Here is a 66,871-nt window from a genome sequence, read left to right as displayed (position 1 = left end):
TTGGCCTCCAGGGGGGGCACTTTACTGAATTATACCTGCAATATATGAAAGTATTTACCTATAGTGAAGGATTCCTCAGTGAATTTCCTATTCCCATATTGGGATGTTGAGCCAAAAGCACTCATTTTATATGCCCGAAATGTCTAGGTGCTTCAAATGATGTTTATGAATTGGTAATAACACTTTAAAGATTTTTTATTAGTAAAGTGAAATAACATGTCATAGATTAGTTTCAGTTGACAATAAACCCTATTGTCTTTTTTTTCTTTCTAGGAGAACATCTGTTGCCATCACTCTTAGCTTTAGTCCACACAACAGTAACACGGCTCCGGCTGCTCAACTGCAGCGAGTGAAATTCTAAACTCGATGCGCTGCGTGGCCATGTGCTCCTAGGACTGCGTGTACCCTTCACATGGCAGGAAGGAACGTTGGCCATCACTTTCAGACATCCTATCTGTACACAAACCGAGCATCTTTATATCCAATCAAGTCTAGACTTGCTCCCGGAGCCCATTGCCAGCCAGGGAGATGAGAAACACGATGCAAGTTTCACTCTTTTTCTTTTATCCAGAAGAACCTTCAGTGTAGCAAAGAGATAAAACATCTGCAGGAGGAAAAAAAAGATAAAATGTGGATCTATAGTGTGCAAAAGACACTGCATTATTCTCAAATGCATAGCGTATGTTGACTCAATTTTATTAAATGCGTATCTGGGGATTTATATGGTTGTATGTTCTATGAATATTTTGTACTTTTGCGGATAAATAAATGAATGATGATTTAATGATAAGAAATACAAGGAATTTTGCCTATTGTAACAATGTCTTATCTTTCTTCACATTAATCTTCGTTTTGTATTCCCCCTCATTGTAATAATGCTATGGAATCTATAGGCGCTTCATCATGCCTTGCTACAAGTACAACATAGATGTTATAAAGGCCCAGGACATGTAGAATATTTTTTCCCACATCGGAAGTATAAAGTGGTATATTACCCTCTATGACACTTATTACACAATGTCTACTTAACATGAGTAATAATATTTATCATGCTTTGGTGTTATTACATACGTGTTGGATATGTGCGGTCGCACATTATGTTATCCAGCTGGCATTGAATAAAATTTAAATATTTAAATTAAAAAAATTGATATATTCACAGTTTTTCAGGAATATAAATTACACACAGCTAGTGCAAATGGGAAAAAAATACCAAAAATATATTTGTTAACGTGCCCTGATATGGGAACTACGCTATATGCCTTTTATGATTTTCTAAGTTTTATTTAAAGTTTTCTTTTTTTCTTGTTTAACCTCTGTGACGGGACGACCTGTACCCCGACTGGGTACACCCACCAAACTGTGCTTACTACTGCCGAGACACCAGCGGTTAACCCCTTCAGTGCCAGACAGAACCAGCATTGTAGGGACAAAGAGGGATGCCGCTGCCCCGGAGATGTGTATTCAGCGCATGTACTGGCTTGAAAAGGGCACTGAGTTATTACAGAAGCCCACCCCAAACATCAGACAGAACCAATGCTGAGGTGATAACAGAACTGACTTTATTAGACACACATTTATACGCCGCATTTGTAAGGGGGACACCATGAAAATGGAAAGAGGCAATGCAACTTAAAGTGCATATGACTGCTGGACTTTCTCATTGAGGGTTCTATCTTAAATAACAAGAGTCTCGTGATTTCTATGGGGTTGAGATGAGAGGAAACATTTAATCTCTGCAATTGTGCAATTATGAGAGAACACTTGAATAGATAGTTGCAGAATTTTAATGTAGCAATGTCTTCTAAAAATTGTTACTTGTTTGTTGGACGTATTTGAACAAACTGAGCCTGAAATATTACTACCGGGGATTCATCATTTTGCAACTAACTAGTACTATATTCCTCTGGAAACAGGACGCTCTTTGTTCCCGTATTCCCACCATATAGCCAAAGAATTCTTTCTATGTTAACACAAAAATTGGCACATTCTTAGCGAATCATTTCCTTTATACCATCTTTTCAGGAACTGCTTGTTTCATCAAACTGCAGGCTCCAGCTTTTTAAGATCATCACGTTACAACACATTTTGCAGTTCTATGTCAGTTCTTCTCCCTGGATTGAAGAGTCAGCTCTAAAATTGGACTTCCTGACGAAAAATCGAAGGTCTTCGTGGTTAAGCATACCAGCGATTTGAAAGGAAAATTCTTATCACACCTTAATGTGCATGCTTTGTTGGTGGGGCTATATGGGACACTTTAAGGAACCACTATCCATAACATATATAGCAATAGTATCTTGGAAAAGGGCAACAAACTACTACTGAATGCTTTACCGGCATGACTAATATTGCTATTATCACTATGGGCATGTGAGCTACTACTGCTTTGTGGGCTTTTCTTGTACATGGCTCTAAATAGAGTACTTATTGTAGTAGTGTGCAGATGCTCCGACTACAGGAAGATTTCTCAGCAGGGGTTGTAGAGAAGGCAGCAGATAAAGAGGCTTTTCTGCTGTCTGAGCTCTGTAGGGAGCCTTCTTTCTACCTTTAATTTATGATAATTAACAGTTATAATATTCCTGCAAGTAGTACGGTAGCTCATGACACAACACTAAATTGACACAATATGGCATATATATATATAGAATATATAAAATGACATATTCTGGCCTAGGCCGTCTGAGCCTAGGGTGATAGGTCTAGGGGGTGGCAGGCCCCTTGCTGCCAAATGGAGGGGCAGGTCAGACCAGGCCCCCTAGAACCCAGCTGCTCAATGGGCCGGTTACCTATTTACACTATTTACACAATGGAGTCTGTGCTGAATCAGCACAGTCCCCATGGTCTGGATTAGAAAGCACTGCATAGCTTTAAGACATGGAGCATAGGGATATGATGTCATATCCAGGTGCTGTGTGCCTTAAAGGCATGGCGCACCTTTTAAGGCTTGGGTCCTGCTTAATTTGCAGGTTTATCAAACCTTTTGTTGACTTGGTGCCACAATCCACAAAAGCCCCAGTTCATCTGAATTTTCCTGTAGCCTCAGCCAGAAATTAATATATTTGCCAGAATTCAGGTGCTGACCACTACCCAAAGTAAAAAAATAAGAGATAGTTTATTTATATACATACATTTTACATGATTTCATAAACAGCAGGTTGAGGCACGTAGAGCCATTGTCTGACCCAAGCTCAGAAGAAGATGATGCCACAAGAACTATCATTTTCGATGAATGTTTTGCTTTCCCATAAGTGATTTTCTGATAACATCAGTGTGACGGACTGACCAGGGACCTCAGGTTGTCCCTCTCCGCCAAGAGACGACTTCTCCCGCTAGGACGACAAACCACCGCAATCCGTCGGCAATATCCCCAAGCAAAGTAAAGGGATATCGCTATCCAGTACCCAAATAACCAGGCAAGACTAGTCTTTAGGTACAACAAGAGGAGAACTGATTTATTTTAGACACAGAAGGCTGGATATATCCAGCAAAACACACATTAACATAAAACAAGATACTGGGATACAAACCGTCCCCTTAATCTGCATCCCAGAGACAACAGGGGCAGTAAAGGCATTAACAATACAAAAGGATCCCAACCTCCACTATGTGTTACTGGCCAAAACCAGTTACAATGTTTGGCCGGGATAAGTGTCTGTAGTGATGGGACTGGGGGGAGGGGGGACGACGACAACATAGTTGTGCACCATGAGAGGGGGGCTGATATTAAAGTAAAACAATGGTGGTCACTCCCTGGTTGCAGATCCTGGCTGTCTGCCAGAGATAATCCCCTCACCAGGTGATGAGATGATATCCTGCTGGGGGTAGCCACACAAGTCTCTACAAAGCCAGGGCCCATAGATGGAGGGTTCTGTCATAATCAGTTCTCTCCCCTAAATATAAAAATGGGCCCAGGTCAATAAAGGAGCATTAAACTAGGGCTGCAACTAACGATTATTTTAATAATCGATTAATCGGCCGATTATTTTTTCGATTAATCGATTAATCGGATAAAAAAAAACAATATGCAAATTTTTCGTTTATTTAAAAGAATTTAATGAACTGGATGTTAAAAAACAACTTAAAATTTACATTAACATTCTTATTTTGTTATGATGTAATAAAAAACAATATTTTCAAAGTACAAGAACCCAAACACAATATTTATGAAACAAAATAACCCCAAACATTCTGAAAAGAGGTGGACTATTACTGTTCAAGAAACTTTGCCCCAGCACTTTGCACTTTGCACCCAGCACTTTGCACCCAGCACTTTGCACCCAGCACTTTGCACCCAGCACTTTGCACCCAGCACTTTGCCCCAGCCCTGGCACTTTGCATCCAGCACTTTGCACCCAGCATTCAGCACTTTGCACCAGCACTTTGCACTTTGCACCCAGCCCTGGCACTTTGCACCCAGCACTTTGCACCCAGCCCTGGCACTTTGCACCCAGCACTGGCACTTTGCACCCAGCACTTTGCACTGTGCCCCTGCACCCAGTCTCTAACTCTGCCCTGCACCCAGCCCTGCCCCCACATTCTGCCCTGCCCCCACACTCACACTCTGCCCTGCACCCACTCTGCCCTGCACCCACACTCACACCCTGCCCTGCATCCCCACCCCCACTCTGCCCTGCACCCAGTCTCCCACTCTGCTCTGCACCCACACTCACACCCTGCATCCCCACCCCCACTCTGCCCTGCACCCAGTCTCCTGCCCTGCACCCCCCACCCCCACTCTGCCCTGCACCCCCACCCCCACTCTGCCCTGCACCCCCACCCCCACTCTGCCCTGCACCCACACTCACGAACCGCTCTGTGCGAATGGAGCCACTCGCACAGAGCGAACCGCTCTGTGCGAATGGAGCCACTCGCACAGAGCGAACCGCTCTGTGCGAATGGAGCCACTCGCACAGAGCGAACCGCTCTGTGCGAATGGAGCCACTCGCACAGAGCGAACCGCTCTGTGCGAATGGAGCCACTCGCACAGAGCGAACCGCTCTGTGCGAATGGAGCCACTCGCACAGAGCGAACCGCTCTGTGCGAATGGAGCCACTCGCACAGAGCGAACCGCTCTGTGCGAATGGAGCCACTCGCACAGAGCGAACCGCTCTGTGCGAGTGGAGCCACTCGCACAGAGCGAACCGCTCTGTGCGAGTGGAGCCACTCGCACAGAGCGAACCGCTCTGTGCGAGTGGCTCCATTCGCACAGAGCGATTCGCTCTGTGCGAGTGGCTCTGTGCGATCCGTGCACATAGACATGAAGAATACTTACCTCCGGAACGCGTCACATCCGTCACGTAGCTAGAAGGCGGAGACTGCAGAGCGTGTAGCAGAAGCGGGGAACGCTCGCGGAGGTAAGTAAAAGGAGCCGAGTGCTCCAACAACGAATTGATCACTCGATTAATCGATAACGGAAATCGTTATCGATGATTTCCGTTATCGATTATTATCGATTTTATCGATTCGTTGTTTCAGCTCTACATTAAACACACCACTAGTCTGCCAACTCTAGTAACCTTGGTTAACAATTCCATGAGGAAAAATACATGAAAATACCCACAAATAGCCAGTGAGTGTGCATAAAAATTAATATCATCTGGGCCTCAACTGATCTCACCTTGAGGTGGAAGAGGACGACGACAATGGGCAGAGGATGACAGTCCCTGACATGAAGGGGACTCGAGTTCTCTTATGCAACAAGAATAGGTTTCAAGAAAGTGTTCTTCACCTGAGAGAAAAGCAATATTACAGGCGCACAGCAGAGTGGTCCCTGGACATCCAACACATATCATCACTACTGCTATTCTTGCTTTCATGTCCAAACTTATGGGATTGTGGCCCATACCACCTCATGGCTTCATCCTTCCTCATGGGCCAGGTGGGGCCACCAACGCCCATAGGATTCCCTCCAGTCTGGTGAACAATATTACTGCATATCAACTGGACATGTGTTTATTTTTCTCCATCAACTCTTTCCACCTACTCATCTGTCCTCAGTCACAACCAGCACCACTTTCATGGGATTCAGAAAATCCAGCAACGCATGTATGCTGGACATGGGCAAACTGCATATGGACCATGTTGCTGCAATAAACTTCCTAATCATAGTGCAACAAATCCCTAACATGAACAATACGATGTCTGGGCCTTCTCACAGACCAAAACAGTAAGTGAGGGCTCTATGCCCACAATGATTGTAACACCTGCCCAGTTTGCCATTAACCTCTACTTGACGTGAGAAAACAGAAAATGGTTACCATGCAAATGTACATTTTTTTCCAATAAAATGTCTAATGCCATTTATTTTTTCAATATTTTTTTTCATCTAAGTTGGTCTCTTTGTACTTTGTTGTTACTTTGCTATCTACATTTATGGGAATGCTTGGCATATTGTTAGGTTTGCATATTGTGTTTTAGGTCTTCAATCCTAAGTAAACAGAAAGTGTGATTAGCAGATTACTGATAAGTAAACAGTAATAATAAAATTGTAATAATGTTAAATCAGTTTTGGGCACCATCTTGGATCTTGGATGATGTCCCTTGTCGAAGCTGCCCATTTGTGTATATCCTGTACCACATCCCCTGACGAAGGACTTCATGTAATGTTGAGATCCAAGGATAATGGATCCTATTAAATAATGGTCAATGTATTTGTGTTGTATATGCTTCCTGGTGGTAAACTATTGCATACTAAAATGGCTTTGTGGAACATTGACTTATTCAACAGTACAGATTTAGGTGAAAAGCTCAGAAAGGTAATGGAAAACAGAATACATATTTCACGATATGACAAAGCAAATATAATTTGCTGTGAATATTTAAACTATATTGTGTCTAATTTATTTTTCCATTATGCTTTATTAATAAAGCCACATCGACCAACAGTGCCAATTGGACAGGACAGTTTCATAGTTGTCCCGCTGTCACATCTTTGTAGATAATGTAGACATGGTAACATGCAGAAACAGTTGGAGACAAAACGTATTATAGGAGTTTTCTGTGAGTACCCCAGGCTTAACATTTGGTAAGATATCTAAAATGGCCAAAACAGGTCCAGACTGGCCATCCTGCACACAGGATTCATGACTTTCACCTTGGTCTCTCTTGCTCATTCTGTATCCTCTCTTCTTTCCTAACCACATTTTCCCTCGACCTCCTTTCCCCAGCTCATATTTTTATTTACTACCTCTCATAAGGTATAAAGTTATCATGGGCTTCCTAAAATAGCTTTAACCCTATTAGTAGCAGAAGGCTCTGTACAGCGTTACACATTCTTCCCATACTCAAAGTGTTATAGGTGGGCCTGCTGTAAAAGAAAATGCTTTCCTGTCCCTGGCACACGAAAGGTTAAAAAAAGGTCTCAACAGGTTATTGCTTAATGTAAAAACAGGAGCTTTGGGGTCATCTGGTCAGCCTGATCATATTACCCTAAGAGTAATGCATCAATGGGCACTTTTTTTTTTTAGCTGTAAATCCTGCGTCCTCTTGACGGAGGTCCTTGAAGAAAACTGCACAGGAATATTGGATTGCTTTTGTATACCAGAGAATGAATTTATACGGTGATGGACCCAGCTTAACCCCTTAATGACAAAGCCTGTACATGTACGGGCTCAAAAGGCATTGTTTTCAATGGGTTTAGGGACAGCCCATTGTCCTTAAAGGGTTAAACCTCTCACCTAGAGGTATTGAAAGTTGCACTGATGCACATGGCCAGGGCCAGACTAGGGATGACTAGGCGGCCCTGGCACTTTAAGGCTAGCAGCCACAAAGTGATTTTAGTGCAGCCGCCGGCTGGATACACGCGGCCGCATGTTACATTTAAACACACATAATGGATCTCCATGTGTCTTTCTCACAGAAGTGATGGCATTTTTACACTCTGTATATTTTTATTTTTAAATCATTTCCCCATACTATTTTCTTCCATCTATATATACACAAATTGCAGGGATAGTGAACAATAGTAGTCATGGTATCAAAATATATCTGTTACTGTCATTAGCAACCTAGAGCTATAATTATTACCCATCAGTTTAGGTAATTATTATACTTCTGTGTAAGATGGAGAAAAATGAATGGGTGTTTGAGAAATTATTTGAAAGCCAATTGTGAGAATTTAATTTAAATTCTACTAAATCCATTTATTACACGTGAGCTTTTTGTTCGTTATATAGTGTTATTGTTTTCCCCAATGAGAAATCGAAATCTCCGTTTAAAAGTGGCACATCTAGCATTATCTAATAATTTTCAAGTCCTGAAATAATTTTTCATCTTTTCACCCCACCTTTACAAAGGCTTCATGAACCAATCAACAACAGAGAAGAGATAAGTTACTGGGGAGGAATAATCATGCTGATATGATATAGATGTGAGGTGCATATACATTGCTTGTCTTAAATTGCAAACACAATTAATAAGGCCAGTTTAATGTACTGAACTACAAAATGTAAAGATCCACTTTAATCGCAGGAATTTTTCACTCCACGTGAAAAATGTCAATATTTGTATAGAAAGACATCGCTGATGTTTGCCTATGTCTGGTCTAACGAGTTGGCCTGCATATACTGTAGCGTCATCCTCCCTGTCTGTGGGCAATAACATTAACCTTTTGATTGCCAGGAGAGTGTTATTCATCAGTCACCTTACAGAGATAAGCAAAATCTTTTCTCAATATTAAAATAAAAATAATGTGTATATAATATAAAAGAGTAAAAATGGACACTGCATTGCTGTAGTGGTCCTTAGATTAATGAAAAAACTTTAAAATATATAGTCAAACAAAATTCAGACTAAATAAACCCACTTTGTATTATTAATAATATTTACTTATTTTCTTTATGTTTTTCCTTCCTAAATAAAAAAAAATCATAAAAATTGCAAAGATTAATAATAATAATAATAATAAATAAAATAAGGCACATAAAACCCCCCAAATCTTGAGATCAATATTAATCATTCAGTCAATTAACCCTCAAATTGCCACCTGGGAAAAGTAGTACTTTGTACACTTTTTGTGGTATTTAAAAGGGTTAAAGGTAACATAAATGTCCGGCTAAATAAGTAATTTGCCAAAGTTACCAAGGGGGGTAAAAGTGCTAAGTGGTTACTGACAGAGCAGCCGAGTGCTGGTTACTAAGACATAGTGCGCGCGATCCAGACTGCAGCCGTCTGCTTATCCTCCGCCACCTTGCTTAACGAGCTCTGCAGATACATGTATCAACGGCAAAATAAAACGTGGAAAAGATGGGAATGCAGCTCGACAACAGGAAGCAGCACATGCTAACGCGCTTGTGAATCATTGTTTAGCAGCAAATGACAAGAAACAAACGCGTTACTTAAACAAGCATGTGGGTTTACTCAGTGATAATGGCCGTGACGCATGCTTTGTTACCTTACATAAGAAAAGACTTTCCGTATGCCAAGAAGGTAACTACGAAACAAAAAGGGATTTAATAGGCCGTCACATGGCAGATACCTAGACTGTCATAAAATAAATACCATGCGTAGGGTATATTTACATCTAGACTCTGTAGCAATGACCGTGGACACCGGGATGAGCACATCAGCCTTGTTTTCCAGGATACTTATAATTTTCACATTTTGCTGACCAGCACATAAAATAACAATTCCTCTCAGCAGTATGTAGGGTGTATAACTGCGTAACTCATTCCCATACATGAGTTTATACGTTCCACATACTACAGGGCAGCACTTTACAGTCAGCAACGGGGCCAGACTGGGATTAAAAGCGGCCCTGACACTTTAAGGCCAGCAGCTGGATACAAACGGCCACATGGCGCACTTTTATGATGTCAGGAGTAATGTTTTTCAGGCCTCTGCCTCATATAGCTTTACTCTCTTTCATTTAATGTTCATAAATACCTATAGTATATTCTGCCACAACAATATATCACTTAATCTGTTATCAATGTTATTTAAGCGTTCAATACACCGGGACCGAGAAAGAGTCAGTACACAGGCACATGGTATGTTTCTAACATAGAATTTGAAGGCAGATAAAAAAAATATTTGGCCCCGTCCAGTTTGCCTATTTTTCCCTGATGTAGCGATTCAGACTTTAAATAGTCCTCGATCTTGTCTTAGATTCAAGATAGCTTTATGCCTATGCCATGCCCCCCCAACTGTCCCGATTTATGCCTATCCCTTCCTTCCCCGCTGGTCTGATTCTATGTCTTCAGTGCTGAGTTCACGTGTGATTTTTCAATTGATCTATACATGCAAAGCTGGGTTTGTGTGTTAATGTGTTGATCTATCCCTGCTATGCTAGGTTTCCATACATTATTTATGTATGTAGTTATGTAGGTTTGTATCTCTTATTCAGTCGATCTATACATGCAAGTGCTGTTTTATGTGTTGTTTATTTGATCTATACGTATTTTTGGTGCGTGGAGCGGGTTACCACAGCAATGCTCTAAACATTAGAGCTGAAACGTGCAAAATAAGAACCCAGCCAAGAGCACATTGGACCTCCATTGCCTAAGGATCCCCCTCCCTGCTGCCCAAGGTAAGCCACAGGGAGGGGGAATAACTTTTTTTTTAATACATTTTGATCTGAATTTTATAATCAACTAATTTTCCCTCAGCCCCTTTTACCCACTATATGCTTTATCCCCCCCATACAGCACATAGCCCCTCCACTACACTACCTATCCCCCCCACTACAGCACCTGTCCCCCCACAGTTGGGGGGCAGTGGCCGTAGTGGGGGGAATAGAGGCTAGTGGGCCCACCACTACAAGCCCCTGTCTGCCCCCCACTACAAGCCCCTGTACACCCCAGTTTTTGCATTTGATTGGCGGGAAGGCAGAAGGACGGGAGGGGGGCCCACTATTATATTTTTTATGTTTGCCCAGGGCCCACCATTATATTTTTTATGTTTGCCCAGGGCCCACCAGAGCCTTGAATCGGCTCTGGCTGTTACATGCAAATGGGACGTAGAAGCTGGGAGGGAAGCAGCTGCTCAGTTTATACATCATACATACTGCAGGGCATCACTTTACCTGGCCTCGTCAGCAATATGTGAAAATGATGTGTGTCCTGGAAAACATGGCTGATGTGTTCACCCTACGATGACATTTAATAAATCAATGGCTTGTTAGTAAAATGTGGGTAGATTCGTGCTGAGATATCCGCATGATTGTGTGAATCATATGTATTCTTGGGAAGTCTCAGGGTTTTTGCCCCAATCTCAGGATGAAGGGGCAGATTCTCAGCATCACACACTATGGAGCAGACTCCTTCTTATTCTACAAACAAAAAACGCCCAACTGGTACTTTTGCTTATAGCGTGTTATGGTTGTATGTTTAACTAATGACAAGTCAAGGTTTCCATGAGGACCGGTATTAGAGCCATACGGCCATACACATAAGGGGAGTCACTACATCTTCGTGATGGACTAACAAAGGGTTAATAAGAGTCTCGGCGTCGGCTTGTTGAAAAAGTTCAGTTATGATCATATGTAGAGGAATATCCTTATAAGCACGTTGTGATACATTGTTGTGTTTGTGTGTATACTATATGTCTTTGCGAAAGAGAATTAATTTTTTACTTTGTCGTCCAAGGCCCAAAACTGCACTAGCAACATATATCTTCTTTATCTTTGGTAAATATAATTTGGGTCATCAAATGAGGGCTAGCTGGTGGGCCACACGTCCACCACCAAAGCCTTATTCGTGAAACCATTAACACCTGATCTGTGGGAAGGCAAACAAAAGGTTAACAAATCTCTATTTATCAGAATTGCAAAGTGCAGTAAAAACATGAGCATCGATAAGAAACTACATTTCCCAGAATGCCAGTCATCTCATAAATATGCAAATATGTGGAGAAAAAAGAAAAATGTCACGGCCAATAGGGAGGTGAGGGATCACATGGTTATTGCTGGCCAGTCAAAAAAAAGATAGCCTCATGAATATGCATGTCTGGGTTGGGGGTTGTCAGCCAATGGGGAACCGGCTGGTCACATGGTGTGCTGGTGAGGTTAGGAAGAGAAGTTATCTATCAGTGAACACGGTAAAGAGACTCAGAGCTCAAGTGAGCGGTGCACGGGGTGGCCCGTCCAGGGGCCAAGAACCCACATTTCACCTCTCTCCTCTATACAGAGGGTGGCGACCCCCTTCCAACTACTGCTACACCACCAGATGTAAAAGCCACCCCCAGGGGCAATAAAACTGCAGCATTAGAGAGCAGGGGCAGCACAGGCTGGTGGTTCCTAGTATGCGCTAAAAATGCCTATTTTACTTTTCCTGATAGACACGTCCGCCTCTATGAACCAGCGGACTTATTTGGGTACGACGTATTTGGATATTGCCAAAGGCGCGGTTGAGATATTTATGAAGGTAACAGGAATGGTTTTTTTATTTATCACAAATCTGCACCCCCGACACCTTATAGACAACAACGGAGTAGCTATAATACGGGATTGGGCGAGCAGGTTTCCTGGTTGGGGGGCGCTTTAATTCGGTTTGTTGGGAATGTTATTGAATGTCTCTTCCCTCCTTGTGTTTGTGTCCCCGCAGCTGCGTGCCCGGGATCCGGCTAGTAGGGGCGACAGGTACATGCTGGTTACATATGACGAGCCACCATACTGCATCAAGGTAAACGCATTTCGGTCGTGCTCCCCTCCACCACCCCCGACTCCATGGCGGTTTGCCTTCAAGAGGAAGGATCTTTTCAGGCCGCGTTGCACCACATTTTTGCACCACTAGCACCCCTTCCGGGGCTTCCCCAACAGCAAGGAGGGCAACGGTGGGGCGGGGCCCCCGGGAGCCAGATGGGCGGGGTATGTGGGGAGATTTTGGCGGGAGTAGCCGGGTCGTGGCTTGTGAAGATGGCGGACATCTTGCTTTTGTATGGGGCTGAGGCGGAGGGTAGAGCGCTGGTGGGAGGGGTTGGCGACTGCACGTGTGATCTCATCTGATTGGCTGCTTGAGGGCTTCGGGCTGCCTCTTCCTGTTCGGGAGGGTGTTTGGGTTGGCAGCATAATAAATAAGGGGACTTTGGCTAGTGCTGGAATTACTGGCCTTCCATGCTCTGTGTCTACTGCTTCCCCTGGCCGAGGGAGGGGCGTTTGAGAGGCAAAATTAACGTTCTCCGGCCTGGCCAATTTTAGGCTTGTTTCCCCAAAGATGTCATAATCTAACACTGCAGGGTCAGGGCAGGGATGTAATGTAAGGAAAAATAAGGCTTTCATTTGGAAACAGAAACAGAAAGTATCCTATAGGGTAGGGTTTAAGTGGTTCGGGGGGAGTGTCGGAGTGCTTTGTAAATGTATTGTTAGGGCAATAGGATGTAAGGGCTTTTTGTTTTCTTTCTGCACTGTTATCGGTGCAATATAGATTGAGAGCCATTTAACCCCTTCGAGACCGCGACGTACCTGGTACTTCCTGGTCACATGTCACCCTCAGACTGGGACTGTACGTCATCTCAAATAAATGCCCCCACGTTGCCACAATCGTGGTGATCACAGGGGTGGTGTTGCTGCTGTCTGCCCGGGTATCTGAGCAGACGGCACAGCCACCCAGAGCCCGCCCCCGAGCCTTCAATCACTCCCACGGAGTGATTTTGTCGTCTCAAAATCCGTTTTTCATAAAATGCTGCGATCGCGGCATTGAAGGGGTTAACACTGCACTGACGCTCTCATGGAGCGAACAGGCAGCTTCAGGCAAGTGTGGGGACCTGACACAACATTCCCCTGCTGCCTGATCGCTCCATGAGAGCGTCAGTGCAGCGTTAACCCCTTCAATGCCGCGATTGTGGCATTTTTAGGGGTTAATACCAGTTTTGTACGGGGCTCTGCTGCTGTGGTCTGACCAGCAACAGCAAAAACGAGCCCCCACAAGCCCTTTGCAAAGAGACTCCTCCCTGCAATCTCCGGTCTACGGCAGATTGTGTCCCAGCTGCCAGAGGCAGCTTCAGGGACAGGGAGACAGGATTCTTCAGTCTCCACATGAGTGTGGAGACCAGCCCCCACCCCCTCCCTTGCTCAATTAACCCCTTCAATGCCGCGTGTATGACTAAATATCAGTCAATGCTGTGCGTCAATGGAGCATCAGCATGGAAAGAGAAAAAAAAAAAATAATAATAAAAAAAAAAAAAACAGCACTGACCTGAAAGTCCAGGGTGCTTCCAGGTCAAATTCTGTGAGTTTAATAACTGCTGCAGAACCAATCAAAGTGGGCTGATGATGATCAGATCACTCCTGGCCAATGGGAGTGATCTGATTATGGCAACCCCTGGATGACCCTGCCCTACAAAGAGAGAGGGGTCATCTAGGGTAATTATGAAAAAACACAAATTATTAATTAAAAAAAAAATACATAATTAACTGATCACTTGTCAGTGACATTTTAAGTCACTGATTATTGATCGGTCTCCCTAATCGATGTCAGCGGCCTAAACTCGTCACTTACAAGTAATCTGCTAAAAAAAAAAAAGTTTAAAAATTGAAATGGGCAAGTTCCAGTTTTGACTCCACAATGTCTGAGAAACATGACTTATCTATGAATGTGGAGTATCGCTGTACTCGGGGGGGGGGGTGTTACTGAACCCAAATCAAGACCTATTTTGTTATTTCCCCATGTCTATAAACATGGTGAAACCGTAAAGTGGATGTGAAAAATGTTTTCTTTTTTTGTTAGACTAAATTTGGAAGGTGCCGGTGTGGAATCAGTTGCTATATGCCCCTAACTAAGACTCCCTGAGCCGTCTAGTTTTAGGAAATATATAGTTTTAGGGGGTTAAAATAAAATATGGGACGTCTACATGTCTCAGATGAGACCTGGACCCAACAAACTGATCTGTCAAAGTTCCATGTTTGAAAACTGAAATGCGCATGTTCCAACTTTGAACCCGCAGTGTCAAAAAGACATGCCCTATGGGGTATTTCTGTACTCGGGGGGGGGGGGGGGGATTCTAAATACAAAACAATTGAATGGGTTTGTTAAAAATGAAAAAAATAAAAATTGTACTGCAATGTTTAGAACAGACTGGCACTAAAATGGTTAAAAAGTGTTAAAATGCCCCAAGTAAAACACTTTGGGATGTCATTTTCCAAAAAAGACATACTTTTGTTGAGCGTTTTTTCTTTTTCTGGCCGCTATTGGGGTGCAACTCCCAGGAAACCACATTTAAAAAAAAAAAATCTTGTTTAGAAACAGTGATGCGCATCATTGATATTTAACCCTGTAAGTGCCAAAATAAATGAAAACACCAGGCGTATGAGGTGTTTCCAAAACCAGGACAAATACCCAAATACACTTTTGGAGGTTTCCCCCCCCCCCGCTTGCACTAGCAGGTGAAACTGTAAAAATATCCCCCCCCCCAATTTCCCCCACATTTTTAGATATTTTTCATACTAAATGATGGCTTATATATATAATTATTTCAATAGAAAGCCCTACTTGATATATATGATTTGTGTGGGTGCACTAAGTGAGAAGAGAGAAGCTACAGTTGAAGAAAGACATAGCAAAACCACAAAAACGGCTCCGGTCTTTTAGCGCAACCCGGTCCTGAAAGGTGTTAAGAGATGCTTAACACCTTTCAGGACCGGGTTGCGCTAAAAGACCGGAGCCGTTTTTGTGGTTTTGCTATGTCTTTCTTCAACTGTAGCGTCTCTCTTCTCACTTAGTGCACCCACACAAATCATATATATCAAGAGATGCTTGTGCACCTTATGATGTGTCAGCGATGTCACAATGACATCACTAAGATCACTTTGTTTATTTTCCATTTATATTTCCTTATATTTTAATATTTTCATCTTTTTTTTTTAACTTTTCCCTTTGTGAACGTAGGTTAAAACGTTGTTTCTGAATCTCTTCCCTCCAATCTCCCCTGCGCTGATGGCGCTATGATCAGCGAGCAGTGCTTCATAGACTTACATTGCTGATTGCAGCCAGCAGGGGAGGGGGGGGGGCATTCAAAGATCCCTGCCGGGGGTAGACAGACCCTGCTGAGTCTTGCCTGTCCTCCAGTGACCCTTCGGTGGGTGTCAGCAATGACTCCTATCGGAAGGGAATGCCAGATCGGGCCATCCTTTATACAACGGCATCCTGGCACATGTGCTAAGCGCCGTTACACACAATCGGTCGGCATGAAGCCCGCAAAGGGGTTAAACTTGCATGGGATAGGCGTAAAACCATCCTGAATCTAAGGCAAGACCAAGGGCTGGTTAACATCAGTCTTTACATCAGGAAAAATGGGCAAACTAGACGGCCCTAATGGTTCTTTTCTGCTGTCAAATTCTATGCTTCTATGTTTTGTTAAATCGAAAAGGAACTGGATTAAAATATAGTAGTAGTAATATGAAAACTCCTTTTCATCGTCTGTTTACACGGTAATAATTACATTATATGTTTGCGTGTACTGGTTTAGTTTCCTCCTTTTGTCTACATGCCTTTTCAAGCACCATGTAGATGATAAGGCTATATGAAGGTCAGTTAGGATGTTAAGTGCATCCTAAAGGAAGAGAAACACTACAAGAGGTCAGAGGCTTAGGTGTAAGAAAGTATTTAGGGCAAAGTGTGTGAGTGGCCTAAAAATACAGTAAACTTAAGCACAAAGAAACGGGCATAAGGCAATCGGAAATAAAAGCCAAGTGACGTGGTTTTACAGGAAAAACGGAAAAGGTACACTGACATGCGTTAGATTGTGGTAGTAAACATCGCTTGTAGAAATTCTTTATAAACTCTTCCTTTTAAAAGAATACATATATTCTTTGTTGATGCAAGTATGATTTGGCAATCTTAGTTCTGTTTATTCCTTCCCGGTACGCTGACGCCATAGTTCGGTGTGCTGGAGGGTTGTGTGTCTTGCTTGGTGACCTGCAGTACTGGTGTCTAACAGTAGATGGCAGAAGTCACCGGTAGTCAATATTCCCAAAAAACACCATGCAGTCCATTATATGCCAGATATCTTAGATATTAGTCCATCTACCTCTAGCCTATGGAGACGGGGGAACCGATATGCTTTTACTGTCGTCTGTAGCGTCTGAAGCAGTCCTTTACTTCTAAAACCAGTATCTCCAAAACAATTACACGGATTCTTAGAGGATAACGAACGGTGGACCATTTCAGGAAATACAGTGATACTAAAAGCTTATAAACCGCCAGTCTTCCCTTTTTTCAATTCTGCAAACAAAGCATAGCCCCATAGCTTCGCGTGATCCATCCCCGATATGCCAATAGATGATAGAAAGCAAATGGGGGTCCAGCAGCTTAATACACTGTAGCATCATACCTATAAGATAATATATTATTTTTTAGGACACTAAAACAGTGTCTTAATTTTGCCGCAGCTTTATTTTAATTAGTTTTTTATTTTTTTATATATTTTTTTTTTATTATAAAGATAATCTGTATTAATGCTCAGTTTACAGCACACCAGGGCTTTCATATCATTTATTTTTCTTTTAAAAATTCTGCTAATTTGCTGCCTTTATCCTAGGGGTTTTTATTTATTTTTTTTTTTTTGTCCTTAAACATTGCCATTAGCTCCGAGATCTGCCAAGGTTACATTAAATGAAAAGATAACAGTGGATTTCCAGGCTACGTGAATAGCTTTACTGGCAGGTTAGCGTGCAGTTTATTTTTATGGGTCTTGAATAAAGGTTTTGTTAAATGTTAACCCGAGGGGTGATGGTGACCACCTGTACGCACGATGAAGGACGCCGCGTGTGTGATCTGATGTAGGTGACTACACGCTGGCTCAGACCTAACTAACCGATTACAGATAGCAAACTAGCTATGTTTAAATCCCAGGGACAATCAAGTGTTAAATCTAAGCACAAGAAGAATGACGAGCAGCGTCTTATTGAAATGTCACTGTATATGCCGGCTAACGTGGCATTCTCGTTCGCCGGTAATTAGATTTCATGTTAATTTTACATTAGGAAGCTCCGTGCCATTTTCCGAAGCTCCCTAAACTTCTCTACCTCTCGTGGCATTTATCAGAAGGAATGTTAATGACTGTTCTTGCTCAGACAATTAATATCCAGTCGGCGAAACCAAATGTTTGCTAGCCTGTTCATGGGCTTGAAATATCAGCCTTGCTCCCTTCGCTGCTAAAGACACATTGGTTTCACGGCAGTAATGACCTTCTCGTCCCGTCCCGTCGCATGTCTGCAATATTAATGCAGTCATTTGACTTCTGTAATATAACAAACTCGCTGACTGCTTTATTGTGTTTGGAAATCGTACACCTTTTCTTTTGTGACCTTGATTATGTTTGACATTTCTCTTAACGCGTGAACAAGAGTCCTATAATTTACACCGCGGTGATCCGCTGGCCGTGCCTCCGGCCGTACTGTGCTTCCAGCGGTTTTGCCCGTTTTTGAAGGATGACATTTTTGAAAGCAGCTTGCTTGGGAATTTTTCCTTCCCAACGTGCTCTACAACCATAAATGGGGATTCTTCCTTAACAGACAGACTACAATCTGAAAGTACGACGACTGCTCAGTAGATATTGTGAATCAGAATGTATTTATGTCACAATGGTCTAAATGGAAAATACCTTATATTAATTTGCTTTGATGAAGCGCCTTCAGGATCTCAACCGCATGCACACTGATGGCACGGAGACGTGTTATAGCTAGAGGACACGTGCTAAACGGGTGACCAGGCATGCGTTTTCTTTTAGGTTTGATAGGGCCCTTAAATAATCTTTTTACAAAGGTGATCCTAAGCTGGAATAAAGAATGGGAGTATTCCTTAAATGCACAGCGCTGGTGATGCTGCAGGTTCTGTGTGCAGACGAGCATGTAAAGTCACGTGTTCCGGTGTGTGTGTATGTGTAAAGTCACGTGTTCCGGTGTGTGTGTGTGTAAAGTCACATGTTCCGGTGTGTGTGTGTTAAGTCACGTGTTCATACATGTCCTGGGAGAAAGAAGATGTGAATGTTGGGAAGTGTGATATATCCGACTGAGGGGTGATTTAAATTCCCCAGCCATATTAATGAATCCATTTAGTTTGTTGATGGCCATTGGCCTAGGAACTAGGAGAACGTAACTAACACCAGGACAGGGAATCGATAAGATGGGCTCGTTTTAGCAGATATTTCACACAATATCTAAAACCATTACACTGACAGAGAAGAACGAACTACCGGCTATTGGTGGTTTTAATAACTGGAGTTGTGCCGAACGCTGTGCTGGTGGCTCGTCTCCTTTAAGCATCTTCATCCCTCTAGACCGGTGATGGTGAGCGCTTCTGGGGATGAGTGCCCAATTTTCGGCATGAAACCAACTTGCAGACCATAATAGTGTTGGGAGTTAGATGCAACAATTTAAAGAATAACCTGCATCAGTTTAACCCTTCTTTTCCCATATCTTAAGGAAGGAAAGGGCAGTGGAAGCCAAACACCCCTCCTGTTTCACAAACTCGTCTTAAGCCCTGTGGTGGGAGTGCAAGGTCTGTTTTAGTGCTCCATCGCAGTGCGCATGCGCCTTCGGTGCTGAGTGCCGGGGTATGACATCATAACCCGGAGCAGTGAAACCAACGTCTGTATGAGCATTTAAAGAGAATTTACCGGCTATTTGGCAACCTGGCTGTGTGGCACAGCAGTGGCCCTGGCGTGCCCATTGTGGCGTGCCGTGCCATAGGCTTGCCATTGCTGCTGTGGGTTATAAGTTTGCGGGCGGCGCGCTCTGATACATCGGTTGGTCTTAGTCTGACAGTCCTGGTTTTGTCACAACCTTTAAGAGTATTGTAAAATCTCTACGCCACGTGTTACATAAATAAATGATAATAACCCTGTACCCAGGTGAGACGATAATAAATCCTCCTGCGTTGATTTTCCTGTCTGTAATGAGAAATAATGAGGTCATCTGTAGGGTGTGTGTGTATATATGTATGTATGTGTGTGTATATGTACGTGTATTCACATTAACATAGATAAAATAAATAATCTGCGGCTGGTCCTGTGGCACTAGGCAAGGTCTGTTACTGAAAATTCTGTTTCTCTTCCCCGGTGTTTTATGGTTTCCCTCAGAATCTGCGGCACTGTGCAAAAGTTTTAGGCAGGTGTGGAAAAATAACGTTAATAGTTTATTTTTCTTATTTATCAAAATACCAAGTGAGTGAACAGCAGAAAAATCTACATCAAATCGATATTTGGTGTGATCGCCCTTTGCTTTAAAACAGATTCAATTCTAGGTCCACCGATACAAAGTAATATGTAGGTTGAAACGTAATTAACAGAAACAGGTGTGTAGGAGGAATAAAACTGGGCCAGGAGCAGCCAAACCCACCAACAAGGTGAGGTGAGGTTACTGAAGATGTTTAATCTCAAGACTGAGCAGTAAGACACGGGGTAGTTATACTGCGTCGGCAAGGTCTCTCCCAGGCTGACTGGCGTTTAAACTTGTTCTGTCCGAGCTCTTTTGAAGATGCGCAGAGACGCAGCGGTTGGCTAAACCCCGTGCAGCAGATAAGACGCGTAATGCTTACTTCCCTTCGCAATCGGAAGGTGTCCAGCAGTGCCATCGGCTCAGCGTTGGCTGAAAGCTGTGGGATCCTGGTACACCGTCCAGAGAAGTCCGGTCAGAAGAGGCCAAAAAGCCAGACCTGATGTGGAAACGATGCCAAACAACTCAACTATTCACAAAAACATGAAGTGGGTGCAGAAAAATGGCAGCAGGTGCTCAGAACTGAGTCAAAATTAGAAATATCTGGCTTTAGCAGAAAGCAGTTTGTTCGCCGAAGGGCTGGAGAGCGGTAGGAGTAAGTGTTTGCAGGCAACAGTGAAGCATGGCGGGGGTTCCTTGCCAGATTGGGGCTGCATTTCTGCAAAATGTACTTGGAGATTTGGTCAGAATGGATGGTCTCACCAATGCAGATAATTATCCATCTTTCAAAACAATCAGGGAGGCATCCGACTGGCCCTTTAAATCCCTCTTCTGAGGATTCATCTTCCGATTACACAAAATTCTATCGGCTCTGCCTTGGTGAATCCTAACTACCCTGCAAGACTCCAGAAGCTAAATTCATTGCGCCAGCAAGCAAAGATTGGTACTGATGATCAGTATTTGGGTTTGAAGCTTAATGCTTCCACCAGCGGAAATGAAAATGATGTATAGCCACACTAAGTTTATCACGTCGAATTAACGCGAGATAAAATCCGTATACCTTGTTCTTAACAGTCAAATATTTGGTCTAAACATAAATAGCCTGGTTGATATTCAACATCGCTTCACATATTTATTAAAACTGTAACTTGCAGGTTTGGTAAACATGATGCCCTTCTTGGCATTAGATTATACAGTTTATGCCTGAAGGGGAACCTAGGTAGTCTCAAAAGCTGGCAATCTAATGCAATTCCATTACCCAGTAAAGGCATCGTCTCTCCTCAATTCACTTTTTTCTTTCTTTCTGTGGCTAACATGGTACACGTCTGTACATCTAATACACACGAAGCCCCCGGTCTCCCACACGCAACACCCAAGCAAACCCCTGACTACAATAATGTGATGGGGCCCCATGTTTGTGCAATGGCTTCACTTTGCCCGGTCCAGGGTCTGCAATGAATGAAGAAGGCTTTTGCTAAATATAAGAGAAAGCCCGTACTTTAGCCAAAAATGGACGTATTGAGATGTCTTTTTGGAATCGCGGAGGAAAGTCTGTTAAAATGATTTAGGGGCAGTAAAGGGAACATCTGATCAAAAAGTGTGATTTAGAGGTGATGTTGGGAATGCGGCGATGACCTAGAAAGCCCAAATGTAAATCCAAAGACATTCATTTACATTTCGCTTTCTGTTGCATGGTTTCACAGCCTAGAAGTTTGCGGTGTTTGCATTTAGTGTATTTAGGCAGCCAAAAGCTTCATGCTGTGTTGGTTACTCTTGACATATTGGTTTGGGTTGAATGCCTGGTGGAGCCAGCTCTGCCGGTTCTTCTCGGCGTCAAACCTCCCACCCATTTCCAGTCAGGATGTGAGTAACCTGGGGGGGTTACAGATTAAAAGTAGTAGTGTCTGCCTCAAAATTCACTTGTTGGCAGCAGGTAACGCTTCTGTGTGTCCCAAGATAGGACGCCATCCGTCCGGACTCTACTTATAGAAAGGCTGCTCTTGCACGGAACTGGTATTTGGATTCTGTGTCTCCATGCGTGTTGCAGCCGTGTTACTTGTAGTGCTACGTCTTATATTCAGTTTATTTGGTGGATGATAGATTTGATGTTGTCTGTTTGCCCAAGCCGTGAGAAACACTAAGAATCCAGCTGCTGCCCGTTCCAAACGCCTCGTTGGCAAATGTGTTTATTCTCCATTGAAAAAGTTGAAGGGAGATTAAGATAATGTTTAAATCCCTTCGTTGAGTTGTTGATATTCACTTTCAGCATTGATAGAGCAGCGTAAAGGTTGAATTTTTCTAACTAGAATGTTATAATAAGTAACGTGCGCAGTAGTTGCGGTTGTGAACAATCGTCCAGAATACCTGGTTTGAAGGCCTCAGACGTATAGACCGTTGGGGTGACTGTATGGATCTATGGTCCCGTTTCTTGTCCTTGGAATACCGTGAGGGATCCATGAATCACAGAAAGCCGGTTTGCTCAGTCGCTGCCCGCCGGGGGGGGGGGGGGGTTGTGGAATTATTACTAGGCTGTGCCGTATTTGTAGGAGTAGAAATCAGACAAGTTTAGCAGGTTGATGAAATCCCTAACCTGATTATTTTATCAGATATTAGTTATGACTCGTCACACGTGCAGGTTTACATCGGTAAAGGTCATTAGTCCTCGCCAACAGGGTTATAATTTGGCTCCATTCACTGATCCGTTGGCCCGTGTGAGTGGACTCGCTCGTTTAACTCGCTGGCCTTAATAAGACTCGTTAGTGAGGTGCGTCAGAGATGCATGTAGAGCATCCCAAGTTCCAGGTCAGTTCTTGAGCGCTATACATGGCTGCTGTGGGAAGGGAGGCCTGTCCTTGCTCTGTTGTAGTTCCTAAACCACGGCCCATATCGGTTATTTATTTAGTTGTGGTCACAGATGTGGCCTAATGGTACAGTTGAAGAGACAACACAACTGGAGCGAGGTGTACGTAGACATTTACTGATACTATGTGCCAGATTCCCAGTCTTGGCTTCCCATTTGCCTCCGACGTCAGCGTGACACGGAAGGTGGAGCGGGACACCGGGCCGGCGGGGATATCTGAACCTTTACCAGTCAGAAGATATGCCTTATTGACAAAAGTCTAGAAGATGAAGACCTGGATGACTTTACGTGTATATTTATAACAGTTTTAGAGTAATAGTTATGGTTGGGATCGATGCCTTGTCTTCAGAAAAAACAGATGACATATTTTAAGGCGTTTTTAGTGGATCTTTTAGGAAGCTCGTTTTATTTTTCAAAGTGTGCAGGTCGCTTCCAGCACTAAAAATCTTATCACTCGCACTTAACCTGCTATCTGCTCAGACAGCACATAAATCCACTGCTGATCGAGAAACTATAGCACTCTCGGCAAAGTAAGAACATGCTGTTTTTTTTTTTTTGTTTTTTTTTTAATAGGTACCAATTAAAAATCGCAACAAATACAAATAAGAAAACTCGATTGCATGCTGGATTTCAGGGCATTTAGCCCAGTGCTGGAAGTTCTAAGTGGCGGTGGGAATGCAGATTAGAGACTCGTGTTCAGTAGCAGTATTTCTGGTTAATATATCGCCTGTAATTATTTGCCGCCTCTCTCCCCGCGCGCTGGTGATACAGGCGGCTGCAGCTCTCCAGCAAGGGACGCCGGCTGCTAGGGGTCTCTAGGAAGGGACGCCGGCGGCTAGGGGTCTCTAGCAAGGGACGCCGGCGGCTAGGGGTCTCTAGTAAATGATGCCGGCAGCTGCGGGTCTCGGGACTGCCCCGCTCTGGGTTTGCTTCATTTAGATAACACTTAGTGCTTCCAGACATGTATGCATCTGGTACCCAACAGCCTTAATTACTCTCAGTACTTAAAAGCCGAGAAGGTGGGGAATAGAAAACTATTACAATTCTGCATCGCTTGTCTGAACATCTGCTCTTAATGTTTTGTGTCGGGAAGCATATAAGGACACTACGCCTTATCTCGAGAGAAGTTTTTCTGCAGAGTTATGATATGCACAACTGTAAGAATGAATTTTTTCTCCTTTAAAGTTCTTAAATCCTGTTAGACTGCACTTATATTAAACTGAATACATAGTAAAAAACGTTCTTTGTTTCCAAAAGGCCGGCTGGAAAGAAAACCATGCAACCTTTATGAATGAACTGAAGAATCTGCAGGCAACCGGACTTACGACACTCGGTCAGGCGCTGAGGTCGTCATTCGATTTACTCAATTTGAATAGATTGGTGTCTGGAATCGACAATTACGGACAGGTATGTAGCGCAGACCGCGGATCAGAGCCTCTCCATATGTCTGTTGTGTAGACATCTGTTACAAGGTAGTGAAGACCATAAAGCGTGTATGTATGATATGGGGTCTCACAGCCGATCACCAGAGCTCCGGGGCAGTTCTTGGGGGGGGTAATGAGGTTTGGTTCTGCCTTGTCTTATTCTAAGTCGCTGCACTGTAGGTTGTACCGCCAAAAACGGCATTTAAGGATGCGATAAAGATTATATTTAGATATTACTTGTAAGGTGCGGATATATGGTCTAGGTCTCATCCTCCCTTATGATTAAAATATTTGATTGCTGCAATGTAATTATGGCAAAAATATTGTTTTGACATGTTTAAGGATATATTAAAATCTTTAATTGGTTTTGCGTTTTTTAATGTTTTTTCCATGTTTGGGTCGGTTGCATCGGAAATCAATTTTTTTTTTGTTAAGTGATTAATGTTTTAAGATTAAATGTTTACATTTATTTTCTATTTCACAGGGAAGAAATCCTTTCTTTTTGGAGCCTTCCGTTTTAATCACCATCACAGACGGGAACAAGCTCACGGTTTCCTCGGGAGTCCAGGAAGAGGTTAGTTGTTTGGGTTGTGTATGTTGGAGATGTGTAGTGTAAATGTGAGTGTTGCGTGACTTTTAGTGAATAAGCCAATCTCAGTCTTTCAATCTCCAATGCGTTTCCTTTCCAGCTTCATCTTCCTTTGAATTCTCCCTTGCCTGGAAGTGAACTCACCAAAGAGCCGTTCCGGTGGGATCAGCGGCTGTTTGCCCTCGTGCTTCGTCTCCCAGGAGCTTCATCCGTGGAACCTGAGCAACTGGGGAGCGTCCCCTCCGATGAGTCCGCCGTCACGCAGATGTGTGAGGTTACGGGAGGTATGGCGAAAACCACTTTAATCATAATTCAGTGCAATGTTTAAGTGAAGGTAATCATGTAAAAACATGACAGTCCTAATTCAGCTGAGACATATCCACACGGATCTGACCCACAGCCGCCGGCATCAGATATTCTCTTCCCAGAATGGTCTGTCTGTTTGTTTGTTTTTTGTTTTTTATTGTTTTCCCCTGGTTCTGTTGCTTTCCTGTAGGCCGTTCGTACTGCGTAAGGACTCAGCGGATGTTGAACCAGTGTTTAGAGTCTCTGGTGCAGAAGGTTCAAAGTGGGGTCGTGATAAATTTTGAGAAAACAGGCCCTGACCCTGCACCCAGTGGAGAAGGTAAATAAGTTCCATATTCTGCCTGTCGTTGTATTTTTCTTTTAGTTGCTTTAGAGAATTTCTGGGCAGAGATGGCTGTGCCTCGGTATGGCTGAATGCTGTCTCTCCTGTTTGTTTTGTTTGAATTATTGAACTGTGGCCATATTGTCTTCTCGGCTTTCCCTTGTGAAGCTCTGATGACTGGGATATTAAATATTGTGTATTGAAGGATCCATAGGAGGATTATAGTGGGCATGACGGCTCTCAGGATCCATTCTTACTGAGCCCGCTGGCTTTATAGAATCATAGCACTTGATTTAGCTGTGATTAGTAAAAGGTTATGTTCTCAAACAAAAAATCCCTCAACGAACAAAGGTTCTAATAAATACACTAACTATATATTTTTTTTTAACCCTTACAGATGGAGTCACAGATTCAGTCAGAACCATTAATTCGTTTGCTCCACAAGCATGGCACAGCTGCCATAAACTTATATATGTGCGGCCCAATCCCAAAACCGGCGTTCCTGTGGGACACTGGCCAATTCCCGAATCCTTTTGGCCTGATCAGAACTCTCCTACGCTGGTAAGCACCCGTTCACACCAGGTTATTGTCTGAGCTCTTAACTTTCAGAGTGGGCTCAGCCTGACGGGGGTTCTATGTCATATAATGGGGGCATCTATCCTTCTGCCAGGGCGTTGATTTGCACAGAAATAACGTGGTTTTGGTTTTTTTTTTTTTTTTGCTTCTCTCTCGCAGCCGCCTCGCACAGCACACCCTGTGCTGAGGTTCTCTTGTGTGGACTGCGAACCTATGGTCATCGACAAACTCCCGTTCGACAAATATGAGCTTGAGCCGTCTCCATTAACGCAGTACATTCTAGAGAGGAAGTCTCCCCACACCTGCTGGCAGGTACGTGATGCAATGCCCGTGTTATTTAAATATATGGTGTTGGCCTCCAAGACTCACATTATTTTTCTGTGCATTCAATATTTAGAATACGTAAAAATTGGTAATTTTTTTCTGTTTTCCAGGTGTTTGTGAGCAACAGCGGAAAGTACAGTGAAATCGGACAGCCGTTTGGGTATTTGAAAGCAAGCACCACTCTCACCTGCGTAAACCTTTTCGTCATGCCATACAACTACCCGGTACTGCTTCCGTTACTCGGTGAGTTACATGTTCTAGAACAGAGCTTTCAACAGGATAACTTTCGTAAGGACCTCACTAGAGTTAGTCCACCCCAATGCAGAGTGGAAAGTTTGTTGAAATCTCAGCTCTGCTTCAAATGCCATAATTCTGTTTTTGAAGCCTACAAAGATGCCTGTACTGCTATCCCGCTGTCCGACTTGCTGTTTCTTGACTCTTTGCCTCTTTCAGATGACCTGTTCAAGGTACACAAGCTAAAGCCGACTCTCAAATGGCGCCAGTCCTTTGAAAATTACTTGAAAACGATGCCTCCTTACTTTTTATTGGTAACTTTTGTCTTTTATTATGATTCTTTTTATTATTAAATCAACTGCATTATTAAAGATAATAGTGGGGCATAACTAGACTGGGCTATTAAAAAGGATTTCAATATGAGTATAAAAACCTAGAACAGAGTAGTGTTACAATCCTCTCTGTAAAACCATAATGTGCATATCTTCTGATATCTTTCTAAATATGTGAATTTAGAGCGTAGCGGGCACTGATAGGTCACCGCTATAGTAACTGAAACAACTGCATTAAACTGATGAATTTAAAAAAAAGAATAGTTTTGCGTTTTAAGTGGAATCATGACGTTAATCCATGTTGCATTCAATATTTTCCGTAGCCACTAAAGAAAGCGCTTCGAATGATGGGCGCTCCAAATTTGATATCTGAAAACCTGGACTGTGGTCTTAGCTATAGTGTGATTTCATATCTGAAAAAGCTCAGCCAGCAGGTATGTCTGAAAATTCATATTTTATGCAAGAGAAGTAATAATAATAATACGCTTCGGCTCAGGCAGACGTCTGACTTTTTAAGCTGTGTAATCTGTTCCAGACTAAACTCGAATCTGAAAGACTGCTTGCCTCCGTTGGGAAGAAGACCCCGCAGGAAACGGGGATAAAGGTGAAAAATAACTCCACTAAACTGTCTCTGGTTCACATCAGAGACTTTAAGCAGCTGCTGCAGGGAATCAGCGGTGAAGCACCCCTGCGGCCGCTAGAAGTGAACGTGAAAGAATTTGCTGGCTTTCAAGTGGGCCTTTTAAATAAGGTACGCGCTCTCTCCGTTATCCCTCAGTGCTGCTTGTTTTCTGCCGACCTGTTATCGCTTTTAACAGTTCTTTCTCCGTTCCTAGGATCTAAAGCCTCAGGCTTACCGAAATGCTTATGACATTCCACGCCAGAATCTGCTCGATCAGTTGACTAGGATGAGGACCAATTTACTAAAACGTCACAAGCTTATCGTTGGGCAGGACGAAGGTACGTTGCTTATTTTACAACTATTGGATGTTGCTTTTGTTGTATAAGGTGTGCGTGTGTGTGTTTATGTACTAATAGTATACTTGCCTTTGGGGCTACAGAGAGGTACCCCAGGTTTTGTACCAGGGTGACTGCCCTGGACCCGCGGTCTTAAGTCTGGGCATAGCCAACCTAGGCTGGGATACGTCACTGGTGTGTGTGTGTGCGTATGTATGTATGTATGTATATATATATATATTATATATTGGTAAATGTGCATGAAAAATGTTTATACAGCTGTAGCGGGAGACACTACTTAGCAAGAATAATACATGCGTATGAAAAATGAGCCAGGCATACGTGTCTCTAAAATGTAATAATTAGTCGTATGTCTTAAATTCTGAAACATGTTGGAAAATAGCAATATTGTGGTTTGTGCATATACTATGAGTGCACACATCTGTATACATATTTGTGTCGGTCATTTGTAGAACATGTATGGTGTATACATTTTAGTGCCAGTTAACTACGTTTCATGCCATCGGTTCTTCATTTAATGTTTTTGCAGACAGTCTCCATAGCGTTCCCGTTGCTCAGATGGGTAATTACCAAGAGTATTTGAAGCACATGCCGTCTCCTCTTCGAGAAATAGATCCCGATCAGCCAAAGAGGCTTCACACTTTTGGAAATCCTTTTAAGCAGGATAAGAAGGTAAGTGCTGAATCCCGTGTATTATTATTTATTGTTTTATATAGCGCCATCAAATTCCGTAGCGCTGTACAACAGGTGCAAACTAGAGCAAACGTAACAGCTGAACATTGAGCGATGCGGTGGTGGCTTGTGCGATTATAGCAGAATGAAGCTGGGTCTCTGACGTATCTTCTTTGAGCCGAAACCTAGAGATCAATGAGATTTTGCCCCAAGGTATTTGTCTGGGCAGGCATGGTGAATTTGCCCGACTGTATCTTACTGTTGTATTTAGTGTTGATCGCCTATCTTGACAGCTAACCTTTATGGCTATGATGTTGCTGCAGTCTCTTCCAATTTGCTTTTCAGTCTGTGAGTGACACTTTGCTATTGTTTGGGAAGGGTTATGTATGGTAGTTTTATATACAGATTTATTTAAATGGCATTATTACAGCTAAACATATGTCCCCAAAACTCATATTAACGAGTAACACTGTATAATCATGATTTATGTTTGCACTCTAGGGTATGATGATCGATGAAGCGGATGAGTTTGTAGCGGGTCCCCAGAATAAAATAAAGCGCCCCGGAGAAGGAAACACTCCAGCTTCCTTAAAGAGAAGACGCAGCATGTCTCCTTTGTTACTCAGAAGGCCGCAGACACCGCCTATAATAACAAATCATGTTGGAGGAAAGGGACCTCCTGCCGCTCTAGGAAGCCCATCTTCATACAACTTGATTAAGCCTATTCCCATATTTAAAGGTAAGGCACAACAGTCTCTTCCGGGGACAGTAAAAATAATTCAACTAAAATCTTTTGATGCTGAGAATGTTTGTGAACTTCACAAGTGATCAGCCCTTGGTACTAGTCAATGCGGACTAAACATGAACCACACACGGTAGCCTTGTTTGAGATCATTTCTAGGCTATAACAATAAGTATGCATTATGTGGGGCCAAATGAAGACATATCATCAGAACCCCTGTGTTTTTAATACTACTACAGAGTAATATATGTTCTATACACCACAGTGAATTGCAGTAATGTAGCCAGATGATAAGGAGTGTCCAATAAATTGAATGGTTACAGTGATCTAGTATGATATAAGGTATTGTGGTTAATAAATAAATCATAATTTGTGTGATTTACTTACCCTTTGTAGATGCCAATAACACCCTAATTCCAGAAGGTAACGGAGAGCGGACGGATAATAACGGTCAGCCCATGGAGAAAGCGATGGATGGCTTGTCCCCGCTCGTAGCTCCTGCGGCTCTGGTTGATGAAGACATGCTGCCCAATGACTTTGATTCTCTATCCGATGAACCGAGCTGCATACACCAGGATAACTTAGACCACGAAACTGTCAATAACGTGCTTGTTAAAGAGCCTTTGGAAAACTATATGCCACTTGGGGATTCTGTAGGGACGCAGGAAAGGGATTCTACGATGTCTCTGCCGCTCTCTTTAAAAGAGAGTATGATTCTCGGGACAAATGCAGACATTAAAGTCCGGGTCATGAAAGAAGTTCGCAAACCAGGAAGAAGTAAGTGTGTAAAAAAAAAAAAAATGGTTTGTATTAATAGTTTAACAAACTGCTAACTTTTGAAGCACACCCTTCCCTTTCTTATAGTTGGCAACTAAATAGGCTTACATGCAAGTGGCGTAAATAACTGACTTCGGTGATCTCTGAAAAGCAACGGGCTATCTCTACCTCTTTAAAGTATATAACGCCGTGCTGTGCTGTTATTACAGCTTTACGCAATATTATATGGCTACAAGGTGGGAGAGGGGCATTAGGCCACTTGGTTTTACTTGCCTCGGACCAGAAGGGTAAGCCCCATGTCACCACTATATATATATATGTATATGTGGAGGTGAGGGGTAACATTGTCAGTGTGGGCTTCATATTATATCACCATGCGGGTTCCAAACTAATCCTGCACCTGGGTGCCAATAACCCCTGGCGTAGACAGATGTAAAAGGTGTAGTGTGAGTGGTGGTGTGATGGTCCTGTAAGCGGTTTGGGTGAAGCCGCGATCTCCTGCAGTAAAAACAGGCAGGTGTGGAAATCCTGATTGTATAAAATTTTTGTTTGTATTTGCTTTAAACTACGCAATTTACTACATAACTTAATAACTTGATTATTGATAGAAGTCCTATGCGGTGTAATGCTGATGTTTGTTGCAGTCAGTAGCATCTTTCTTTGTCTGCTCTTTTTTTTACCCTTTAAATTATTAGTAATCAGATATATGATCATTTCTCTCCCTCTGTCAGAACTGGAATCCTATTTAAAAGCACTTATATCTATTGCATAATTTTTTATGGTGGATATTTTGCTTGTAGTTCTAAGGAAGCTATGTACCTGATGATAAAAAGGTGTAAGTGTCTTTAAATGCGTGTATGTTTAAGTGATGATTTCACTTATGAATGGGGGAAAAAGTGAGGGACATGGTCAAATTATTTTTTTTTCTGTATTTTATTTTTCAGATTATCACAAAATCTTCTCCCTGCTTGAAGAAGTACAAGGACCATTTGATGTCCAAAAAAGCTTTATTGAATTTACTATGAAAGAAGCAGCAAGGTCAGTGAGAGATTGTGTATTAGGCTGGTTTTGGCTGGTGTCGTCGGAGCTCCGCCAACAGGAAAACGGTCTTTGCTTGTCAACGTTTAAAAAAAGGCTCGACAAAAACCTCATGATTAACCGTGTGCTTTCCTGCGTGTCCCTCCCCAGGTTTAAAAAACGAGTCTTAATACAGCACCTGGAAAGAATCCTCTCCGAACTGGGTCCCAGCGGTCTGCCGAACAGTGTGAATCACGTAAACAGCAGGTAACAGTATGCCTGGAAAAAGAGGACCAGCGATGAGTCGCAGAAGAAAGAGGACATGGTGACCTCCTTCAACACCTTGCACCGTGTCTCGGGACACTTTCTGGTCAGAGACAGGACAAGCAGCGGAGAGATGTAGAGCTCTGAGCTCCAACACTTACTGTGAGGCTGTTTCTGTGTGGAGGGTGCCGCTCCGGTGAAAAGCCTGGAGAAACCAACTCTTGGTGGCCCTCCTACAGGTGATGAGCTTACTCATTTCTCAGTATAGATAGATACACTATGCTGTAGAGAGCACTTGAGGGAGTGAAAGGCAGAACAGTCATCTGGTGGGTCTAGTTGGTGACCTATACCTGGTGCGTCTGCGAGTAGACGAGGTAGCTTTCCCAAGACCCGGTCTTGTCATTCTCAGAGTAGGCTGTATCAGACACTAAAAGAGTCCTGCCGTTCTCTGTTGAGGAAAGCTAAAGACAGCCCTGTGACTGTACCAAAGCAAAAGTCGCTAAGCAATCTACCTCAGACTCTCTTCTGTTTTGTCTACAGACTTTAAGAAAGTGCACCTGAGACTCCCAAGGTCCCTGACTTCTTTCATCCTGCGAGCAGGACGGAGACTCATCAGGTGGCCTTGCACTCGCTGTGCTTTGGAAGCACTAGAAAAGGAAACTCGTTTTTTTTATTAATGTATTTGTGTTTTTTTCCCCTAAAGGTGTCAATTTTAATGTTCATACAAAGACTATTTTGGACTGTATTGTTAGCTCAGTAATTTGTGATATTTTAACTTGTATGAAAAGGTTTTGGAACTTGTATATATTATACCTATATATAATAAAACTTTTTTTAATTATTTTTTAATCTGTGAACGGTCTTGGTAAAGAAACAATGAGAAATCCATAATCTGGCCATTTATCTTTTTCACAAAGAGGATTTATTACCGCATCCCAGTTACATAGATTTCTGCTTGGCCAACTATAAAGATAAACCATACAACCATACAAATAACATCTTGTGAATACTGCGTGTGTGTAAAGTCATTGATGACAATGGGAGCGCTTTCCTGCCACTGATGGACAGCTTCAAGCTATCAATGGGTGTCAAATATTGGATTGTGGAGGAAGAATGTAGTTTTTTAGAACAATGCATAGTACTCGATAAGTTAATATGTATTCCTCTCTAGTTGGGGTGTCGGGGACATTAGACATTCCCTTTTTAATGCTCAGAATGATGCATTCCAAGGCATTCTGCGCAAGTTTTACTCCATTTCCTGAGATCCTTCATTGGTGCTGCTGCATGGTGGTGCTTAGCATTCCAGAAGCGCAAATTTCACGTGATTTTGAGATTTCCAGTTCTGGCAAATCAGTGGACCAACTGCCAATATAAATCTAAAATATCTACTTGAGAGAAATGTATCCTCTGTCCACTGGATCACAGTGCTGACAACAAAAATACTAAAACGTAAGTTTCACTGACGCTATTTTTAGCTTTTGATATGGAATTCGCCGGTCCCTGAAGACTGTGCTTTTTGGCCACCACTCCTACTATTATACTTGAGTGTGTCCCCTCTTTTGGCTTTAGCCGGAAAGGGTCTGCATCTGCAGTCCTGCAAAAAGATTGGGGATCTGTTTCCACCGTGACCCTACCACTTGGAGCTCCAGTCCAGCGCCACTTTATTGATCTATGCGCTAAATAAAATATTTCTGTGTATATAATGAGGGAACGACCTTGTTAACTTTCTGTTCTTGAGATCTACATAAACGGTCTTCCCCTGTGAGATTGAGGATTCAGGCAGCCTTTGGAAGGATAATGGAAATCTGGGTCGGGCAGGACTGTTGCTATTGGGTGATGTTACGTAGTCCCTTTTTGCAAACACGTGGGGATTCGGCAAAATCACCCCGATATGCATTTGCCCCTTTTGCTGCCCCCGGCTATTTTCTGTGCTGGAGATTTATTTGATGAACACATCTCCTTGAGCACAATATACATAGAAATAATGACTTGGAGAATGCTGTGGCCGGGTTCTGTTCAGGCCGCCGTGAACATACAAATTGTCAGGAATAGACTTTGTGGAAAATGTATGTACTTGGATTGGAAATTGGCTGAACGAATACTAAATGTAAAATTCTCACACTTGACCAAGGTTTTAAGTGGAGCACCGCAGGGGTCTATCCTAGCTCCTCAATTTTTTCTTTCTTTATTAATGATCTCCCATATTGCATAGAGAGCCACGTCTCAGTGTTTGCTGACGACACAAAATTAAGTAATACAGTGTAACCTTGATGTTTCTTCTGCAGTAGGATTAAGACGGAGTGGGGAGAAGGTTCCTTGATTAAATGCCTACCTACACAAATGAAACGTGTAATCAAACCCAAAGAAAACAAACCTGAAACAAATTCACTGAAATCCCGAGTCTACAAAAAAGTTAACTTTTATCGATACGCCCTAAGAGAATCAAATCGTAGTCATTTCAACAAATCGCACATATACTATAGTACATGTAGTGCATATACACAGTCCCTGTCTTTGGGAGGTTTGAAATGGCAAGGAATAGGTTAAGTATCCATATTTTTGTCGTCCTTTTAATCCTTTGCCTAGCTATCAGCGATCAATGTTCCCTGACATAGTAACGGCACTCAAATACGCCAAGGGGTGAAGAAATCACCCACCTGGCCTCCTAACCACACTGCTGGACTACTAAATGAAAATAAATAAATAAAATAAATAATGTAACCCTTTGTCGTGCGTCTATACATAGAGTTCACTGTGTCTCTCGTCAGGGCAAATTTGGTCCATTAAAATAACATGAAAGGGATGAGAAAAGCAGCACAGACAGGGTTAATTTTGTAAATGACTATTGTGACTGGAAGCAGCTGATTTTTTATGGAATATTTACATAGGCGTACAAAGGCCCTTTATCACTCCCATCACTCCTGTGTTCCAATGGCCCTTTCTCACTCCCATCACTCCTGTGTTCCAATGGCACGTTGTGTTGGCTGATCCAAGTTTGGAAGGCTAGATGATCATTAGAAAATCCCCTTTGCAACTATGTTACTGCTAGAAATGTCCTTGCTTTTCCTGAACACAGCTCAGTGACCCCAAACCTTTGACCGGTAGTGCATGTGTGACTGTTAGAGGAGCTCTATGTGTATGTATGTAAGGGTAAGGCTGCTCCTCACCATCATTATACCCACCCTCCTTATAATTCATTCCCACCCCACCATCATAATTCCTCCCCGCTATTTCTATTCCTTACCATAATCACCCCATATTCCACAAATACACACACAATAACACATACATACTCATGCTTACACATGTACACGTGTATACTCATGCTACAAAAGCACGCTTATGCTAACACACTTCCACATACACATTCATGCTTACACATAGCATAACTCATGCTTTTCCCCATCCCCCAGGTGATGTATTCGACCAAATGCAACTTCTCTGCACGTAATGGAGTCGTCTCCAGTCAACTTAAGTGCTGGCTTAGCGGAACACGTGTGTAAAGTCTTCCTGCTGATGTAAATGATAGTAATGATTGACAGTTTCAAGCAGCTTATCAGTGGCGAGAAATGTCAGATCATGGATGAAGAATGAGGATTTTGCAGGATGACTGCAAATTGTGTACGTAAATAAAAAAAAAAAAAGTCATTTTGGAAAATACTCATTTTATAGCAGAAGTTTCGGGGGCATTACTGGGGTGTTGTTCACATTACATTGAAGAATGAACTAATGATCTTGAATTCAATAGGGTTCACTCACTAGCAATCATTTGTAGGAGGGTTGCTGTTTGCACTCCCCTATTTGTAGGTGAAGGGCCAGACATGGCGAGCTCTCCCTGCGTAATATGCATCACATAGCACAGCACAACTTTCCAGAAGGATACCGATTAAAAATCCGTAACACACACACAGCCAACCAAACTGTTATTATGGTAAAGGCACCGCTGGGGGTGGCTGCGATGTATGTATAGCGATGTATGTATAGCACTGGCATTCAATAATTTACCATGCGTTCAGCAAATCACCAAACCTACGTGATAAGCAAAGTTTTGCACAAGAAGAAGCAAAATAAATAAATAACAGCTGCAGTGTTGTTTAATGTTTCCAAGAAAAGAAAAGAAAAAAAAAAACATCTTTCACAGCATATTCGTAGCAATAAGTTATACTGCATCGCAAGTCCTTTTCATTACGTGTACAAAGAATGTCTCCATTTCTATTTTTTCTTTTTATAAAGGCTGGAAGATCAATATAAATACTGCTCCAGAAAATAAAAATAATAATAAAAAAAAAACATGTTTACGCCGTGGACTCCAATGTTATTACAATGTCCTGTTCTATAATCATCTGTAAAAATCCCCTTGATGTAGTCGTATTTTTAGCGATGCGACGGTTCTAGTTTTCGTAGTTTCAGCGATGGATTGGACGTGAATGGAGCTTGGTTTTGCTGACAATCCTCTGAATCGGGCGACTGGAACATGACCCGACCTCGGTGATTGAATACATAAAATGATGGGTGGTTCCTTAATGTGTCAAATGTCCTTTAAAAAGGGAAATAAAAATGTGTAAGACAAGTATATTATTTATATCTGTAAAAAAAAAAATATATATTTTCATACACACACAGTTATAAATAAAATAGGCACACATGTGTATGACTATATATATATATATATATATTTATATATAAATTAATAATAAATATATATATATTCATACACATGAATTACCTTCAGTAGTTCTTCACCTGAGTGCCCAGAAGGGACAGAAAAGATCAATGGTGTGCTCTCCTTCTTTACAATTATATAGATAGATAGTTTGTCTCTTGAAAGCAAATTTCAGGAAGGGTTTAAAAAACTGTTATCTAGTCTAATTATGTAATTACCAATATACATTCCATTTGGACTCACTTGGTCAAATACCAACCATGGCATCATAATTCTGACATGTGAAGGTGAGTAATCCATACTACTATATTATTTTATACCGAATGAAAGATATTTATAAAAATACATACTTGTTCCTTAATTCTGAAGTAGCATCCATGTCTTTAAAATCCCCAGCAATATGCACTATGCCGTAACAGGCTACCACAAACGCCAACAAGGTTTGGAGAACTATCTGCAAATAAACCAGAAAACAGACGTTTACAGAAAAACAATTCATTCCTTTACAATTCATTAAACTGAATGATGACATTTTCTTCACACAGAGGACAATATGACATCATCCATAACAAATAATAGAGGGTTTAATAAAAAAGGATTTTTTTAAGGGACACTCCAGCCATCTGATCCACTTTAATACACCACAGCTGACCGCTACCTTTAACCCGGTGTTTTATATAAATAATTCATAAGCACTCTTGATGGTGTGACTGTGTGGGGCATTAGGGTATCCCTTTAAAAAAAAATCTGAAATTATTCACCGCTGCTCATGGTTTTTAATGAAAACTAATGTATTTTTGCTGTAAATATGATCTAGCAATCATCCCAGACCCCCGTACACCACAATCCTCTGGAACGGCTTGGCTCTGATGGCCTTTTCCTCAGACCAGTGTGCCGCTGCACCACTCCTACTCCCAAAAAAAGAAACGCCAGTGCCACTTACAGACTCTCAGAGAGGAATCCTATTTAATAACCATAACAGGCACACAAGACAAGACAAGAGACAAGGGAAAACAATTAAAAATATATATATATAAAAAAAATGGAAATGTATTCAGTCAAACCCTGCTTACATCTATTGGTAGTGTTTCATCTTCTTTTTCAGTCAGTCGCATGTAAGAACGATCTGCATATAATAAAAGAAAAGCATTGTAATAATTACATATACATACACACATTATATTATATATACATACACACACACTTATACACATACCACCAATGCTATAGGTTTAACAAGAGTAGAAAGAATTATGCAGTTCTGTATATTCACCACTAGGTGGACTGCTTTTTCTTATTTATTTATTATTTATTTTTTTATCAATAAGACAAGAAGGTACTTTTTCCAGGACGGATCAGGATCTTTAAGTCGATGTATTTTACATTCCTGTGTACACTTCTAGTAATAAATACCAGCCCGATGTACCAGATGCAGCTACCTGTGGTCATTCTGGCTGTTCAGGCCTGTAAAGGGTTTATACAAGATCTCAGGTGTCATTCAATTATACGCAACCAATCAGTGGCAAGAAAGCGCTTAATGGCCGCACACAACACGCATGGGCCAGTGAATACATCCCATGGAGAGGGAGATGTGTCCTGCCAAGCTCACCTCCTGCAAGGACAACCACTGGGGAGGGGAGAAAAATGCAGAATCCCCTCCATCCATTAGCAAGGGGGACACCATGAAAATGTAACGGGACCTCTCAGCTATCATACACATTAATTTGTATACAATGGCTGGAGTGTCCCTTTAACGCATTGTCTATATGGCGCTGCAACAAAACAAGGGCATCTCTGTCTTAGCGGCGTGCGTTACGCGGAGATCTATTCCTAAAGCAGGATTCTGCACGCTGGCGCGAATAACTCATTACGTAAGAAGCGGCGCTTCTTATTTTTCGTGTAATAATGCATGCCTTTGCGGCTCGATGGTTCCGTCATTTAGCTGCGCTGGAGATATACAGAAGATCGCTGCGGCCTTCTATTACTGCTACACTTTAACTCCCATAACCCTCAGCCGAGCAACAATGACTGACGTTATCGTCGCGCAGGTGGAAGGCCGCAGGTGCCCAGCTCCGAGTTACCGAAGCCACATAGATGGCATGGCCAGGATCAGCAGGGCAGAGTCCTCAGACCGGCAAGGCCTGACATCCGGAAAGCGCCCGAGCCGAGCTCCTTCCATCAACCTACTGAACTCCTCCTTGGGAAACCAAACTTACGCTGAGCCGCTGAGAAGGCCGCGTGTGCCAAAGCAAACAAGCCGATGCCCACCAGCCCTTTCCAGATCGAAGACGCCATTACCCCGGAGCGCCTTTCCTCTCGATGCAATAGACAGCCGGCCGTCGCTTCCAGTGACGTCACTCAGGAGCGGCGACGTTTGATTGCGACACACGCTTTGACATTCGCGAAGGGAAGCCATGTTGTGTTTGGCTGCGCTGTGGTTGACATGTCGCCCAATCTAATGTTCGTATAGCAGCCCCGTCCCCTATAGAGTATAGAGCTGATGTCCTTTGTATACCTTTGCGATTAGATGTATTGCAGACCGCATGAGGTGTAAAGCAACGAAATACAACACAATTACTACTAATAATGCCTTCATTCAGACCCAATGTTGTTACTTTCATGGAATAACCCAGGATTGTTGGGAGAATGTTGTGACCCCGGTATAAATTCGGGGTCCAAGGGCCACTAAAAAGGGTCAGATCAGGATGTAGAGCAGGAAGGCGCTGGATTTATGAAGCCTACAATATGCTTTCTGCAAGCGCCCCGGGTTACAGGATCCATCTCATCGCCCTGCTTTCCACATGCCAACCAACGTTCCTCGTTAGCCCACGTCAGTGCGGCTGGTAATACTTTAAGCAGAGCGGTGGTCACAGCTTCTAGTTAAATGAGAATGGACACCAAGGGGTTAACACATTTTTAATGGTATTGAAGGTAAACATAGGGACAAAGGGGGAATCGGCACAATGCTGTGACACAAGACAAAGCCAACAGGATGGCTAAAAAAAACACTGCGTTCACCGCGTCTTTCTCTTGCATTGTTGTTTGTGAAATATATGTATATGAAATATTTCCGGTGAATGTATTCATAGAGAAAGGTCCAGTCGGGTAGTAAAAGGTCTAATGCCGTGACAATCTAATGCAATGAATGTTACTGAAATGTACTTCTGTGGCCCCTATCATCACACCTGGGTTTGGCCCAGAGACTCCGGGTCGCTACGGGATAACTCTGGGTCTCCGGCGCGGTTTTGTCCCACGAAGCAGGACCGCCCACCGTCGTGTCTGTTTTAGGGCAAATATGACTAGTTGCGCGTTGGTGGGGCTTTAACTTCAAAAAGGGTCACAGAAATCAGAAGGCACTCCGCGATATTTTTGAACTTTTTTTTTTTTATCTCCAATCCCTTCCAAACGTTGTGATAACCTGATATTTTTTGTGTTTTTCATACACATTGCGTAGAAAATAAGTGGCTGCAGCCCCACCAGCTATTTTATTTTATGCAGCCTCCCCGGGGAATGCGATCCATTACACAGGGGTGTATAAAGCATCGACTCGGGCCACACGTAGCAGCACCTCCGCCTCAGTTAGCTGTATACGTGTAGGAACACCGGGAAACGTTCTGGCTCCAGCTACCTGGTGCCCCCCGGCAGGATGCAGGAAAGTGGTCCCCCTGATTTTGCGGGACACGCCATTGTTGGAGTGGAAGTGGCCGGAAAGTGGGGTGCCGCTCCTGCGACCAGGAGTTTTCCTGCGCTGTAGAAGCGGAGAGCAGCCCCGGAGGGGACTTGCCCCTCTGCCAGCCCCGTGGGTAGGGTGACCACATTTCCTAACTGCCGTTCCGGGACACTTAGTTTGATGAGTGTATTACGTGAAAGTTATGCTTGGGACTGGAGAAAACATACTCATCAGCACATTCTCAGTATCTATGCGAACATTCACTGGCTACATAGAATGGGGGTACCTGCCCCATCGCCTTCCCCGGAGGAACCTGCCCCATCGCCTTCCACAAGGGTACCTGCCCCGCCGCCTTCCCCGGGGGTACCTTTCAGTTTATCTGTGTACTGCGCTGTGGAATATGATGGCGCTACAGAAGTCAAATAAGAAAAACTGTTTCCTCTAGATATATTCATGAAAATAACCAAAAATAAATAACGAGCTGTTCTCTGGTACGGAGCGCCCGGAATACCCGCAAGGTGGTAAAAGTATAACGCACTCCAACTGCAGCGGCAGCGCCGGTCTCCAGGTTCCCCGGTCTGCCTCAGCAGGGCAGTGGTTAATGCCAGGCGGGGACCCTCCTTCCGGGGGCGGGATGTCGCTCTCCCGTCATCCTGCTGGAGGCCCCGCCAGACCTGCCCCCGATATGGCGGCGTGCGGCGCTTGGATACCGGTGTACTGGGGTAGGAGACTCCGGGCTTCAGTGCTGCTCCTGCTTCCCACCCTGATGGCCTTTAGCCGAGCGGAGGACAGCGTCATGGAGGAGATAGTGACGGAGAAACAGGCAGAGGCCAGCCACCGGCAGGACAGCGCCAACCTGGTGATCTTCATCCTCCTCCTCACCCTCACCATCCTCACCATCTGGCTCTTCAAACACCGCAGGTTCAGGTTCCTGCATGAGACCGGCCTGGCCATGATCTACGGTCAGTGTCGTCTTGGTTCGGGGGAACCCCTGTGCCCAGCCCAGTGCAGCACTTACTGCGGGGAACCCTTTACCGCTGCTCCCCGTGACGCACTTATCTTGTGTAAAGTTTCTCACACACCACCCTATGGATGTCACGGGGTGTAACAGGTTAAGAAGTCATTTTTGGGTATTTTAGGACATTTATTGTAGTCTGCAGTTTATTATGGTATTTTAAGGACTCTGGGCAGTAATTATAAGCTGTCATTATGCAGCATCTTCTGAATGTGGGACAGTCTCCGGAGCCCATGCTCTCCATGGGGTATTTACTTCCAGTGAAGCGCTAACACGGGGCGCTCAGCCGTCATCGTTCTCTGCTTCATATGATAAACTCTACAGGTTATGCTCGTTGGGGTAAAAGTTGGAATTATATGATTGCCAGTTATAATGCTGTGCCGTAACCCCATATACCTTCCTCGTACGCATATGGTATGGCCCTTGGGTGGTTGGACGTAGGAGGCTTTGATGGGTTTAGGCTGTAGCTGCTAATGGGTTATGGTTCTGTCGAGAAGAGACTCGGGTGCCGGAAATAATTACCAGATAGATCAGAACCCGTCTTTAGTCAATAATGTTTCAGTTTGCAATTAAGGAAAGTAGTGGAGTCTGTCAGTCTTTCCAACCCCATTCTTCTTCATAACCTGTCAGGCTGGCCACCAAATACCTAAGCGGATGATGAACCGCTGACCAAGTACCCGTTTAGATTTTCAGTCCCGATTTTGGGATCTATTCACTAAAGGGAGGGATTCTAGAAGATGCTCGGTTTCAACTTCCCACTTTACTATTCGTTATGAAGGGTCAACACTGGGTGACCCGTTAAAATGGGTGAGTAGGCTTTGAAGACCTCTCACTGATTTAATTATACGTGGCTGGCCAAGGTGTTCCTGCAGCAGAAGCTCACTGGAGTTGGTCTTCATGTGTAGTGAAGTCTAAGAGCTGAAGCATAACTCCATTCTTGTCTTGCTTTAGTGAATAAGGTTTTCAGGATCTCTACACCCCCATAACTCCTCTTAAATTAGTTGTGGTAGACGTGTTAGATAGAGCGAGGCGTCAATCTGTCCACTCCTATGCCAATGAGAGACGCTGAAACTTGCAGTGTTTTAGTACCTGATCACTGGATCAAAGTGGATAATGGCGGAACGAAAATATCTGGCCCTTCTAGTTTGTTTCTTTTCCAGCACACGTGAAGCCATCATACTACTATAGAGCTTTGTGTTCAGGGCAACTTCATACCACCCAAAGTGAGATTTGCTGTTATGTTTAACCTGACTGATGGCTTTGAAGGACTGTTGTCAAACTTGAAGAACTTGTCAGCTCCGCGTGACACTGATCAATGAGTAATACACCGGTTGTGACCTAGGTGGCTTGTGGCTTGGATGTATGTAATTTATTTACTACGTTCTATATTGACGGAGAGACACATGGTGCGTAACAATGCTGTATTGTACTTTATCTTCTAAACAAACGGACAGGTCTGAATGTCGACTTAAACTTTTCAGTCTTTATTCTGGCCACCAAGTAATGTAACTTATACATTACTTGGTGGCCAGTTCTTTTATTTTTATGCTTGTTCAAGCTTCTGGAGACTGTTCATGTCCCTTTAAACTTAACTACATTACGGTGTTTAATTTTCCAAGTGAAGTCATGTGTTCCGACTCGCTTATCACCAACCTCTTGATTGAGTTGCGTTGCTGTTTAGATACGCATGAAGGCCTACAGCATACAAGCGGAAGGCCTGACCTGCGGCGAGTGGTCAAAGATCAAGTTTGCCACGTAGTCTGCGGGTCCCACTTTTATACAGTAATAACCAAAATAATACTCTCCTTCCCGTACATTGCAGCTTGTTGGAGACACTCTGTTTATGCCAATGATTTGTTGGTAATTAGAGGCCCTGTGCCTGATAATAAGCAGAGGAGCTCTGTTTATATCCTTTAACCGTTGGGGCACTTAAGGAGCAATAACATAAAATGTTTGTTAAGTAAGTCATTGCTCTTAGGTGTTTACTTGCCATTCTGCATTCCTGATACCAGCAGAAATAAAGGATACATTATCTGAGTTCTTTCGTTGTTGGCCATTGTGCAGGCTCTAGTTTCTTCGCTTTAACACTTCGGAGGCTTTTGGTTTTCAGGAGAGTTGTAGTTTTAACTTCCTCTAAGACTTGCAAGTTTCATTGGCCATATATATTGTATGGTTCATTGTTTAATGAGACTTTAGAGATATTTAGGGATTTAATGATATATATTACACAGGCTCAGCCGAGTTCTTCCTGCAGCAGAAGCTCGCTGAGGTTGGTTCTTCATAACCATAGTGTAGTTCAGGAGCTGGAACACAAATCTCTGACGAACGCTCCTGTTGAATGAATCCCACTGCATTTGTGTTCTGTACATTAATAAGTTTAGACATCTAGTATGTCCACAAAAGCTTGACAAAGGTCCTGTGATGCTGACGGTTGCTCCCCTTGGCTAGTGATGAGTACCTAAAGCACTATAAAAACGAGTAGGTGAATGAGTAATGTTAGGTTTCAAGTAATTAGTTACAAGCAACCACCCAGACACTTTTAAGCTATTTCTAGAATGCGGTAGTTGTGATCACATATGGTTAAAGTTAAAGGATAAGCTTTTATGCTGTAACCTACTCCTTCTGCATGATCCTCAAGAAGACAGACAAATGGAAAGTACCAAATATTCTGCGCTTAAGCTCAGCAGATCTCAGAGAGGAACAAGAGACTTGTCTAGCGTGATTCAAGGAGACGGATCCAGAAGTGATATAGAAATATATGCTGTGGACTAAATGTTTTCATGGTAGGAGATCACACGCTGAGGCTTTCTATTATTGGTCCAAGCTATAAAGGCTTGACTTGACTTACAAGGGTCTATAGAACAACCAACTCTCTCAAAATCCTTGCTGTTTTAATGGGTGCCCATTCGAGAAACATTTAGGAGTAAATGTCATTAGCCATGACTATTCCAGGCATGCTTCTCCAATTATCCCAGCCTCTTCTGGATGAGGGAAGGAGATAAAGCCGCACACATGCTTTGTAGTTTAAAAAAGCATTCCCGTTAGCATAATATATCTTGTAGGATCATAAAACCACTTATAAATGTATTCACAAAACAGGGACACTTTATAATGCCTGAAGTGAAACATATGCATATAGAGGAGGTTGTAGAACCCTCTCCATGCATTTAGTAGGGGGGGCACCATGAAAACTTCAAGGGACCACTCAACCTTGTCAGTACGCTGCAACAAGATATTTGCCATAGAAGATTACAATTTGCCAGACTGGTTCATAAGAACTTGATATGTTTGCCTAGTAAACCGTTAAGGTTTTTAGGTACAGACAGGGAACAGTAAAGCAGGAACAAAAACAAACAAAAAACGACGGCCCCTTTAACTCCATATCTGTCTTCAAGAAATAATCTTGGAAACCAAAACCCATTAGTTGTGTACAGGGGTGTTGTTTGCCTACTTTCGGATCTAGTAGACTGCGAGAAGGAAATAAATATTCAATATCTTAGGACTGTCTTTCCACGTCACACTTAAAGTTGAGCGGTTTACATCAGCTAACGCTTGTAGTCTTAAGACCTTTAAGAATACATTTCAACACCAGGTATACAGAGCTTTGCTTCTCCATCAACGTTACCGTCTGGTTACACCCACTCAAGAAACTGCAGAGGCATTTATATTCCTGGGGCAGGAGCATAGTCCATAGTGCAGTCTTAAGTGCCCTTTTATCGGTAGTATTCTGGCTGGCAAGAGTCATGTGTGATAGCGGGTGGGCTCCCATTCTCCTGTCCCAGCCACTAATTCACCTTATTGTTTCAGAAGTCCAGCTTTCAGGATAATAAGAACTTTAATGCCTATGATAGTTTACATTTTTGTGATGCCCCCCCTTGCTGGTTCATGAATGGGTTCTGCATTCCTGGAAAGGGGTTTAACGAGATCCCCTCTACATGCGCAGAAACCACTCCAGAAACCACTCCCACCAATTGATTTTAGTGGGAGGTGGCTTTCCTGCCATTGTATTGGCTACTTGAACCATTCCATCATGCTTGAACTAAGGAGGAAGTGTTCAGCTGCAGCTTCTCCTGAAGATCAGTCTTTTTTTTTTTTTTTTTTTTTTTGCGTGTTTAAAGAATTTAAGGACTTGCAGGACTTCAGGAGGCTGTCTGGGACACCATAGCGTCCTTTAAAGTCATTAGTGTTGCTTGAGTGGTTTAAAGCTGTTGTGCATATGGTTTGTTTGTGAATGTTTTATTAGGGCTGTTATATAAATCAATTCTAATCATAATAGCAATGAAGTCAGCCTAATGTGTGCCTGTCAGTGGAAAAAAATGTCACTTGGTATATCTTGTTCTTCTGTTTATGTGCCCTTTCGGTATCTCGTTCTCCAGGCCTCTTGGTCGGGGTGGTTTTGAGATATGGAATCCATGTTCCTGGTGACGTGAACAATGTTACTATGAGCTGTGAGCTGCAGACCAGCCCTGCCACCTTGTTAATGAACATCAGTGGAAAATTCTATGAGTATTCCCTGAAGGGCGAAATCAGTCCCCAAGAGCTCAACAATGTTCAAGACAATGAAATGCTCAGGAAGGTGAGGATTTGCTTTCTGTGTATAAATTCGTACACTTTGACATTTCACAGGCAGCTACGTATTAGCTAATTGTATGTCTAGGGTGGAGCGGACTTCATTAGCATTGTCATAAAGCATCAGATCGTTGTGGTGTTTGAGCAGGAAAGTATTGCATGACTGATAACAATGGCGGCCTCCAGGAATGGAAGCTGGCAGATTGAAATGTTTTTAAGCGATCAGCTACGGATTCTCCGCACGCAGGATCCAGACGTTACAACAGCTCCCTGTTAACTCCAGTTCTGTAATCATTGAGCCCAGTTTGCTATGTGAGGACTGTGACCGAGCCGATAGATAACCTGGTAAATATTGGAATAGGTAGCTCTCTGGGTGCTGCCCTGTTCAGCCCTTCCTAAGCTTGAGAGCAGAAACACAAAACTTAAAGGGACGCTGCCCTGTTGGGCTCTGCAAAACCTTTAGATGGAGCATATGCATATGCATAAGCCCAAAATGGCAGATCGAAAAATACCCCATTCTTTTTTTTGCTACACAACTTTTTAACCAACATGTAATTGTTCTTTCTTTAACTGTCTGCCTTTAAACGATTACAAGTATTATGCCATCATACACTGTCTCCTAAACCAAAGACCACCGTGTTTGGACACTATGCACCAGTGTCCATCTTGGGCTGTAGAACTCTTAAAGTGAGTGTTTCTAATAGACAATTACATTGGGACACAAAGATATGTGTGTTGGACGATGGCCAGAAACAAAGTAACACTGGAAAAGTACAACTTTTTTACAAAGTCATAGTTGGCTAATTCAGAAGAACCGGTCAATGCCATTTGTGGAACAGGAATGTGGAGCTCAGCTGAGCGTGAGTCAGGGCTCCGTTCCATGCCAGAGAAGAAATGTCTCCTTAAAGACATACTAGCAGCAAACAAGCTAGGCATCAAGCAGGGCTAATGTGATTTGGCTCATCCTTATAGGAGGAGTAAAAGTTGCAGAAGTAGCCATTATTTGCGTCCTTGGAATCTGAGACATAACCATATGGGCGCATTATCCTACTGCATTATGGTGCGTTAAACTAGCACTCTCATGGGATAATTGGCGCTTTTAGCAGGGCTAACATCCATATTTTAGACAACAGTCTGCAGTGATATGGTACAGGTTCAATATAATATAGTGATCTTAGTGCCAAGGGGGCACTGAACCTCAAATAATGGCCATTGTCAGCAAGGTTCTCCTTAAAGAGGGGTTGAGTTTGCTGTTGATCTCATATGTAATATACAATGAACCGTCACTAGAAGAAATCTTACAGATTCAAGTTCACCAAAAAGCCTTTGTGTAGGACACACCTGGCACGACCATTGCTAATGCCTTGTGATGTCTGTGGATTGGAGGGTTTCAGCTCGCTGCAGCTTCCCCGCAATTGCACAATTTACTGAATGAACCTCTAAAATGTTCTATATTTTTAAATTGCCATATGCCTAATATATAATATCTAAGCAGCCATAGCTCACTAGCTTGTCTAAAATATTACCATTTGGAAACGTAAGCTTGGTTTTTATCCCGTTTGCAGGTTACCTTCGACCCAGAAGTATTTTTCAATATTCTCCTTCCACCGATCATATTTTACGCCGGGTACAGCTTGAAAAGAGTAAGTACTATTAATCCTCAGAAAATATATATATTAACAAAAAAAATGACATGCTATTAGTTTGAATAACACCAGTAAGATACTGATTTATACATCAATTTAACCCCTTCCGGACCGGCGTTGGCAAACTGCGTCTTCCCTTGAAGACCGCAGTTTTTTTTTTTAATATTTAAATTCCGTGCTCGTGATTTGCTGCAAAGCGATCACGTGGACACGGAATTGAGGGGGAGTGGCTGCTACGGATCACTGGGGACACCCAGCGGTCAGTAGCAGCCGCCCCTCGCGATCCCAGCGTTCAAAGCGACACTGGATTGCGTATCATCGATGACGTACCTGGTCTGCCGTCCCAGTCTGTCGGTGACCTTTGACCCGGAAGTACCAGGTACGTCCCTGTCTTGAAGGGGTTAAAGTGATTTATTTGGAAATCCTCTGGAGAAGTGCTTTGTAATGTCATATGGTGAGTGCATCGAGAGGGTAAATTGGTCCACCTCCCAGCAGAGGTTTTACTTGGACTACATGGGCCAAGTAGCTGTTCTAGGCATTTAATAGTGTAAAATGTGTTACACCAGAGATTTCTCGGTAGCGCACGCTGAACCTGAGCGGTTTGGCAATTTGGTTGCTTGGAAGAACTGTAGTCTTATGAAATGAAATATACATTGTATGTTATAACATGAATAAACAAACACACCGTGCCAAATAGTTACTCTGTGTAAACACACACACACATATATATATAATCTCTATCGGCATGTCTGCAGACGGTTTAAGGAACTCGGCAGGTAGGATGTTCCCAACATCTCGGAAATCTAACTACAGTTATTCTGAGGATTTCGGATCCTCAGTTACTTCTCTCTCCGTGTAATCCCAGGCAGACTCAATGTTGAGATCAGGGCTCTGTGGGGACCATCACTCCCAGGACTCTGTTCTTTAAACTGATGATAGTTTTTTATGACTTTGGCTGTATGTTTGGAGTCGTTGTTATGCTGCAGAATAAATTTGTGGCCAGTCGGATGCCTCGCTGATTGTATTACATGATGGATAATATTCTGCCTGTACGTCTCTGCATTGGTGAGACCATTCATTCTGACCAAATCTCCACAAATCCATTAACAGAAATGCAGCCCCAAACTTGCAAGGAACCTCCGCCATGCTCCACCATTACCTTCAAACACTCATTCTTGTTCCACTATCTAGCCCTTCATCAAACAAAGTTTGGCTTATTGGTCCAGAGCACCGGCTACCATTTTTCACACTCCCCAGTTCCTGTGTTTTCATGAATAGTTGAGTTGCGTTTCCTTGTTTCCACATCAAAGATATTAATTTTGTCCGCAAGTCTTCTATGAAGATTATTTCTTTTTTTCAAAGGATTCTATTTTTCAAAGGATTCTTACTGCGTTTTTTCACACCTGCCTTGCACAGTACGGTGTATGTGTATATATATAATTATATATAATATATTTTTTTCTTCTTCTCCTAGAGACATTTCTTCAGGAACCTAGGCTCGATCCTTGCGTATGCGTTTCTTGGCACGGTAATATCTTGCTTAGTTATAGGGTGAGTATTTTGCAATCTCTCGCTTTATGGCTGTAGATTTAATAAAGTGGTGATAATTTAGTTTATTTATATACTTTGAGATAGTAAAGTTAGATAAAAATTAACTAAAGTGATGGAAATCCCGTGAGGTTCAAAGGGGTCGTGGGATGCTACAGATCTCAGTGAGTTTTTCTTCTGAAAACGGTCAACTTGACTGGCCAACTCTTTTTTTTCTCTTGCCACATTATACACCTGAGACTTGATGTTTATATCACGACAAACATAAGCAATTTATTTAAACCAGCTCTGGACAGTCTCAGGATAGTACACGTGGTCACCGTGAATTTCTCCTTGCTCCCCAGGGCTCTTATTTATGGCTGTGTGAAACTGATGAAGGTGACGGGAACCCTTGAAGGGGATTTCTTCTTCACAGACTGCTTATTTTTTGGAGCCGTTATATCTGCTACCGATCCAGGTACTTATAGTTAGTTGCTAGTGGCCTCTCTAAAGGCTTAATCTTTTAAAGCGCCTATCAATGTTTAGAAAATGGTCCTATGTTGAATAATACGTGTCATATAAACAGTATAATAATTAGAACGCTCTTTTCCAATATTACAGGCCTTACATGCCAGCCCCCCCAACATGAAATGTCTGGAAGTGTACGCAGTTGCTGTGTATGCTTCTCTGTGTAGACGACAAGCATAACATATATGTAATATATGTATTCTCTTTGGATTACAGCATAAGCTAATTCATTTTAATGTTCATTTTCTAGTGACGGTCCTTGCCATATTCCATGAACTCCAAGTGGACGTTGAACTCTATGCCCTTCTCTTTGGGGAGAGCGTCCTGAATGATGCAGTTGCCATAGTTCTGTCCTCGTAAGTCACTTGTTGATATTTTCCAATGCCATTGTTACCCCACAATGTTTCTGTCTCTCATCTTGTGGGTTGTGGACTGTATGCCATGTGGTGGCATCCGTGTTACCAGCAGTGTTTGCCATGCTGCAGGCTTACAAATGTTTTTGGTGATGTTACGTTGTTGGTACTACCAACTTTCAGGGTTCCACCGAGTGCTCTGGAAGCAGACCGTCCGTTAAATATCCCAGTAATGTAGGGGCTGAAAGTTCATTTTTCAGACATGACACTTCGGGCGCACTATCCAGTCCTTTGGAACACAGAAAGAATGCCGATACTGGGAACCTTGCATTTCTGTACTTGCCACGCTGCTGACAGCTTGATATATGTGTAATTGAATACTGGAAAATAGTCCAAGGAAAGGGCATCCGATGAGGCGGGTGTTCTGCATTTCTACTTTAAAGCAGGGCTCCCCAAAAAGTATTACACGTATCCAGTGTTCGGATGTGTAATAGAGAAATTTGGCACTACCTTTCCTGATTCTGTAACATGGGGTTTCTAACTGGAGCCATTTTAATCTCTTTCCTGCAGGTCAATTGTTGCTTACCAACCTGCGGGAGACAATAGTCACACGTTTGACATCACTGCCATGTTTAAGTCTGTGGGCATATTCCTGGGGATATTCAGTGGGTCGTTTGCCATGGGAGCAGCTACTGGAGTGGTCACTGCATTGATATCCTTTTTCTTATAAACTTCTTTAAAAATGCATTTTTCTGCACAGTTATCTTGAATGACACCAGGACTTACCCTCCATCCTCAACTGCCTCAAACTGTTTTAATTTAAGTTGGGGTACTTCATGGGCTTGAGAAACTCTTGCCCTGCGCCACCACCTATGGGCAGGTGGTAACTTTCTTCCTTGTATAAAGAATATATATAATTGTTTGTGTACACACCCAGCAGCAAATGTCCGTGTTTCTCCATTGTTACCCAGCAGTTATCCTTCACGTCATCACCAATGTTCCCTCTAATTTTTTAGTAGTTGGTGTGCGCGGAAATCTTATATTGTGCAGATTTTTTTTCCTGTTACAAAAATATATGCACGCTGAATTGAAAAGTTGTTTCAAGCTAATTTTGGCGCAGCCCCTCTATTTTCATATAATATAAATATAAATGAAATCTATATATAAATATAAAATAATCTGTGTGTATGTGTAAGGGGTTAGTGTGACTGTGAGTGCGTGTATGCGCAAGGTGTGTGTATGTATGTATGTATGTGTAAGTAGAGCTGTCCCTGACCATCATCATCCCCCCCATCATAATTCCAAGCCCCACCACAATCATTATGCCCCAAAAACTGTCCCTGCTAACCTTTTGTACACATAACTTTTCTTTGTGCGCTGGTTGCAGAAAGTGTGTGCCACGTGCAGCTTAGAGGGAACATTGGTCTTCACGAAAATGTCATTTCCATTTCAAAACATAAAGACACGAATCCCGTTGGCTCCATGAATGCGTTGCGGTTATGACGGTCGAGCAGCTGTTAAGGTGTGGTTACTTTTTAAGTAAAATATTAATGTTTAACATCTGCACGACATTCGTGGATTCTGCTTCAGATGTATGTCGGCCCTTTATGCTGCTCGTCGTCTGGCGGAGGGCACTTTGAAGAAAGCTAGTGCTTCGAAACCACTAAAAGCAGCTTCTTTCTCTGTTCTGCACAAAACCTCCTAACCACAGAGATCACATCGTTATCCTTGATAAATCTTCCTTCACCAAAGCATGGTTGGCTGGTTGCATACACGAGTTTCGGCTCATTGTGTTCTTTTGGCTGCTATTTCGATGTTCACGTGTTTGTTGGCTGTGTATACTCCTTACACTTTACAGGAACGAGCAATTACCTATTGGTGTGCCGATCTGTTTAATTATTGGGACTGCTTCCTAAAATGACTTTATGTTATGAACATGAATGTTATGAACCTTGACCGCCTTTCACGTCACAAAGTTCACTAAACTGCGCGAGTTCCCGCTTCTGGAAACTGGTCTGTTCTTCTTGATGTCCTGGAGCACATTTCTACTAGCCGAAGCATGTGGCTACACAGGTCTGTAATCATAACATATATTTTTACTTACCATGATATAATACATGTTATCTCCTGTGAAATAATTTCCTAATGCAGAAGGTCACCCGCTCTGCTTTAAGTATTATGCTGACCTGTTCTTTTCATCCAACTTGACTTGGCTTCCATGAATAATTTTTCTTATTGATAAATTCTGCTTTGTTGGAAGCTACATGTCTTTTTTTTTATTTTATCATGGCCTAGAGTTTCAGGGGATACACCAACCTCTGATTAGTCTCAGGAGAAGTCCAAGATTTTGGACTGCACTCCTCCCATACTGGTTTGGTTTTTATTGTTTATTAAGCATTGTCTGAAATCTGGGCTATTTGTGAGTTGATTTTGAGCTTTATAGGTTCAGTGAAACATATGGCAAAGAAGTTTGCAACTAAAGGATCTGTTAATTCGTACTTTTTTACACCTTAAAACAATGAAAGTGCGATTTAGCGTGTGTAAAGTTGTGTATAATGTCGCTACGTGTCTGCTTCGGACCGCTGCTTGAATGAGATACAGAGGACTTGTAATAAATCGGTTTCCTCTCTTTTCTCAGGTGTTGTTGCCGTCTTGTTCTGTGGAATCACACAGGCTCATTATACCTACAACAACTTATCTACAGAATCACAGATCCGCACAAAACAGGTATTTGACCAATTACTGAACATCTGTAGACCGCTTTGCACCAGCCTCACGGTGAACCGGCGAGTGTCTGATTATTAAAGGCGCAGTGATACGTACTGGAGAGAAGGACTTGCGCTCGCCGATCCTGCCGAAGGGTCGCCTCTGGATTCACGGAGGGCTTGGCTGTCAGGAGACAATTGTATTCTGCTTCACCTGGAGCTTGAAGATCTTGTGAAATGATAATCTGAGTTCTCATCCATGCTCTCTGATCATTTGCAGTTCACCCTTCAGCACTAAATAACAGGGCAAATATTGCTTGTTTTTACACTCTTTTTAATTGTTTTCTTTTGTTTTCTCTCTCAGCTGTTTGAGCTTTTGAATTTTTTGGCAGAAAACTTCATCTTCTCCTACATGGGTCTGGCTTTATTTACGTTCCAGAATCATGTCTTCAACCCTACGTTCATCGTGGGGGCCTTTGTATCCTTTTTTCATGCAAGCAAGAGTGGGTAGAATTTGGTGCTTTTTAGTCTTTTGTTAATATTTTATTTCCTTTGTATATTTGCAATGCATTGGTTCATGTTTTATATCAAAAGATAGCCCTTTGAGTTGCATTGATAAGTGCCCAACAATGGGTTTGTTCTATAAAGGGAGAGCTGTCCTCTTAACCACTTAATTCTCCTACAAACTCTCCCGACAGCACTCCCTTTCAAAAAGTCATCGGACTATGCGGCCTCAATGAAGTAACGGGTCACACGTATGAGGTTTACGTGTTATTGTTTTAATATGTTACCGGTTTATTTTTCATTCACCCTCTTAGTTACTTTCCTGACCAGTTCTCTCCTAGCTTGCCGTGTTCCTCGGCCGAGCGGCAAATATTTACCCTCTCTCCTTCTTGCTGAATCTGGGCCGAAGAAACAAGATCAGGCCGCACTTCCAGCACATGATGATGTTTGCAGGTATGGAGAACGCCATCGTTTTATTGGTTGGAAATCAGTCACTTCTGAGCTTTTGATAATCTGCCGGCTCAGGGGGTGTTCAGGATCCATTTGGTAGTTTAGTTTTTTGTTTGGATTTTGCTTGTAACCATCGGACGTTCTGACCAGCGCTTCGTTTTTAAGGGGGGCATTCGCTGTTTACGGAGTTGGTAATTGGGTCTTTAACTGCATAATTTAGTTTTTCCTGGTGAACTTTCTCAGCTGTTACACACAGGATAGCTGTTCCCCCCTAGCTGTCCAGAAAGAAGTGCTGACGTCAGCAACCCCATTCTGACAATTCTTCTGTTTAATTCCTAGGGCTACGTGGAGCGATGGCATTTGCCTTGGCAATTCGCGACACCGCCACGTACGCAAGACAAATGATGTTTACTACCACGCTTCTAATCGTCTTCTTCACCGTGTGGGTGTTTGGTGGGGGAACAACCCCAATGTTATCTTGCTTGAATATCCGGTAAGTGTCAATCAGAGGCCATGTACATTTTGTGTATTTTTAGTGTACACTGACTGATGTACGCGAGTCACAGAGTCTGTCGCCAAAATACACGCGAGTCTGCATTTGTCCGTTGGGTGTCGCTTTGCGTCTGTTATCGCCTGGTACAAAATACACAAATCTGGAGGGCATTCGATACAGGTAATAAAGCCCCGATTAAAGCACTCTTTTGACCTATAGCTACTTGAAGATATGAAGTCAAGTGCCGTGGACAACGTTTGGCAATGATGCTTATTGTATACCAAATTTGAGTTTAAACACCGCAATTTATCCTTTATTATTTTTTTGAGTCCCTAGAGGAAATGATGCGCGTTAAAATGCTTTCCAGCCCATTCAAATGTGCCTTTTAACATAAACATACTAGTGACCCATCAGGCAAGAATAATGGTCCATTTGATTTTAACCCTTTCAGTTTGTTCTTTGTTTTCAGAGTGGGTGTGGATGCAGACCATGACCAGATGGTAAGCAGCTTTTAGTAATATGTCCTATCGCTTTGTTCTTTTGCTTTAATGTTTAATCATGATTTTTAAGGCTAAAATGTTATTTATTGATCAGTAGAGTACAGTCTGTATTATATTTAATGCAGGGATCTCGCAGGTAGCACCTGTTATAGAGAACATACACAAAATTCACTTTACTCTGCAATCTCATTTTTTATAATAATACCAGTTTTACAGATTTAGGGAGGGATTGGTACAGGTAGCTTTAATTCATTTATTTTTGTCCAAAGCTGCAGTGGTGTCAGTTCCGTTTTTTAAATGTCCTTTTTTTCACGCGTAATTATTTTGTTGTGACCTAATTTCATGGTAACCCACAGGAAATCTCTGAAGCGTGTTTTTGGTTTTTTTTACCTGTGGTGTTGTGCACGAGGTAGTGTTTTTGCTGCACATTTGTCCGTATAATATATTTAAGCGATGGGAGGTAATGGCCGCACATAGACAATGAGACAGCAGCTCGTTTTCTGAGAACTCATCATTATTTTTTTATGGTTTTCTAACTTAAATAAAGAGATTGTTGGTTTCTAGTTTGAGGAAATAACATGGGATTTAAGATGTCAGCAGGAAAGTTTTATGAAGACACATAGAGTAATAAGTTTATACATAAAACTGATAATGGCCATCAGACCTTCTTTATAAGGAATGTTTACAGAAATGGTTTAATTGGCCAACAGCAATATATTGTTGTGTGTGATGTGTTTCTCTTATTTGTTCTTTTCTGTTAATTTCTGAGCTACAATACATTTAGCACTGGCTACTTCTGTCTAGAAATGCACAGCAATGGGGTTCATTCACTAAACGAAGAGTTGTGGTTGCAACTCATAAACTTTGCTGTACGTTATGAAGACTTGACTGTCCCCGTGTAGCGCATGTTAAAGTGAGTGAGGTTCCCCCAAAGTCTCCTTACCTGTAAAGCTATATGTTATACGGGGCCAGCTCAGCCCTTCTTTTTGGAGACATTTGCCAGTGTCGGCCCTTTATAATGGATAGTGAAGTGTGAGGGTTGAAACCGTAACTCCTAATGGTACCTCTTCCTTTAGTGAATAGCCCCGACGTGTTTGTATATATTGTGTTACTTGTGTTCCTTGTGTATATTTACCTGTCTCTTAACGTTATTCCCTAGGGGGTCCCCGAGAGTGAACGTAGGAGTACAAAAACTGAGAGTGCCTGGCTATTTAGACTGTGGTACAACTTCGATCACAAGTATCCTTCATGGTTATCGGCGAAGCTTAGTGAACATATCGCATATTAACGAATCTCGGGGTACGGCGCGTTTTCACACGTCGTAGCTTCATATTGGCCTGGGTCACAGTTGCTTCTACTATGATGGCAAATGGAAGGGGTCTGTTTGTTTTTAACATAATTATTTCAGGTTCCTGTTTCTTGAACAAAGAAACTCCAAAGTGGTCATTGGGTTGGTGGGAACCCTAGAATTAAAATGAAGTTCAAGTGATTGACCTCCTATAAAACACTTTGAATCCTCATGTCTTTCATTTGGGTGTTATGAGCTATTTAGTGTTTGTCCTGTTGCTGGTATTTTGTCCCGTCACATATATAACGCCTTACAGCGACGGATGCACTTTGTGGGTAATGTATGTAGCTCCCATCGGAGGATTGTATGCCTACTTTGAAGACTTCTGCATTAGCAAAGAGTAGGCGCAAAAGACAAACGTACCCCTAATCACCGAAAAACTCTCAATGAATAAAATGCATTGTGCTTGATTAAGAAGGTATTATAGGCATACACTATAATAGGACCTACATATGGCTGCTATATGCAGATAAAACCAGCAGGAATGCCGTAGAAGAGCAGTTTAAAGTATTTGATGGTCTCGGCACAATCCGTCCTTTATTTTCATTTTCTCTTTGCTTTTATAAGGATGTCTCATTCTATATTTTTCCGCCGCTCTGTTTGCAAATTCCTTGACTCGTTCAAAGTTACCTGAAACCCCTCCTGACTCACAGCGGCCCCCCGCTTACCGCGACTCTTCCCAGCTGCTGCGGCCCGATCGCCAGATGCCTGACAAGTCCACAGGCTTACGAGGTATGTCCTGAATCTGTTACACGTGACTAACCAAAGTCTGATCAAAGTGTATTACTCATAATGCTTCTCTGCTATGTTGTAACACTTAATTATCATACTTGGATAATAAACAAGTTTGGTTCCAAGAATACAATTGTTTTTCTTTTGTTGTAGAAGCTGCACACATAGATGATGATGATATGTATGTTAATATCTACAGTCCTGCTGTCCCCACCATCTGTGATTAGATGTAATTTCTCTATTTATTAAACAATAAGTTGATCAGTGCACTTTTTTTTTTTGCAGAATCAGGAACAATTAAAAGATGATGATTCTGACCTTATCCTCAATGACGGCGATATAAGTTTGACCTATGGCGATTCCACTGTAAGTACAGATCAAACGGCGTCCAGTTCTTCAAGGAGATGTATAGGAAACGGATCCGAGGATGCGATCGACCGGGAGCTGACGTGCGGAGATCATGAACTCATCATACGAGGCACACGTCTGGTCATGGAGGAGTGCGAGCCCCCCATAAACCTGCAAGTCACCAGGAAGCCAAGCCCCATGTAGTGTGTTTAGTCTCCTCGGCACTCTTGCCTATACGTGGTTGTGTATTATAATCATTCAGCTTTCCTGTACTCTCTGATGCATGGCTCCGGTTGTTTGAGCTGTACAAAAGCTGTTTATATGGCATAGGAAGATATGTTCTCTTTGACTCCACATGTGAAAAAGATTTCTCTTGAGTTTTATTTTTGTAATTTGCGTTCTTTAGTTTTTTTTTTTTTTTTTTTTTATTTAAATCATTTGAATGCACTTTAAGTGAAGCCACCTCAGAAAGTATTTGCACAAGCCTGATTAACGACCCCCGGAGATGTCATGTAAAAATGTACCTGTACTTTTCTGTTACTTGAAGCGTTTCTGTGGGTTTAATTTAATTTATGTTACGACTTGTGTCGATATTTAAAATAACTTTATAATGTTCATTTTCTAGACATGTTTAAGACATGTTGCAGGTTCTGTGTTATACTGGAGAACATCTCCCTAAAGGTCGTTGGCTTCTGATCAAAGCAACCTGCTGTCCTAGCAAAGGATCACAGGGTTGGTAGTTAAGCAGTAGTTTGGGACTCTCATGTCCTGGGTCGATCAAACGTGCGGTCTCTCTATCAGAGACCTCTATAAGTCTGACTTATTTTCCGTGAGGAGGAGAACATTTTTGGATGTTTTTATCCATAAATTGTCTGAAGAAAAAAGTGTCTATTCTTATGTGCTCATTCCATCGCATTACGGTAATAGAGATTACACCCGCATTAAAGCAGACCGTCCATTGAGGTACATATCTTTATACACCGGCCATGCCTTTACTTACTGTACATATTGGATATTGTGTAGTGTTAGCGAAAATACGTTGCCAAGTAACGCCGCTATTGCCTGGCACATAAACGCAGAATACCAAGAACATCGGCATCTTCAGAGTCTGTTGTTGCAAATACGTCTCTTGTCCTCTGTAATCTTTGGCAGGGTCAGTGTGGCTAATGCTACCCCCAGAAACATCGCTTCTCTGGGATCATCTCCTTATCGATGACTGTGACTGCTGATTAAATGCCAGGACAGTGCGCTTGTAAAACAAATATGATATGAGGCAGAACAAAATGTCATGCCAACAGCTGGAATAGTAAAATGATCACTTGAGGTTTATTAGTTATATGTGTGTGCTTGTGTGTGTATATAATATATATAATGATATATTATATATATATATATATATATATATATATATATATATTTGTTTTGCTAAGTTAAGCAGGTTCACCACTCATGCCAAGTTGAGTTTAGGACGTGTCTGCAGTAGCTCTGCTGTGTGTCTCATTGTAAGGATAATTGTTTTATTGTGTCTTTTTCTTTGTTTTTCATTTATATGCCGTTCCATACGTTTAGGATAAATGTCTATGTTCTGCTTAAGAACACATAGAAATATATAGGCTCAACGTTTAACCCTCTCAGTGCCTGGAGTATGTGCCATAGTGTGCCCTGACACTGAAATTGTTGAGTGCTTTTTTTTTTGGTGTACGTTTCTACTTGCATCCAGTTCTGATCAATAAAACGTTTTAATGTCAATGAAACATTTAGTATGGATGTAATCTGTGCCCCGCAGAGTGTTTCTATGTGAAATGCTCTGCAGGGTTGCTCACTGCCCGTCAGGTTTGCGCGTCGTTTCCTATAAGCTTGTGTGTCGTAGCCGGCGACATCTAGGCTTGTACATGGAACAAACGATAATACCTTTGTACAAAAGCCACAAGAATGGAAACTATATTGTTGGGGTTCCTTGGTAAATGTAGGGACTGTCTCACAACATTCTGGATCCTGCATGAAAGTCTTTGTGTAGACGTGTTAGGTGGTACCGTGTTTTCCTTGAGTAGCCAACTAATACCTTAAATAAACTCTCGGTGATATTCCTGCATGACTTACAACGGAGAATAAAAGGCACCTGGAGATGGCTGGAGAACCATTCATGGAAATAGATGGTTGTTATTAATCGCCTGCCTTCACACAGGTCCGATGCATGACCTTGTTGAGTAAATAAATTTGTTGCATTAGCTGTATGTGCGTTGGGTGCTACTACATGCTTAACCTATTGAGTGCCAGAATGTAGTGCACTTTAGTACTGTAGTACTCGGAGCAATTTTGTGTCAGGGTCAGCGGACCGCTGTGCTTTTAATGCAGCGGCAGAGCTGGACAGCACTTATAAGCTTAATATTTTGTTCGAACCTGCACAGTTTTCATGCCATGTTGCAGGTTTGTTTCTTCGTAAACTTGATTTTAATGCTCGTTTTAGGACTTGAAGGCAGTGTTGCCACAATTTTAGAGCCCTGGCTACCTTCTCAAGGTTCATTTATGTATTGTTTGGTAAAAAGTTATTGTAAAGGATTAGATGTCCCTACAGTTAAATGTAGCCAAAAGAAAGACTCTCCAGCCCCCCAAAAATTAAATTTTGCTGCACATTAAAAGCTTGGTGCGAATTAGGGGTCCTGTTGAGGCCACTGGGATTTGGAGGTCCCATCATGCTGGGGTTAGAAGAGGTTAGATCAGAGTCGATGTAGAGCGTTAAAATGATATATTCCAAGGCTAATGTTCCTATGAGACTCAATCAATCACCAGTTTTATTGCGGGACACCCCTGACTTCTCTTCCAGGGCTTTAGGTAGCATCAGGTCCAGACCGCCGGATCACTGCCGTGTCGATTGTCCTCACGTCCTACGATGCGGGACTTTGTTTTAGATCAGTGTTTCTCCTGTGGCCACTCATCTAGTTAGTAACCATTTCACTGCCATTGGGTTTCAGGTACTGATTAGTTATGTTTTTAATAGCACAATTGTTAAATCCAAGTTTAAAAAAAAAAACATTTTTGTTGTTTGTTCTTTTTCTGTTTTTTTTTTTTTTTTTGTTTACTAAAATCGTTTGCTCTTTATACATAAACTGTTAGATGAAAGTGAAATAGTGTTCGGTGTATTGTGTACAGTGACTGGATTTAGTATTGCAAACTTATATGAATAATTACTCTTTGCAATTGCATTTTTTTAAATAAAATATTGTGTTCTTACAGAAAAAATGTTGTTGGTATTTTTGGGCATTATAAACATTTCTATCCTTAGTTATACTTCCTCTTTAGGACCATAACGGTCATTTCTGTGTGTAGAGGTCTCTTTCTTCCAGCTTTGGATAATATAGTGTTTTTTCTCTTATTCTTCCACCGAGTGAAACAGTTTCACGTGTATCAATATCGTGTATATGAGTGTTGATCTTCCAGTGTCCCATACAGCCTCACCAATGACAAATACATATTAAGGCACCTGACTGAAGCACACCTCCCCTCTGTGGTCCAATGGCATGAGCATTGACAGGAGCTGGCCGGTGGCAAGAAGATGTGCTCTGCCGAACCAGTCTCCTGCTATCCTAGGATCAGAGGGTAGTTAAAGAGGCAAATGCATGGTGAGGGGGGGGGGTGCTATTCTGAATCCTCCATGAATTTGCAATGGGAGGAAAATAATTTTAAAGGAGATGCTCAGCTATCGTATGCTTGTTGGCGTGTCTCTAACTGTAGAAACTGGAGTCTTTCGTACCAGGGATTTCTGTAATCCAAAACATATGCGGCAACCGCACAGTTCCAGTCATTATCCTCTAGAGAACAAAGGGAAGAACTCTGTCTCTGATTGTATCGTATCTGTACTCGGTTAATTATGTTAAGTAAGCTGTGATGTACCAGATTGACAAAAATGAACTGCCCTGCGACATTCGACATCCACAAATACACATTAAACGGAATGTCCTAGAACGAGCATCCAGTAATAATTGGAGTACTGCCTTCACCCGGTGAGCGCTATGCAGGGGGCAACTTCCACCATCTTTACCCCAAAGAGCCATGGATTGGATACTCGGAGAACTCTTTCAAAGTTATCCCAAAGTTTGTATAAACTCCTCCTGACAGTATACGGCCAGACTTTTTAATTCTGCATCCATGAAATATTTTGAGTCCTTCAAGATTTGTAGCATTCCGAGATTAGGCTGGAAATGGAAAATATTTGATCCGTTGTACTGGCACGTAAACAGATTTCTCCTCTGGTTATTTTTCTCCGTTATCATTCTGAATTCATTCCCTCTTTTTTTCTTTTTTATCCAAATTAATTTCCATTTTGATTAGTTGGGTTTTCTTGCAGTTTAAAGAAAAAGACATTATGAAGCTTGTTAACAGTCTGGAATCTTACCGATCTCTGCCAAGATAAATATTATTTGGGACCAAATGGTCTTTTTATTGTTTCTTTGGGCCCCTTTAGCCAAAATGTTCTGCTAAAGAAATATTCGTTAAGTACTGGCGGAATCTTTAGTCAAAGTTGCAACATTTTTATTGGGCCAACATAGCAGAAGATGTAACATTGCATAAACTTTTAGACCTCAGGGTAGCTTCTTCAATAGGATTATTTGGTTGAGAAACTTTATTTTGTGGGTTTATGACCAATGGCAATGCGGTCACCACCACCGCATCCTGGAATTTCTGTGAATTTCATTTAGTTTAGTGCATTACACGGGCCTTATTTCTCATCACTATTAAACATAGCTGCCCTTGCCGGATGTAACACGATGTTTAGGGGACACTTTTTTGTTCCAAACACCGCTGTGAGGTTTGCTTTATGGCAGAGATTTTGTTCCCCTCCGACCTTCAAACAGTCATGTGCCCTAGGAGTCGGGTCATGTTGTTTGAAGTTGGAAATAAACTTTTACTTTGAGAGAGAACCATGCTTAGATCACTTCAGATAACTAGCAGTCACAAATCTACCTTTTTATACCGTCTTATGGGCCTTTTCCAGGTTTAATGTACAGCGATCAGCCGTGACGTTATGATGACAGGTGGAGGGAATAACGCTGATAATCTTGTTATCATGGCACCTGTCAGTGTGTGTGAGGGGTATATTAGGCAGCAAATGAACATTTCATCCTCAATGTTGATGTGTAAGAAGGAGAATAAATGTCAGAACACACAGTCCCTCGCAGTTTGTTGCGTATGGAGCTGCCAAAATCACGTTTTCTTTTCCATCACGTGGATGGCCGGGTGCGTTGCGTGCTTGGAGAACAGGCGGCGCCCGGACGCATCCATGGAGGCCGCACCTCACAATTTACAGAACTTAAAGGATCTGCTGCTAACGTCTTGGTGCAGATACCACAGCACACCTTCAGAGGTCTAGTGGAGTCCATGCCTCGACGGGTCAGGGCTGTATCAACGGCAAAAGAGGGACCTACACAATATTAGGCAGGTGGTCATAAAGTTATAGCTGATCGGTGTATGTGTCCCTATTCCCTGTCACTGAGTTGGAGTATTATTAAGATGGCCTTATGTGTAATAAGAGCAGTGCGCTTGGTTATGATACATGCTGTAGTCTGCCCCTGACCCTACTATCCATTAGTGCAGAAAGATGTGCTATATGATTTAACGATCACATGATGTAATAAATATTATCTCATGTATTAGTTAATATACTCCAGATAATCCTGCATCATCTGCAGAAAGATAATCTGGCTGCTATTCACTGCCAACGCCTATTAACAGCAGTAGGGGTTTTCATTATTCATTATACTGAGATGTTGAACTTTAAAGCAGATGGGCTAAAGGTCTTTATATCAGGAGAAATGGGCAGACCAGACGGGCCGAACGGGTCTTATCTACCAGCAGATGCTTTATGTCTACAGCAGGAGATGACTACGGTGCTCATCGGGTGTGCTTTGAACCGAAAAGACCATTTTCTGTAAAATTCTCCATCTTCTGAGGGCTCCCCATAAATCTACTCGTCTCTCATATCCTGAATTAGGTCGGAACTCTTTTTTTTTCCTTCCCAAACCACGCATTTTTGAATCACGTCGTCTGCAAAATATATTATCTTTTTTTATTCAAATGATGTTTGAGGAGTCAATGCGGAAAGTAAATAATAGAACGTTATCCTCTGAGGGGTTACGTTTGTCAGCTGTAACTACAATTTCAGGGGTCTTCCCGGGAGCCTCTAAACATTCATCAGGTTATTTATTTAGCTTTTCGCTGACGCTCCTGTGTTCACATTAAGTAGGACCGCGGGTGTCGTTATTTCTGCCTGAAATTTCATTTCTTGGGGTCATTCCATCTCTCAAAGTTTCAAATTGTTCAAATGTTATTTTCTGGATTGGCCAAGACAGTCATCCAAGGTCTCTGATCATGGCACACCAAGAGTTATTCCGCCCCTTTTGTTAAGATACCGCTATACTTTAGTGGATGGTGCTGGTGGTCTTTGTAGTGGTGCTGGGGAGAAAAAAAAATGTTTTCAGAACCATAGGACAAGGGGAGGTGGCGTAAATATTTGATTTCGTATCGACAAAGCCTTTTCATTAAAGAGAGAATAATGAAAAAAGAACCGCTGCTCAACTGATGTGATAAATCCATTAAACTCTAAATATATATCAAAATAACCATTTTTTAGGTTCTTGCAGAGACGGATCATCCTGCAGCCCTGCTGCGGTCGTTGTCTGACTGCATGTCTCCGATTTCACCAAATGTGCCAGGAAAACAATACATTGTATAAATAATTACTATTTTGGAGGCCAGGAGCAGCTGGAATGCAAACCATTCTTTCCATTATTCACATATTGTTTTGGTTGCAAAGTTTTTGCTGTTGGCAGCCAGTATACTGAGTGGAAACCCACCATTAAATGTTTTATTTTTGTATTTTTTAGCAGCTTATTCGTTTTTTCTTTCAATTAGCATTTCAACTTTGATTCAGTCTGGGGTATTAGTCCTGCGCAAATCAATATCAGAGTATGATTATTACTAATAATGAGTAAATGAGCTTCACATTGATCTATTAGATGCGTGTGTCAGTAAATGACATTGTCAAGATCCCAGAGATGTCTACATGAAGCTACGGCGTATTCAGGACCGCTCTGTTTAATCTCTCGATTGAGGGAGTGATGTTTGACTGTACCCACTCTTCAACCCATGTTCACCTCATGAGACCCCTTTCTATTCCAGCATGACTATGCCCAGCGCACAAAGCAAGGTCCTTAGACATGGTTGGATGAGTTTGGATGAGAAGAACTTGACCGATCCCTGACCTCAACCCCATTGAACACCTTTGGGATGAACTGGGATGGGGATTGCGACTCAGGCCTTCTCGTCCCACATCAGTGCCTGACCTCACAAATGCTCTATTGGATGAATGAGCAAAAATTCCCTCAGAAACTCTCCAAAATCTTGTGGAAAGCCTTCCCAGAAGAGTGGCTGCAAAAGTGGGCCAACTTGATAGTAATGTGTTGAGAACGCGATGTCATAAAAGTCCCTGTTGGTGTAATGGTCAAGTGTCCCAATACTTTTGTCCATATAGTATAGGAGTAGTGTGGACACAGCGGACTGTTTTTAAAGGTCTCATATACAAATTATAGGGCTAGTAATACCCACTTTTTGTTTTGGGAGATCGGCAGGTCACCCCACTCATTCACCAGACCAGGGGCAGCTGATGTTAGCGGTCTGGCTAGTTCCAAAGAAGGGAAGGTTGACATTTTTAAACAACATACACACATATGTAGTGGGGAGTAGATAACTCAATGACGAGGCTGGGTGTTATATACTAATGGGTATTTTCAGAATGAAAACCAGACTGTATTGTCCAATGACTTTCCGAGTCATGGTGGCTCTGAAAATTCGGTTCAGATAAGATAATCATTTATTTAAAAAAAAAAAAGAAACCAGCTGCGTCTGCATTGGGGAAAGATTCCAGTAACTTTTCATCTGTTCTGCCTATAAAAGATAATTTTAATCTATCTGGGGACTATTATTAGCCAGTACTGACAGGGCTGTCACATAGACATCGTCCTTGTGGATACACGGCTAAGGGCAGCGTGTACCTTTCTGGTTCTTTTACACAGTATTTGGGCGCTGGCTCTACCTCAACCGAATCATGGAAAGTTCCATGAAGAATAGTTGGAAATATATTTTGAGGAGCTGCGCAATAAGACATACCATAGTTTTGTGACAGATAGAAAATGTTAAAACGACAAAGTTTTATATCATATTGTTATTTTTCAGCACAGCTATCGCAGATCCAAGTCAGAGTCTGATTTTGACTTCCCAAAATAGCTTTGTTACAAGGGGAGCAGATTTTTGGGTTAAAAGGAGTCTGAATTTTGCATAAATATTGATTAGAGGCATATATATAACTATAAAGCTCAGGAATCGAGAAGGGTGAGAAACTGTAGCTCTACTGATTCTTCCTAAGGAAGTCCCTTTTCTCTTTTTTTCCCCTCAAACCTGAACAATTGGTGTAAAAATATTTACGAGGTATTATTGTTTGTTTATGGGCAGCAGAGCGTTGGTTTAAGCGCTGGTTCTCTGCAGTAAATTGCAGATATTGACACTGTTTATTGCGATCTGGGAGTACAATGGAAATGGCTCCTTACCAGACGACATTGTGTGTTGTGCTTCTGTTTGCAGGATGTATTCTTACGCTGGTGCCAAGACTGTGAGTTCAAGTGAAAACTATGAGCTGGAGGAAATCAAATAACACAAAACAGGTTCCTCAGAAATCCAGAGAGGGATTTACAACATGACTTGCTCATATTTGGATAAGAATTTATGTGATACTTTGAATCTGATGTCATTACTGCATTACTTGTCTGTTTATTTGCTGAGAGATGTAGGAAAAACTTCAAAGTTGAATGTGTGTAAGATAATCCGGTGTACGCGGTGCCCACTGTGCTGTCATGCGCAGGAATGCAGAGTAATGAGACAGTTTTATACCCCCTGGGTAGAAAGCGGCTGCAGAACGCAGATCTCACATTCACCATCATGTTCCCAGAGAGTTGCTAATAAACTCAGACCATAGAGGACTGACGACGTATTTCCATGTATCCTGATCAATGTACCAAATTTACCAAAACGCAGACTCTGCATGCACCACGTGTACCCAAGAGTTAATCTGGGACTTAATAGTAACATGCCTGCCGTACCACCACATTCTATGCTATATTACATGTATGCACTGCCCATCATATCTACCAAGTTTTCCAATTCCCTTGGTCACTCTTTCTTCCTCTGATATCCTTTATTAGCTGCAATAATGTGTAATACTGTGTATATAAATATAAATAACAGAAGAGTTAAGTATGGTTTTCCTTTACTTCTTAATTCTTTACACAGTTACAGAAATACATTTTGAACCACTTAATTTTCATCACCTCATCCCAGGCACCTACCCTGGTCACACCACCACCCCATTTCCCCTGCACACAATGCCAGGCATAAAAAAAAATATATGGTGGCACTTATATCACTTGGTGGCCATTGGCCTTAAAGTGCCAGGATCACCTCTCCATCCCCAGCCTGGCTCTGGTCTTCCATAATAAAAAGACTGGCCAGATGGGGAGATCACAGATCACAACTGGCCATCTAAACAAAGGGGCACAGAGCTTCCCCATGTCATCACCCAGATTATGCCAGTTTAGATTATGCCAATGGCTACCGCAGGCTCCATTTAAAACAAATCAGAGCTCTTGACAGGTGGGGCATTGAAGGGGCATCAGGAAAGCATTGATGGTTAAGATATTATACCTCTTTGGCCTTTATTGCCTTATGGGGAACCTCACGCTGAGTAAATATACTGTAGAGCTGCTTGTTTATGTGCACTCACTTCTATTACTGATGCCGGTAGCAGGATCTCATTAATCAAATCTTGTTCAATGTGTTTTGTTTCTTGCTTCCTTTCTGTATAAACAGGGCCAGGAAATAAAGTGAAGGACTGGGTCTGTTTGTCGTGCTAATCTATATCAGTATGGGTAAAATCGCATTACATACACCAAAGCAGAGCATTATCACGGAGAATTCAGAGGAAATATGGCAAAAATATAAACCCTTTGGGTGCTGGCGCTTGCCCCTTTTTGTTTGACGTGTTTTTGGCCTGTTTATAAGCTGTTGGTGCAGATGGGCCCTGAGCACTTTTCTTGGTTGGTTGTGTGTGACGATATTAGCAATAATTAACAGGAATACATTGTATGAAAATGATTATTGCTATAATGTTGATATTTCACAAGTGTCATGGTGTGTTATGTGACTGGCCGCCATAGCCAATTATTTATCCATAGATAAAAGTTACTATATTAAAGCGGTATTGGTGTCTGC

General features: G+C 42.3%; 3 protein-coding genes across 4 annotated transcripts; 2 read left to right on the top strand and 1 right to left on the bottom strand.

Annotated features, from left to right (window-relative positions):
* The first annotated feature begins 12,042 nt into the window (after positions 1-12,042).
* LOC128503644 (integrator complex subunit 6-like) lies at positions 12,043-32,304 on the top strand. Of its 2 annotated transcripts, XR_008355274.1 has the most exons (19): positions 12,043-12,359; positions 12,540-12,617; positions 24,204-24,353; positions 24,855-24,944; positions 25,060-25,243; positions 25,456-25,584; positions 25,985-26,148; positions 26,323-26,475; positions 26,598-26,730; positions 26,941-27,035; positions 27,377-27,487; positions 27,589-27,804; positions 27,890-28,013; positions 28,561-28,703; positions 29,205-29,442; positions 29,842-30,222; positions 31,167-31,260; positions 31,411-31,742; positions 32,044-32,304. XR_008355274.1 is itself a non-coding variant. In XM_053473802.1 (18 exons), exons 1-18 carry the CDS (start codon positions 12,249-12,251, stop codon positions 31,508-31,510), a joined length of 2,694 nt encoding a protein of 897 aa, XP_053329777.1. In that variant the 5' UTR covers positions 12,043-12,248; the 3' UTR covers positions 31,511-32,304. The 2 variants fall into 2 exon arrangements, 1 of the variants encoding a protein (XP_053329777.1); XM_053473802.1 differs by having other exon boundaries at positions 31,411-32,304.
* Positions 32,305-35,579: 3,275 nt separating this feature from the next.
* Positions 35,580-38,537, bottom strand: MMGT1 (membrane magnesium transporter 1). The gene is made up of 4 exons (XM_053472567.1): positions 38,383-38,537; positions 37,240-37,292; positions 36,517-36,620; positions 35,580-36,040 (listed from the first exon to the last, which is right to left on the bottom strand). The coding sequence occupies exons 1-4, from the start codon at positions 38,459-38,461 to the stop codon at positions 35,878-35,880; spliced, it is 399 nt and encodes a 132-aa protein (XP_053328542.1). The 5' UTR covers positions 38,462-38,537; the 3' UTR covers positions 35,580-35,877.
* A 1,949-nt stretch (positions 38,538-40,486) lies between these two features.
* On the top strand, positions 40,487-56,962 carry SLC9A6 (solute carrier family 9 member A6). Its single transcript, XM_053473858.1, has 16 exons — positions 40,487-40,798; positions 45,228-45,427; positions 46,986-47,063; positions 48,541-48,617; positions 48,959-49,071; positions 49,372-49,477; positions 50,045-50,186; positions 51,442-51,547; positions 52,113-52,201; positions 52,544-52,657; positions 53,025-53,136; positions 53,473-53,626; positions 54,096-54,126; positions 55,286-55,365; positions 56,101-56,206; positions 56,492-56,962. Exons 1-16 carry the CDS (start codon positions 40,522-40,524, stop codon positions 56,756-56,758), a joined length of 2,052 nt encoding a protein of 683 aa, XP_053329833.1. The 5' UTR covers positions 40,487-40,521; the 3' UTR covers positions 56,759-56,962.
* The last annotated feature ends 9,909 nt before the right edge of the window (positions 56,963-66,871 follow it).

Source organism: Spea bombifrons, chromosome 8, assembly GCF_027358695.1.
Source record: "Spea bombifrons isolate aSpeBom1 chromosome 8, aSpeBom1.2.pri, whole genome shotgun sequence".
In the NCBI taxonomy this organism is placed as follows: domain Eukaryota; kingdom Metazoa; phylum Chordata; class Amphibia; order Anura; family Pelobatidae; genus Spea; species Spea bombifrons.
The sequence above is the reverse complement of the archived record's forward strand: the minus strand, read 5'-3'. Positions and strand labels throughout refer to the sequence as shown.

Bases quoted from the DNA above. Each gene is read 5' to 3' on its own strand.
- LOC128503644 (XM_053473802.1), top strand. From the start codon at position 12,249: ATGCCTATTTTACTTTTCCTGATAGACACGTCCGCCTCTATGAACCAG. The intron at 12,360-12,539 runs GTAACAGGAATG...GTGTCCCCGCAG, and splicing joins CGGTTGAGATATTTATGAAG to CTGCGTGCCCGGGATCCGGC. The intron at 25,585-25,984 runs GTAAATAAGTTC...TAACCCTTACAG, and splicing joins CCCTGCACCCAGTGGAGAAG to ATGGAGTCACAGATTCAGTC.
- SLC9A6 (XM_053473858.1), top strand. From the start codon at position 40,522: ATGGCGGCGTGCGGCGCTTGGATACCGGTGTACTGGGGTAGGAGACTC. The intron at 51,548-52,112 runs GTCTGTAATCAT...CTCTTTTCTCAG, and splicing joins CGAAGCATGTGGCTACACAG to GTGTTGTTGCCGTCTTGTTC. The intron at 52,202-52,543 runs GTATTTGACCAA...TTTCTCTCTCAG, and splicing joins CACAGATCCGCACAAAACAG to CTGTTTGAGCTTTTGAATTT.
- MMGT1 (XM_053472567.1), bottom strand. From the start codon at position 38,461: ATGGCGTCTTCGATCTGGAAAGGGCTGGTGGGCATCGGCTTGTTTGCT. The intron at 37,293-38,382 runs GTAAGTTTGGTT...TATTATATGCAG, and splicing joins GGCCTTCTCAGCGGCTCAGC to ATCGTTCTTACATGCGACTG. The intron at 36,041-36,516 runs GTATGTATTTTT...CCCTTTTTAAAG, and splicing joins ACTTCAGAATTAAGGAACAA to GACATTTGACACATTAAGGA.